This window comes from Anarhichas minor, unplaced genomic scaffold (assembly GCF_050575085.1).
Source record: "Anarhichas minor isolate MPS153535 unplaced genomic scaffold, ASM5057508v1 ptg000025l, whole genome shotgun sequence".
NCBI lineage: Eukaryota > Metazoa > Chordata > Actinopteri > Perciformes > Anarhichadidae > Anarhichas > Anarhichas minor.
Window position 1 is genome coordinate 6829035 of NW_027466471.1, and position 67745 is coordinate 6896779.

Here is a 67745-nt window from a genome sequence, read left to right on the forward strand (position 1 = left end):
GCAATTTCTCATCAGCGATCCCCACATGTTCCACATCATGTCAGAGAAAATGAGGACTACTTTTTTCGGGTGGGTGTATTTTCCCACAAGATTGACTTTTATGAAAACATGTTGATCATGACAGTATCAGTGTCATGCACAAGAGCTGCAGTGCTGCTTCCAGTGGGACAGCTGTGATATGTCTTGCCTGACGGTTGCGTCATCCCTAAACACTCAGACGTGTTTAAGCCACATCACCTCAGCGTTGGGTCAATACTCTTTCACACGTCGTGGCATTGAGTGGGCAGAGGTTGAGAGAGATACTGGAAATGTCAAGCAGCACCATATGTTACAGGAAAACAACTAAAATTCCAGTTACAGACTACAAATTCTACATTATCAGTAACTGCTAAGTGCAGATGTAGGCCTAAATCGTGTCAAAGATTTCCCAAATGACAAATGAGTGTCAGTTATTGAGCAAATATCCCATTACATGTTTTGTACTTGGCATTTGTAATGATCTACTTGAGACCATTGTTTGTCTTTACTAAAGGGATCAGTATGCTTCGTCTGAAACACCCCCCCCCATACTTTTCCCAAGAATGAGGGGCTGCATCCTATTCTATTTCTATGGTTCTATGGTGTATTTCTGTAACTTTCTGTAACAGACAGTCTGACATCCAGGCCCACTTTGTGCAAAAATTGTCCAGACGTGTGGAGGGTTTGAACTTCTCTCTCAAGCTCTCTGTTGAAAATGTTCACACAATTGCTTCTGTCCTTTTTTCATGTAACCGAGTGCAACATTACATCCTTCCCTTCCCTATGAGGTTGGGCTTTTCACCCCACCTTTAAGTGAGGCCATTAGGAGCATGTATTTAAACAAGCAGTTCACATTGAGCATACCAAGCAGTTCACATTGAGCATACCAACAGCTTTGGCTTATGCGGCCAGGATTTAGGAGAATGTTTCCCATGCCACCCTGACCCTACATACTTTGTGACTATTTGCAACTGATGCACTAGCAGTTCATGCAGCAGATAATCACAAATGCAAAGGAGTATTTATATAGTAAACCCAACCAATTATATAATGTGGCTCTTACAGTCTTGATATATATTGTATATCAAACACAGAAACACTGAACCGACAAACCTGAAAATTACAGTTACAGTTTTATCATAACTATTACTGACTGAGAAGGGATTTCAACATTGTTTGCTTAACCCTACAAACTACAAAGTTACAGAAAGTAAAAGGTTAATTAATGTAGAGATAAGGTGTAAAAAACGATTTAAGTTTTAAGTTTTATAAGTTGGCCTTTTGTTTTCAATTGAAAAACTGGGTATTGTTATATTTTAATATAGCAGCTGATGATCACAAAATAACAAATGAATCAGACAGCAAATAAATCAAATTTCTAATTACCGCTGCTCACCAGCCTAATTTACGACTGTTTAATATGTGAGCAATACACCATGTGTCAGGAAGCATAAAAGCCACGGATACCCTCAAAACAAACAGACAGATAAATTAAACATTATTTGTTTTCACTTATCTCTTTAAAATGTTAAACATGAAGCAGCTGACATTGAGGAATAATGAAAGATTAATAAACACGTTCCTCTGGAGCCGAGAGCAACACGAGCACCAGCATCTAATCCTGTAATCTGCTTTACAGAACAGGACAGACAGAGAAAACTCAGATATAAATCACACCTACACAATCAAAAATAGGAACCGAATAATGTTGACTTAAGGGAGAGGAAATGAGAGGACAAAAAGATAGTTTGTATTTACATGACAAAGATAAAAAATGTGTAAAATCAGGCATTTAGTACAAAGTATTATTCAGAGAGGATAGTACGTACTGAACCTAAACAATTAGGGGATGTGCTGGTTTTATTATGAATTCTCTTACCAGATGAAGTGCCTTTATTCTACAAATATGGTTCCCTGGTAGAGATACACCTTTTTTGTTTTTTATCTGCAGTAGCAGATGTTCAGTATCCAGGCTCAACACTGATCATGTCTAATGCATCCCATCTTCTGCTCCACATTTTCTAATATTTACATATGTCAAATAACCCATGACACATATCCCTTACGAACCACTCCTCTCCCTTCCATGAAAACACACACGGGTCTTTAAAAACCCTTAAAAGGCTCTAGAGATCAGATAACCACTGATGTGGATGTCAAACTTCCTGACTTGTTTTCCTCTCATCGCCTCCCACCTGATTGACTTCATCAGCGGTGTTAGCACACCTGTTTGACTCTTGTTCAAACACCCGCAATCACCGACGAAAAAAACCCACTTGTGTTACTTTTAAACCAGTGATTTTGAGGACAAAGGAGGATGAAGAAGGACTCTTTTTTTTGTATCTACTGCGGATTAAAGCTAATTCATTGTCCACAGATTTTACACAGTCAAAGCTTTAACAGTGGGAGATAAGCATGACACAAAACATGGCCTGTGGAGTGAAGCTGGTATAAGATGAAAGAATTCATGTAAGGAGACTGAGAAGATAGTGCTGCTTTTTCTTTTTCATAATTACACTTTAGGTTGCAGTCAAGCCGTAAAGACATTAGTAATGTGTAAATTGGATGCTAGGAAACATCTGTAGCAAAAAGCAGTAAACAATGTAAACAGGAAGTCACTGTCGCATCAAAAGCTGTAACATAACTTCCAAATATTACAGTTGTAGCAGGTCAAAATATATTTAACTTAACTTGTTGCCGACCCTTTTTGAATGGAGCAATGACTTCACATGCATTAGGTAATATGTTTCAGAGCTAGTGGTAATGCTGTCCATATAGTTTAGAATAAGTAAACTGACGTTATTTGATCATTCAGCCATTTATTAGCATTTTGGGATTCAGGTAGTTGTTTTGTAAGATGTGATTTATAAAATTGTCAGTTTCGTTGTTATGAAGCAGGTCAGATGCTTTGACCGTATTCCATACAACCTCCGTAACTCTATAATTTAAACAGGTCTTACACTATGCTTCAATCTAGTCATGTGTAAATCTCCATTTAGTAATTTACAGCCCAAAACACAGACAACTGGCTCCAAGCGAGTAAACTACGTCGACGCTGAGTTGAGATTAGTGCTGTTTCTAAGGTCAAGTAGAAAACAAAAAAGGTGGATAGAAGTGACCCCTCCATATTATGTTATCCAAAAGAGACACAATATGAGTAATGATATTAAATGGCTAAATTACACCTAAGAAAACATTGACAATGGGTGGAGAGCTGCTCTCAACAAAGCAGTCAGTAAGGAGCATTCTTGTTTCAGCATTTTGTGCTGCTCATTCATCCCCAACTGCATACCAGGCTGTTTCCCAAGACCATGTCCTGAATACTGAATAGCTCAAACATAATGTGGAATGAATGCATTATGTGCACAACCACAACAGCATTTTCTTCTCCAAAGATCTATTATCTCAGCAGCAAAGTCCAAACACAACTCAGGCTTTACTTGCCGGTTAATATGCACAGATTGTTGCGCTTTAGCTGATGCTGCACTGTCGTGTTTCTTTCACAGATGCGCACTTCGTGTCTCGTCTTACAGGTATCAGGATCTAGACTGCAGGATTTGTTTTCCTTTGTGAACAAAATGTTTTGGGCCATTAATGCATTCCTTTCCATGCAAATAATCTGCTTCTCTCTAGATTGGCTATCAGCAAATTCTTCGGTGCAATACTCCTTTCAATCCCGTGAGAAAACTCACGTGGACACATAGAAAACACACACACACACACACACACACACACACACACACACACACACGCACGCACGCACACAAACACACGGAGGAAAAAGGGGTTGGAGGATGTGATGGTGAGATCTTTTTGCTTACATGAGGTCACCCGACCATCAGGCTTAACAATCGATGTGTGCATACGTTGCAATAATGATATCATCCCAGAAAGAACAATAAATGTGAGACAATTACTGACTCAAACAAAAATGAATTTTATTTTGACAATATATTTATATTTGCCCAATTTAATACTATAAAAACAGAGCAATAATTATCGCATAAGCACACAGTAGTTGTTATATACAAAAGTGACATGAGAGAGATATTTTGCCATTTTATACACATAAAACTCTTTTTAAATAATTTCAATGTGCATAAGCGATGGACAGTTCAGAGCTCTTGATTCAGCCCCATCCACGTCTGGTCTCTACGCCTGCTGGGCTGCAGCCTTGGCAGCTAACCGCTCCTGTTTCTCCTGCTCGGCCTTCTCCCTCATCTCTTTCTCTCTCCTGATCAGCTGCATATTCTCGGCCCCCCAGGCCTGCACCCGGCTCAGGTACTGCTCCAAGTCGGCTTTCTCCGCAGCGGTCAGGTTCTGCTGGGCCAGAGCGGCCACTGAGGCCTGGAAGGAGGCAGAGTCCACTTTGCCCTGAGACTCCAGCTGGCTGCTCAGTTCCTGAAGAGGCAGGGAAACAAAGAGACGTTGAAGCACCAAATGGGGACCTCATTGCTTCAGCTAAATAACTTGAGAGGCATATTAAATAAATAAACATAACTGCATAATTCAGTTCTGCACATGTTGTAAGACCTGTGCATCTGTGAATATGACTTTTTTTTTGAAGTCCTGGCCAGTCCGATATTAAAAGACCCTAACGCGTTGACTTTTTTGACCGCTATTAACAATATGCACTAATGTTATTCCAAAAAGCCACCAACGAAACCATCCCTCAGTCATTACATGGGTATTTTTAAACCCAGACATTTCCCTCTGCATTTGACAACAGAGCAGGGCAGGATACAATCTTAAGCTGACAAAACAATATCAGTGGGAATGCTGCTAAACCATTGTTTTATTATCAAAAACATGGAGATGGCCCAACCAGCTGTTGCTGGCATGAACATTGCTTTAGGCTACAAAGTCTCATCTCAAGAATAGGTAACAGTGACGCACTGTGAATATCTTAAACACCACTGATCATTGTTTTGTTTTATCATTACACACAGTAATTTAACTATGAATGTTGATTATATGTTAAGTTACGGTTTTCATTCAAATTAAATTAAAAACAACCTTAGTATGCTACCCACACACGTACAACCCCAGTCATGTCAGGAAACACTGTTTATCACATGTTTACCAGCTCGCCTTGACCAGGAAAACTAATGTAAATTCAGGAGCTACAAAACAAAAGCACGCCTGCTGTTCACAACAAACACCCACCTTGAATCTGCTGACATACTGCGCTAGCTTAGCCTGCTCGGCCTGATCATCTTCATCTTTGGCGTCTTCTTTCTTCTCCTCCTCCTCCTCCTCACCTGCTGACTCCGCTCCGGAGGAGTCACTGTCTGAGGTAGAGGACAGTTCCTGCAGCAAGTCATTCACGTAGTCCAGCTGAAGAATAATGAAAAAGAACGTTGAGAATACAGAAAGATCATTATTTTTCATTTTTTTTATGTTCACAAATCAATGCAAAGTGCAGTTTTGAAACAGCCATTACTGCCTGAAAAGACTTTATCTGATTTAAATTAAATTACTTGTATAAAAAATTACATATTTTAGCAAGATGCAGTTCGTTATATAAAGATTGCAGAAAAGGAGTCATGACGAACAAGGCCGAATACCTCACCTCTTAATCTTGGGAAGAAGTAAGATTAACTGTCACCTGAGGCGGCCGCACCTTCATTTGAGATGTAATATTTCCTCTCTGTCCTACGGTGTTATCTGCTCTGTCTACATTATTGCGGTGCCCATGTCTGACACACTCTGCTTAGTTCCTGTTGCAATGATTCTCACAGACGTCTTCTGTGCTCCAGGCTCTTCAAAATCTCATTAGACGTGGACAAAGCTGGGCAATTGGACTGGAGAGCACAGGCCGGATTAGAGGCGCCACACCCGACTGTGCGTTGGTGCAAATATGTAAAAATAACAATATGACAGCATGTGTGGTTCATCTTAGCAGATAAAGACTGTCTGTGTAATACACCCCACCTGGAGAGTAACAACTGTCTCTACTGTGTGTGTGTGTGTGTGTGTGTGTGTGTATGTGTAATGCTAAGAAGTGTAACTACACAGGATCCTATTGGAAAGAAGGTTGAGGACAGTCTAACACTTTGGAATACATGTTTGTTTGATGTCAAACCCACAGTCAGAGGAGAAGATCGATAACAAGGACTAATCCAGGAAGAGTTTCTAATATATTCATTATAAAAGACAAAAATATGCATTTCCCTGCTCCAAAGCCACTTGTGATATGAATCAATTAAGGATGCATCAACAATCTTATTTTCTCCTGATACCAATTACTTCAACTCGGTCTCTGTTGACACCGAGAACTGATCTGATACCAGTGCTCTCTACTCCCCAAATTTAAAAGCTGCTTACCCCACTAGATTGTGTGAAGCAAATGATAAATAGCTTAATAATCAACAAGATCTTAATTAAAACGTCAATTTTTCTTCTTTCTGATGATTTGTTTTGTACACACACACACACACACACACACACACACACACACACACACACACACACACACACACACACACACACACACACACACACACACACACACACACACACACACACACACACACACACACACACACACACACACACACACACACACACACACACACACACACACACACACACACACACACACACACACACAGATTTCCTCAGCCCTTACTGTGTCTTTGGACAGCTTGACGTCACCAGAAGCAGCGGCCACTCTCTCCATGACACCCAGGGTCCGGCCCAGATATCCACGACCCCAGAAGAGAGGCATCCCTCTGAACACGGCATGTATGCCCTCTAACATCTCCACCTTGCCTGGATGGGGAAGGAGGAGGAGGATAAATGAAACAAACTGCAGAATGAAAGGACAGGAGATGAATCACATAAAAAAACACCACCACCACCGCGAGGGAAGAAACTCATCTACACACCCAGCAGAGCATTGCCGAGTAGCTGAGCGCTGAGGCCAACAGTGTTGTCTTGCTGCAGTCCACAGATGAGCAGCGACGCCCCCAACGCCCGCTCCTCTGACACCTGAACACAGCGAGGAACAAGAGTAAGCATCTTATCAGGGAACACGTTCGATAGTTCCGCTGCGACATTCAAACGCTGATGAGTTGCCGCCGTTTCACTCACAGTGAGCTGTGGCCTCATTGCTCGGTAACTGGCCAAGGCGGACAGAGACAGGATCTGTGTGGAGGGACGGTCGAAGGCCTCCTGAAGCATCACCTCTTCAACCACAGAGCACGCACCTGTACATTTACAACAACACACATGACGTCATTTCCACATGACACTTTTGTTGTTTTCTTTCTATACCGTAAGTTATTTTTCAGGTAATTCCTTTGTTCCCTTAAATCAAATATTACAGGGCGTTCTTCTTAGTTATCATAAATTAAAATGAGATTGAATGTAATGCTTTTGAACTCGCTGTTCTTGGAGTGCGCGGTGGGGTCACCTTTTGCGAAGTTAAAAAGGATAAGTTAGTCTCCCTATTGGTGCACACAGAACTGCCACTATCTGTTGACATTTCCTCAGGTTTTTTAAGCGCAAAATAAAAATGTGCATACAAACAGTTTCATTTTCAGAAAGTACTTAGTGACTTAAATGTGACTCACAGGTGTGTTTGATAGTTTTGGAGTTTTATGACAAAGATAATTAAGATAAATCAGACTTTAGCTACAGTGGATCAATTTATTGCTGTTTTTTTTCTTTTCTATTTATAAACAGTGAATTCATGATTTTATCTGATGTAATCACAACTTCAACATGCAACTGAAAACACTGTAATACCGACTATGTGAATTCACTATTCGCCAAAACCTATATACTGTTTACTTTCTCATGTTATTGCAGAAAAAAAAAGAGTCAGGCTTCCCTTCACCTCTGTCTTTTAGTCTTTTACAAACAAGGAAAGACATGTTTGAAATCGGATTCTAGTGATTTGACAGACTGTTCCCACTCCTCCAAATATTCAACGTCAACAAGAATGCATTTGCTTGGATTGTACTTTATTTCAGTTCGTCTATTCTTTCCAAATGTTTGATTGAAAACATGCTTTAAAAAAGCCTTACTTTTAAAGTCTCCATCCTTAATGTAAGAATCTATGAGCAGGTTGAAGGTGAAGTCATCTGGGAATATTCCATACTGGACCTGCACACACACACACACACACACACACACACACACACACACATGGTCTTTTACATTATTTATCCGAGAACATTGACTGTGTTTACCATTGATGATTTGGTAAAGGCAGTCACACAATAACACAACTGCTGGTTCGAATGCGTCACTGACATCGAGACCTCTTATCTCACAGCAACACGACACCGATCAAAACAACATCAGAGGCGGCCAGACTGACCGAGTATGCTCCGTTTGACCTCATTGCAAACATGTAATGGGCTAGTATATGTCTCTGCTTTTAGAATAATTCAGTGATTCCCAGATACTAAGACTCATTCGGGAACAGTACACATGCTGTGCTGAAAATGTCAAACATGTTTGATGTCATTTGTGCTGCTCAGATCAGTTTGAAAATGCATCTGGGTGGTTAAGATTGGATCTGTGATCGCTTACACTGCTAGATAACTGCAGCTGTCGGCCCCGATCAGAAGCCTCTGATCAGATTTCATCTCTGATTATAAAGATGGGCCTCCTTTACACTGACCAAAGAGTCTTCTGTGTTCAGCTTATTGTTTTAAATATGAGGAGGGATTATAATGTGTTGTGTACATTGTTTTTAACTGTGTGCAGCGCCTTCTCTCTGGCCCCGTATTTTAGACACTGCCTGATCCAACTGTGAACGGTCCAGTCCCTCAGGTACCAACAGTTTGGACTGTGGCGAAACCTGGAGGGATGAAAAAAAACAGAAGGTTTTTCTTTTTTATATTTCGACCACAGCTTTATTAATGTGCAAGATAAAAAAAATGACCACATTTCAATGTCATAACAAACTATTTTGTTTGCTGAAACAGAAAAAGCTTTATCCTAAAAACTCAGCCCTAGTAACCAAAATACAAGAGTCAAATCTCATGGACAGTTTAATCTATTAAATATAATGATTATGATTCAGAAGCTTCCCAAAGTGGAAAGGCAGTTATTCAATTCTCACCCGATTAAATGAAAATAAATGTGCAGGAAACAAGGGTGCGATTGGGAAATTTACTAAATCTTATAATCACAAGAATGGGTGCAGATTCCAGAGGAAGGAGTAAACAGGAAAGGTCTGGGGTTGCCCCGAACAAAGAAAAGCATGTGACTGAACATAAACCAAAACAGAAAAACCAAACAGACAATTCATTCCAAGAAAAGCCCACACAACATCGGTACCACGCAAAACCAAGGAAGCAGCAGAAACGGATGCGGAAAGAGTAAAATGATCCCTCTTACTTGTAAAGGTAGTACTCCGCTTGATCCACTTCCTCTCGAGATGAAATGTTGTCAACAAACTGACGCACAAACAGAAAATATAGAGTTACAGAAAACGTATTTGTTGATTTACAGTGGGGAAAAAAAGTATTTAGTCAGCCACCAATTGTGCAAGTTCTCCCACTTAAAAAGATGAGAGAGGCCTGTAATTTTCATCATAGGTACACTTCAACTATGAGAGACAAAATGAGAAAAAAAAAATCCAGATCTACAATTTTGTTTCTGGTGTCCTTTGACAGCTCTTTGGTCTTGGCCATAGTGGAGTTTGGAGTGTGACTGTTTGAGGTTGTGGACAGGTGTCTTTTATACTGATAACGAGTTCAAACAGGTGCCATTAATACAGGTAACGAGTGGAGGACAGAGGAGCCTCTTAAAGAAGAAGTTACAGGTCTGTGAGAGCCAGAAATCTTGCTTGTTTGTAGGTGACCAAATACTTATTTTACCGAGGAATTTACCAATTAATTCATTAAAAATCCTACAATGTGATTTCCTGGATTCGTTCCCCCCATTCTGTCTCTCATAGTTGAAGTGTACCTATGATGAAAATTACAGGCATCTCTCATCTTTTTAAGTGGGAGAACTTGCACAATTGGTGGCTGACTAAATACTTTTTTTCCCCACTGTATCTGTGACAGGTTGACCACAGACAAATGAAATACAGGCGACGTAAATCTAGAGCTTACCCGAGACACAGTCAGAGAACTAACTGGGAGATTCCTGTCGTATGTCCTGTCCATAGTGGCGGCCAGTAAAGCTGGAAGGAAAACAAACAAACAACAAGTTCATCATGTTCTATGCAATCTCATCAGAGTGTATTGTACTGTATGGCTGTGTTTAATCACACCCACACTGTTGAACAGTTTATAATCAGTGCAGTGTTACACTGCCTCCCTGTGTTGATCGAGTGCACACACAGTAACGATTCGTGTTCGACCGCTGCATGCAACAAAAACATGTCTTCAATCTTTTTGTGATGAAATAACCTACAACAATACTTCTGGATGTGGATATACGTCAGCTACACGTTTCATGTGTACTGGTGCTGTTACAGTACTTGAGTTTCAGCCAGATACAGATAATATAAAACCCCTTAAACAAGTCAACGACAACTTCAGGGTTTCATTTTGTCTTAACACAAAATAAACTAACAATATTTAGCTACACTACATTAGAACTTTGCTTAAAACTAAAACCTAGAATTGGTAAAATTATGATTAGAAAATCTGGAAAATATCAGATCAAGAACAAAAGTCAAGTCAATTTTATTTATATAAAATATCACTAATCACACAATTTCCTCAGCGGGCAACATAATAAAATCACAGAATAGACAATGAGGTCATCTCACCTGAGTGACCAGGTATTAAATACCAACTTTTGGCACTTGAGAGTTTTCAATACTTTCAGTCTGCACCCAAAAACTACCGAAGTCAGATTTCAGCATTCTGCATCTTTTACAATTCATACTTTAGGACTAAAAAACATCTCATGCAGGAGAGAACCGTGTCCTCATTTTGCCTGAATTTGGAAGACTGAGTGCAACTTAACTTGAACCCATTTGAACTATTTCATATCTTGCTTGGTTTTATTGTAAAACACTTTGTAACTTGTTTTGAAATAGCTTTTTAAATGCAGTTAACACTATTATTGTCTTCATCATTATTAGAACTATTATATTTAATAGTGCTGAGCATTGAGGATCACATTGTTGATTCATGACATTCTGTATATGAATTAGGTTCTACTGGATATTGCCAACACACCCTGACCTCTATCCACGTTATCCTCTATCCTCTAGTATTGTTGTCTGGACCGGTTCTCTCTCTTACCCAGGTTCTGAGGATCCTTCTCTCTCGCCTCCCACACTTTGGTATCTGTGTAAGCTGCCGAGAGCATCCATCTCCTGGCTGCGAAGACAAGCAGTCAACCAGGTCATGCAGATACAAACACTACACGTCTATAAGCTGGCTGACATTACTTTAGGAGACCTCAACAACAGCAAACCGCGTGCTGAAGCCTCAGATTGTTAACTGTAACGTTAGCTACAGTTAGCTAACGACGTGAACTGGAGACATTTAGCTTCGAAACATCAGAACAACGACAATGAAAGCCATAGCAATAGAAGGTGAACAAAGAAATACAATCATATTAAACTATGGTTTTATTGTGCCCGGATGCAAGACGTGTTTACCTGAAAGAGACGGAGATAAACATTTAACTTTGACAGCTGCAGTCACACATCGCTTCCAAACGGAGGCTGCCATGTTTGGACGATACCATTTCTTAGCTGGGGCGGGGGGATATTTGATAGTTCCCTCAAATTGGCACAAGAGGGTTATACCAAAAGTGAGACACAGCGGAAATAGCCTATTTACATTATATATTTGTATTAATCATTTGCAACGAAAACGTATATTGATGATTATTCACGAATAACGTTGTAAAGACACAAATAATTTAATTAATGTCTTGATAATGATAATAATAAGCCTCATCAGATGAAAGGTTTTGGCTTTGGAGCCTGTTTATTTTGTTTTATGGATGTGAAAATATGCATAAAATACTCATAGCCCACAGACCACAAGGTGCAACATCACATTAGTATTTCCCTTTTCAAATAACAATAACGTTATAGTCTATATTTAGCCTAAATCTTTTCAACTCAGAAGGCTTGAAGGGATGAAGGAACTCTTTTTACAAATCGTTTATCCTTTTTTCAATTTTCTACAAACAGTGTTCTTGGAACAGTTTTTGTCCGATTGATTGACATGAGTGAAATGCTTACATAAATTGGTTGGCTTGGGTGCATAAATCTCTTGAATATAAATTAAATTAGAGCTCAACACAGTACAGTACAGCTGTTGCAACAGTAGAGGGCGCTGTTTATATAAACAGGAGAGGAAGAAGTAGAGCAGCTTCACTTCGCCCTGAAACTGTTAGTTACTCAGCATCATGGAGCACTGCTTCTCGAGGCTTATCAGGACATTAGATGAATGCAGTCATGTTTAAAAGACTGCAGACAATCCTTGGAATAGTATCACACCCTCAAAGTAAAGCATGAGGGATGATGGCCCCCTAAATTGGGAGTGGAGCTGTTTTATTTTCCACAACATTCCTTTAACGTATATTCATTTCTCTGTGTCCAGCATGGCCTGTGACCTGTTGTCCTCTCACCTCTCGTTCAGTGCTTTTGTTTTTGATGATGACGGCCCTCAGCTATAATTACAGCAAGACTTCTTGGCTGTGGGTCAAAGGAGGTGACAGGTTGAAACTCGGGTGGGACAGTTTTGTAAAACAAAACGTGGAAGAATTTCAGCACCATCTCGTTTTCTCATTTGCCAGCAAAACAGGAAGCTCCTCCACGACCTGCACTACAGAGAATTGACAGGAAATGAACATTTCTACACGCACAAGTGGGGATACAGCTATCTTTTCAGGAATATTCTCGATTCTGTTCTATTGTTGTGATTCGTTGGTGCACTGCTGTGACCTCTTGTTGGTATTGTTGGAGCCAATACTTATATCAGAAATCCCATCTAAAACGTCTTCCTACACTGTTCTCCTCATCTGAAAAGGTGTTTGTTTGTGGACGTGGTCCAGTGATGCAAAGAATTCAGATGTATTTGTTTTCAGTATCTCAGTTACATTACATTACATTACATTACATTACAGTCATTTAGCAGACGCTTTTATCCAAAGCGACTTACAGTAAGTGTATTCAACATAGGTATCCAAGAGAACTACTAGTCACCAGAAGTCAGACGTGCATCTCCTTTTTTAAACAAGCATCTAAGAGCATAAACCAGAGCCAAAGTACAGTGCAGAAACAAACCAATACGAATACAAGTGCAACAAACTAATATGAATACAATAAGCGCTCCTTTATGCTGGCTAGTCATGTTGATTTGGAGTTTTATATATTTGCAGATAAATTGAAAACAAACAGCATATAAATTATGCTTATTCTTCGCCTCTAAGTGTAGTATAAAAAACACATAATGGAAAATGCATATAAAGAATATGGCCTTAATTACAAAACAAAATTGTAAAACAGAGGTTTAAGTCTTTTTTAGATGTGTTTAAGGCCAACCACAGCACGTGAACTTTAGTTACAGCTTTGTTTGAGTTTAAATGATTTTATTAATCTCTGTGCGGTGCCTAAAATGACTGATTCATAAATCTGAATTCGTCTTTTTCCTAATGATACTATCTTTCCATCTTGTCACGGTTATGATTGTTGTGTGTTTGCAAAGCAGAACAATCAACTGCTTCTCACCACAGGATTCATGTTCCCATCGGTATCTACCTGTTCTCCTGTGTGTCTGGGTCTATTGCATTCTCGTGGTCTCTAAAGTTTCGGTTCGTTAAAAACACACAGGAGGGATAGAATTACCTTGTGACACGCCATTCTTCCTGAAGTCTCTGTGGTGTGGTCGTTTATGTACATGTTGTTCCCCAGTGATTTCACAACATGATGCTGCTGAGAGGAGCTGATTCCAGATAGTTGATAACAAACTGTGGGCTCCTCTCCGAGCCAGTGGTCTGGATTTGAAACGTGTAGGTGAGGAAAGGAAAGGGGAGGAGGATGTGAGGACTTCCTCAAACTGTTTGCAGTTTCGCCCTGCAGGACGCGGTGGTCGTCACTGGTAGAAATGGAGAAGCTGCTGTTCTGCATTTCTTCTGACAAGAAATGGCTCAGTGTTTACCTGAACTGGCAGGGTGAGGTATAATGTGACATCACAGCCCAGTGAGCTCAGTGTTGTTTTGAAACAAAGTGAATAAATGACAGTTTGCTAAATTACTTCATGAAATATAACAAAAGATGCACTGTATGATAATGTATCTTCTTTGTCACAAAAAAACTCTTTCATTCGGAGAATTTGAGCAGAAACAATGCTTTATTCGGAGTCATACAGACATATGAAGCCTTTGTCTGGGACACCCACTGTGTCTGTCACTTCTGTTTGATCACAACCTAAAAGAGAGAACGGGAGAGGTGTTTTCTCTTCCTCTTCCTCTGCTTTGAAAGAGAAGCAGGAGGAGAAAGGCAAGCCTCTTGCTTGGTAATGTACGTGTCAGACGGAGAAGGTTGACATTCAACGGCCGTTTTTATATTCTTTAAAAAACGGTCGTGTTTATAGGGCGTCTAAAAGCACAAACAGCAGATTTAATTTAACGGGTTCATGCGTCCAAGCTTTTATTTTTGCATTAGCAGTATCACATCCAGATGATTTCACCATTACACTGCCATACAATTAAAACATGTAGATTAAAACAAATTATACATTAGACATAAAAAACTAAATCACAGTTTATTTCATAAAGACACCAAAGATTTGAGAAAATCAAGCTTTGTCATATCTGTATCTGTTAAAAACACAATATCCCACAAACAAACAAAACAAAATAACCCCAACACAAGCCCAATTTTAGATTTTGACATCATAGATTTATAAATTTAAAAGTTAAGCAAAATTGCATATTTCAGTCAATATTGCAAAATTATTTGTAAAAAAAAAACTTTCAAAAAATAATCATACTTATCCTCTCATAAATGCACATTAACCCTCTGTCAGTGACTATTAATCAGTGTATGATATGTTCTGTACATGTATTACGCTTCACAGCTTTGTATTTCAGTCGCTTCACTGTTAATAACCATGATATGTTCATCTTTCTTTTTTGGTTCTAAGCTACTAAACCACATAATCTAGTTTCAGTCAGACACAGACACACTTTACTTCACTTTCCTGTCAAAAAAAACTGTCTTCCCTAAAACCTGCATCTTCTTTTCACTCTTTGTCTAACCGTTACTACTCTTCTTCATTCCGTGGACCCGTAACTCCTAATTAATTCACATATGCGCGAGCGATTCATTATTCCACCTGTCTCTGATCTACTCTGGTTCCTCTCTGCTTGCTGCGTCACAAAAGCCGTCCATCTGCTGTTTGCTTTGCTCTGGCTCGTCTCGCTCTTGGTGATCTACTTCTAGTTCTGCCATCTCGGATGTCTCTTCTGACTGTAAGGGGTGCGCCTGGTCACCTCTGGGATCTCCAGAGTGTCCCTCTGCTGCTGCCTCCCTCTTTTCCTCTAAACTCTGCTGACACATTTCTTTCTGCTTCTCTTCCGGCCTTAGCTCAGCCGGAGACCCCTGCCCTCTCTCCTCCAGCTCAGCCATGTACTGGTCCTCGCCTGCTGGCTCATGTTGGTCCACCTCGGGGCTGTACTGGCTCCTTCTGTACAAACTCTCCTCATCCTCCTCCTGACACGAGCTTCCAGGGACACTCTCGCCATCCGACTGGGAGAGACGGAGGCCGGGCAGGCCCGGGGGCTTCTGGGAAAGGTCAAACGGTTCCTCTTGGCTGAAGCGGGTGAGGAGGCCCATGGGAGTGGACATGCAGAATCGCCCTCTTCGCCTAAACACTGAAGTCAGAGAAATGATTGAGCAACTTTTGCGGCAAAAAAAGAGAATCAATAATCCATCTACAGCATGTGTATCCTTACATCTTTCATCCAGCCCTCTGTCCATGACGCCGTGTTTGACCTTCATGTGTCTGGTGAGGTTTCCCTTCAGCGTGAACTTGCTCGGGCAGTAAAGGCATTTGAAGGGTTTGCTGTCTGAATGGAGATGCATGTGGCCCATTAGATTGTGCATCCTGTTGAACTGCTTACCACAAAGCTGAGAGACAAAGGGAGAAAAGTATGTGGAGCCATATAAGCAACTTCAAATTTTTACATGGCTCAGGTAAAATTCAGCTGAGCACTGCAGCAGCTTCCTCTGCTGGTAATAGCGTTTTTTTTCAGTTTCCAGTCTTTATGCTAAGCTAAGCTAATTAGCTGCTGGTTCAAGCTACACATTTACCATACAGACGTGAGAGTGGTATCATTTCATCTAACTACCGCCCAGAAAGTGTTTCCAGACTTGCCCTTTTCAAAGTGTGTTACCATAACACATTATTACGTATTGATGATTGGTTGTGGTGCGGCTAATTTTGACTACTTTATATACCATTTTAGTCAATGAGAAATGATCATATTAAGGCTCATTATATGTTTTGTATAACAAACTTATATCTGTATATAAAGTAGTATAAAGTAACTAGTAACTCTGGCTGGCGGATAAATGTAGCTGAGTGAATAAAAATTAATTTTTTTCCTTCTGAAATGCAGTAGAGTAGAAATAAAAAGTAGCACAAAATGGTAATGCACAAGTGAAGCACAAGCAAAATAGCATGCAAACACAGTACTTGATTACTTTCCTCCACTGACTGTCGTAAACACTATTTGGGGAAATAAAAACAATAGGCCAACACCATCCACCTATTGTTTTTCTTTCTCTGTCAAATGTCCTTTGTTAGATTTGCACAGACTGAGCTACGCAATCATGAATGAATGTGCAGGCAGTCAGATATACAAAGACACACACCCTTTCTCCCTCCTCCTATCCTTGTTTTCCTCCTTTCCTCTTTGTATTCCCTGTCTCTCTCTCACTCCCTGACACACACACACACACACACACACACAAGAAAAACAGAAAGAGAGAGGAAGCAACATCGAGACAGGGCCAGGAGGAGAACAGGGAAGGGCAAGTCCTGCGCTGTCCTTCCTCTGCATTCTTTTTTATTAGGGTGGTCCTTTCCTTCAGGAGGAGAGAGGGACTGTAAACTGTTCAAGAGGACCGTGAGAAAACAGGAAGCTCCCTCCAGCAGCAGAGAAAGCAAGATGAAATCTATTTGAGGGCCCTGTTCTCCGGGGAGGCTGGGGGGCCATTGTTAGAGAGGCAGTTTGTGCAGCGATATCCTTCCTATGGACAAGGAGGCTCCTCCTGCCAAAAGCCTCTCCGCTATCTGGTCATTGTCTCAGTCCAGACTCTCCAGAAAAGTGGAGAAATCCTTAAATAGCAGCTACCACTGAATATTAAAGGTGCTTGGCTGTGATTATCAATGAATACACATTGGTTAATTATGTTTTCAATAAAGGTAGCACCTGGAGTCTCAATGCCGATATCCTAACCCCTCACAGCATTAAATATTAAAGGAGTAGCATGTTGTGAAATACACTTATTTGCTTTCTTGCCGAGAGTGAGATGAAAAAAATAAATAGCATTATTATGTCAGACGCTTAACATCAAGCTAAATATTTTCACACATTAAGATTAACCACATTAAGATTAACCAGCAGAAAGACTGGAAACAAGGGGAAAGAGCTAGCCTGGCTCTGTCCAAAGGTAACAATATCTGCCACATAACCCCCGTAACACCACAAGTATTAAGTTTACAGTTGGATTTTTGTATGAATTTAACGAATTGAGGTGCTGATAGGTGTGTTTTGTTGCCTTTGGACGGAGCTAAGCTAGGTGATTACCCCTGTTTCTAGTATCTATGCTAAGCTAAGCTAACTATGTGTGCTAACTATTCCTTTCCTCGGTGAGCGAAAGAGGAATTGAAGGCCAAAACAAGACACAAAGAGCCAACCAAAACCAACCTTGCATTTATAGGGCTTGATGTCCGAGTGGACGATCATGTGAGCCTTCAGAGTCTGTTTTTGGACAAAACTCTTGAAGCACATCTGGCACTGATAGGCCCGTATGTTGGTGTGGATGAGGACGTGGCGCTTCATGTTTGCCAACAGGGTGAACTCACGACCACAGATGCGACACTTGTGCTCCTTCACCCCCTAAAGAACGAGAGAATGTAGAGATAGCGGCGTGAGAAATGTGGTCAACAGTCCGTCTGCTGCTTAAAATCTTAGCTTAGTTTAACCCCACTGATCTTTATTTTAACATCTTTATTCCATTTTTTTGTGGCGATCCCAAAGTTTCCAAAGATACCAAACATTTTTTTTGTGTGTGAAATGTGTATAAAATGACAACTATACATCAGAAGTATTGGGTTTCATTATGTAACTCAGTGTAAACATTGTACTGCTTCACATACTACAACATACTTGATACGTCAAACAGTGTGGAATCACGTTTTTATGCGCCTAATGTGGAAATAAAGATGGAAACTGGATGTTAAGGAGTTAAAAATAGCTTCAGAAGCCAGGGAAAATTGCTTTGAGACAGTTGCCAAAACAACCTGTTGGGCTAGCATCCAAAATATTGGTGCCATCACTATCAAAAATGGGCACAAGGAATAATGGAAATGTCTTGATTTGACAGCAAAATTGATATCTCTGTTTGTTGCCAAAAATCCATGCCATTGCCTTCAGCGGCTGTCAAAAAAATGACAAAATGCTGTCTTTATATTTGTCCTCCTAATTAAACCTACTTTGTGAGTGAGCGTGTGCTGTTTCAGGTGGTGTGACTGGATGAACTCCATCCCACACTCGCTGCAGATATACGGTCTGATGTCTTTGTGTTTCATCATGTGGTTCTGAAGCTGGCTCGGGTACTGGAATGTCTTCTGGCACTCTGCACACCTGCAGGAACAACATGTAGCCTATATGGTTAAGCTCTTTATTGAGACAAATACAGATCTTAACTGTTAAAGCAGTCGTTCAACATTTTGGGACATGTGTTTGCTTTCTGAAATAGATGAGAAGATCGATACCACTCTCTAATGTTTGTACGGCAAATATGAAGCTCCAGCTAGCAACCTGTTAGCTTAGCTTTGCACAATGACAGAAAACAAGGAGAAACAGCTAAACAAATGTAATAAAAACTGCTTACCGGCATCTCTATTATTATTAATATTATTATTATTATCTATAGTTAAAATATTAAATGTTAATTGTTTAATCCATGTAATAATAAAAGTGTATATTTAACATATGGTTGTCTTACAGGGTATCATGTGGTACATTTTGTTACCATCAGACTGAGCCAGGCTACTTAATTCCCCATTTCCTTATTTATGCTAAGCTAAGCTAACTAGCTGCTAGCTGTAGCTTCATATTTAGCGTACAGACATGAGTGGTGTCTATCATTCATCAAAAAAACAAATAAAGTTTGTTTCCAAAATGTCTGACTATTGTGTTACGAATACAACCATTATGATATTTCAGCAAAGGGAAGAACCAGTTTTGTGCTCACCTGTACAAGGTGGGGCCGCGATGGGCGGTCAGGTGCCTCTTCAGCTGGGTCAGCGTGGGGAAATCCAGCCCGCACTCCACACAAACGTTCTCCTGTCCTTTGTCGTGCTTCAGCTCGTGAGCGCGAAGCTCACTGGGGTAAGCAAAGCCTCTACCGCACACACTGCAGCTGGAGGGGCGGGCAAAGTGTGTGAAAGATCAGCTTCAAAAGAGGACAGTTGAAAATAAACAAAAACAGCTGCAGTAAAACATCTACCTGTATGGTTTCACATCGCTGTGCTGCATCATGTGTCTCTTCAGGTGGCTGGTCTGAGTGAAGGCCTTCTGGCACACCTGGCACTTGTGGGGCCTCATGCCCTGGTGGGTGAGCAGGTGTGTGTGCAGGTGGCTTAGCTGCTTAAACAGCTTCCCACACAGGTGGCATCCATGTGGCTTGATGCCGTTGTGCCCCAGGATGTGCGTTACCAGGTTGTACTTGGAGGTGTAGGACTTCTCACACATGCGACACTTCCATCTCTTCTGGCCTCCACCCACGTCTACATAATAACTGTCATCCACGTGGACGTTGAGGCCGAGCTTTTCAGCACTGGTCGTCCCACCCCGAGGGGGTCCTTCACGGCCGCGATGCCCGGGGCGGAGGTCCTCTCTTGGGTAGAAAGAACCAGGGGAGAGGTGCATGACGGGGCTGGGCATGAAGAAAGGGTATGGGAAGAGGCTGTGGTGGAGAGGTGGGAAGTAGGGAGGGTGGAGGAGGAGAGGAGAGGGAGGCCAAACAGGGGAAGGACTGAGAGGCTCCTGTTTCACCTGCACAGGTAGATTCATACCTGGCGATCTGTGATGAAGATGCAGTGTGTTTAGCTCGATCATACTGGGGATGGGCTTAGGAGATGGGGAGGGAATGGGGCGAGGTGGGAGGGAGAAGGGGATGTGAGAGAGGTGCACCGTCTTCTTACTGCTGCTTTTGTCTGCCTCCTCGACTCCTCTGTCGGGAGATTCACCTCTTTGGCCGTCCATTTTGAGAGGAGTTCTTTTGCGTTTTTGGGATCCTTCCCTTTGGGTGTAACCCGGACCAAGAAAGAAGGCGGGGGGGCTGAACGCGCCATAGTTGTGTTTGCTTGGTGATGTGCTGGGGTATCTGGGAGAGGAGCATTTGGGGGGCTTAATGTAGAGTGGAGGTGGGCTTAGGTAGAAACTCAGCTGAGATACTTGTCTTTGCTCATCTCTGAGTAGTGGCCTTCTTGCTGGTGAGAAATGCACTCTGTCCGTTTCCATCTTCTCTCTGCATTAGAAAGAGTGCAAGAAGTGGTTACAGTGGTGGAGGAAGTATTCAGATCCTTTACTTAAGTAGACGTAGCAATACCAATGTCTAAAAGTACTCTATAGTAAATGTAGAGTAAGTAAAAGTACTCGTTCTGCAGGAAAAGAGCTCCAAGGCTGATATAGTATAATATATTACATTATTAGATTATTTACTGTTGACGCTAATGATGATCGAGCTAGTTACATCTGAATGGGTGTTGATTAGATGTTTTATAGGTCAAAAAACGACATTTGTTTTTTACTTTGGGATGTATCTTTCCTTTTTTATGTGAAATATTGGATACTTTTACCTCTTTGGGTCTTCTACATGTATTTAAAGTAAACCTGATATTTTATAAGGGAAATGCCTCTTTGATCCCTTTTTCGGTCAAAAGTTAGGAATCACTGATTTAATCTTTAACAATTGTATATTTCAAGATCATCACATGTCTTGTTATGTAAAAACTTAATCTGAAAATTAATTATAGCTTTTTGTTACATAAAAAGTACAATATAGTGGAAGGGTAAAGTATCATAAAAAAGAAGAAGTGAAGTACAAGTGCCTCAAAACAGAGTGAGGTTTCTCCAAAGATTCTGTATCTGGCTTCTTTTTCTGATATGAAACTCTGAAGGCGGAAGGTATGTAACTGAGCACACACACACAGTCTTGTGTGGGCACCCACACCTTTCAGTGTTCAACCTGAAACCTTTCACTTCTTTTTTTCTCACAGATCTCCTCCTCTCCTGAAAGTAGGAAGTTATCTGTGAAACGTTCACCTGTACCTCCCGCACACTTATCACTTCTCCATGTCTTTTTTCTCTGCTCTGTTTATCTTCTTTTTTTTTTTTTTTGTTGCACTGATAGCCAGGAAGAACTTCCCCTTTTCTCCTCCACTGACAATGCTATACGTGATGTTTTAATCTGTATCTCTGTGAGCAGCCTGAAGTCAGTGGTCGATTAGATAACTGATACTTTTAAAACTGTGAAATGTTTAAGATGTCATAGCTATGAATAACATCTCCACTGCAATGTGTATGTGCACACTTTAGTGTAGATGATGGCTATCTGTGAAAAGATGACGCTCGGAAGGGAACTGTCTTACTTCTGCATGACATCTGAAATGTGCTTAGCAATTTATTCTCTTCCTGTAAATAGCTCAGTGCTTATCAATGAGAAACTACTGAGATCCATATCAATGCACTGAAGCATAGTTCTACTTTACTGTCTGCTACATGTATCTCTGTTGGTTGATGCAAATGCTGCAACTACACTCTCTATACCACAATGCACACAAAATACGGATTATTTTCAATGTCGATTAATCTGCAGATTATTCAATCTCAAATAATCGTTTCATTGCTTGGTCAGAAAATACCAGTTACAATTTCTCAAAATCCAAAGAGACAACTTGTCATTAATTTCTTGTTTTGTCTGACGAAAACCTCAAAGAAATGCAAAGAAAGCTGCAGATTCTCATTTAGATGCTGAAAAATTTAATATTTAGTTTTTTTCACTTGAAAAATGCTTTAATCGATTGATCTATTACCAGGATAGTACATTTTCTGTCGATTGACTGATCAATTAATTGACTATTTCAGCTATGCATCCAGATTCACATACAGGCAGCACAATATGATGATGACAACAAGTGAGGATGATGAAGTTTGGGGAAATCATGCGATGAAGATCAGTGCAGAGATTACAAATAAATTGGCATTTCACATAGTTCAGTGTCACACAAAAACAAAAAAACATCTCTCTTATAACAAGGAATATCACTCCATGTCAATAAATAATGGAAATACAAGTTACAGGGACACAAGTACTTGAATGTAAATTAATGATATACAGAAAACATAGAATGCAAGAAGAATGTTATTCTGCCTCTTCCAAAGATTCTGCAACACTTTCAGATGCACACTGACATTTTCAATGATTCCCTTTCAGTTTGTTTCAAATGCTCCCCTAGATATGAACCTGGTCTTTTATCCTCTTCACTTTCTCCCACTGAAGGTGAAGCGTGCAGAGACCCCGGGCTACACTTTGCCACACCGTGCATTCCAAACAATCCATTAAAAGCTGAAGCCCCTCCTCATATGCCAGCCAGTGCCATGGAAGTGTGTGTTTGTGTGAGGCTGCAGCGAAGTCTTGGTGTGTGAGTGTGTGTGTGGAACTCACCAGTTGAGTGTAGCAGAGTATGTTTTCTGTGATGCTGTTTGGCTGAAGTGCTGCTGTTGTACCTGTACCTGCGTTTCTCTCCCTCCTGCTCGCACTGCAACTCTCCTGACAATGAGCCGCCCGTCCACGGATAGCATTTGAAGTGACTTAAGAAAGAGAACAGGAACAATCACTTTGTTCTCATTTTTCAGATGAGTACCTTCGGAGAGAAGGAAGGAAGGGAGGGGAGAGGAAGTCAACAAGCCTAGTGCCTTCCTGCTGAAAAATAAGGAAACACTAGATAGACATCTCCATTTCTCTATGAAATAGGGATTTTTGCACAGCTTTCGGAGGAATGGCGAGATGTGATGTTGCAGAAGAAAACAATGCAGTTTGAATGTTTAGCAGCTGTGAAGTGGAGCGATGGAAGAGGATCTCAGTCTGTCTCTTAACACAGCTTAAAGAAGTGCATGTTAGGAATGATTGATTTCACACGTAAGAATGAATTAAATCTTTCGTTTTAGATGGAATTGATTTAAAGCACTGAAAGTATTTCAGGTATTTTAGGTTGCAGCAGATACAGTTGATGGTCAGTCAGTTGTGGTGCATATTGTTTATCATAGGGGCTTTGCACAATAATGTAGAGAAAACACCACCTCCGTGAAACATTTGGTGTTAAGTTCTTCTTTCTTTCTTCTCTCTATATGGTAATTTTTTGGAACCTTGTGTATGGTGTTCCTGTTATTTTGTCCACCCCAGCATAAGCATGACAGATAAAAACAGTAACAGACGAAGGAAAATGAATGCATGGATAGGTTAAATGTGTCACCACAGCCACTAGGAGGCAAGAGTGGCCCATTGTCTGAGTGACACATGACAACAAATAAGAAAGTAATGTCAGTCCACGTCTCAATGTCCCTCTCCCCTCTCTTGGCAGAGAAGTTGGCAAACACAGACAATGTTTTGAATTAATTTTTAATAGAGATGAGGTGGCAGTTAGTGGATCGGGAGGGAGCAGCAGTAATTGAGCTCATATCATTGAAACGGGGAAACTGTCTTTTATGGGCTGTGGCCGATCATTAGCTGTGTTAATTAGCCCATAAGACCAATTAACCTCAGACCTGGACAATGTGGGCCTCAATTCCTGTGAGGAATTAAGGACTTTACTAATAGAAAGGAATATTTGTAGGTGTGTTTGTGAGTGTGTGTGTGTGTGTGTGTGTGTGTGTGTGTGTGCGTGTGTGTGTGTGTGTGTGTGTTTCCTCATCATTGTTTATGTTTTCAGCAGGCCGAGGTGCAAAGATGAACTTCTTCTCGTGACCTTTTTTAAACCAGCTTTTTTCAACTTCCCCCATCTTAAATATTAATTTAAAGGAGACATAACACGCTCATTTCCAGGTTCATACGAGCATTTTTGGTTTCTACTGGAACACATTTATATGCTTTAACGTTCAAAAAACTCTTTATTTTTCTCATACTGTCTGTCGGAATACACCTGTACGTCTGAAACGCGCCATTTTAGCAAGTTTCAACAGAATTGCGTTGCTAGGCAACAGCTTGGGTCTATGTTTACTTCCTGTCAGCTGATGTCATTCATCTCAACCGCAACCGTAAATAAACCGGGCCACATTTAGGAGGTTTAAGTTTAAAACTGTGAAATGGTCAATATATATTGTAGAGTGACATCAAAACCGTACAGAAATCCTGACGGCTCGTTTGAAGACACAGTTTCTGGAAACTGGCTTTGTGTATTTCTACATAGACTGAGCGTTTCAATGCTTTCACATCATTTATATAGCACTTAGACCTGCTTTATGATTAAAAAAGACACAAAAGTCTCACGTTTGGCAATATGGGACCTTTAATGACTTGATTTATTGAACTGATTGCTACACTTTCATCAGTGGGCCATAGGCTCAATCACCATTGTGTTACCTCCTTTGGCGATATTGTGCTTTAACAGGTATTTATTAAAACGAAAATCTTTTAAGATTGCCACTTTGATTTAAAAAAAATCCTTATAATGTATCTCCTTTTAAAAAAATGATAGTTGTACTACACTCGTATCCACTCATGCTTCGAATAATTCCATCTCTCCATTCATTTCTTGACCTCTGACTTTCCTGTCATCTCTAACATGCACGGTCACGCACCACGAGCCCTCCTGTAATAACTCTCAATAGCAAGAAGGGATCCAGGCCACATAACTGCCTGGCCCTTTTGACCCGGGCGGCCTAGTGGTCAGCTTCATTTCCGGAGGTGATAGTAACTAAAACGGGCTCATTAAGGATCTCTAAGTGGCTTTTGGGTTTCTGTGTCACTCTCAGAAGAAGCTCTGGAGGTATATAAGACATGTGAGAGGCACCAAGAACAGAAGAAGCATTAGGAGCATCTGGAAGCAACACTTCAAATCAACCGCACCTACATCAAGAGATTTAGCGACAAGTGAGTTTTGTTTCCGCAGATTAGTGTCTAGATTTTGTGGTCTGTGGATGTTTTGGTATGTTGAGTGTAACTGGTTTCTTTTTTCCTCTTTCTTCCACTTTCTCAGCAGAAATGACTGGAGCTGCTGTGTCCGTGTGCGTACTTTTTCTCCTGTCTGTATGTTCAGCGTGTTACATCTCTAACTGTCCTATCGGTGGGAAGAGGTCTATCATGGATGCACCGCTGCGAAAGGTGAGCTGCTTTTACCAATATATATAGTAAATATATCATAAACTGACAAAGGTCTGCTAGAATCAAAGAGGTTTTTTTCATGTTAAGTCCATTTTATTCATATAGCCCAAAAGGGTTTTATGATCTACAACACCCTCTATTCTTACACCTTTGATGTAGACAAGGAACAACGATTAAATAAGCTGTTGTTGGTTAAATGTCAAAGTACCTCTTAGAACACTTTTATTTGAATCAAACATAAAACAAATCTGAGTTTGGACTGAAACTGTCATGCTCAAACAAGAAAAAAGGAATAAAAACCTAAAATTTCACTGTAGAGACACATAGCTCACATTAAATGCTCTACACTGAGCTAAACTGCATCCACATAATTCTAAATAGCTATAATAATCAATCAATTCCTCCTCCAGTGCATGTCGTGCGGCCCCGGAGACAGAGGCCACTGCTTCGGCCCCAGTATCTGCTGCGGGGAGGGCCTCGGCTGCCTGCTGGGCTCCCCGGAAACGGCTCACTGCGTGGAGGAGAACTACCTGCTCACCCCCTGCCATGCAGGAGGGAGACCCTGTGGATCTGAGGGAGGACGCTGCGCTGCTTCGGGACTCTGTTGTGATGCAGGTCAGGATGTCCTGAAGTATATTTGGGCAGTGGTGGAAGAAGTATTTAGAACTTTTACTTGAGTAAAAGTAGCCATCTGTCAAAATAAAAGTCCTGCATTTAAAACTTTACTGAAGTGAGTAAAACTACAGTGTCATTATCAGCAACATTACCTTAAAGTAAGGCAAAATGGCTCCATCAGAGTTGTTCATTATACCATTAGATCATAGTTACTGCATTGCATTACTATGTAAATGGAATTTTAATGTTGTAGCTGACAGTTGATTCTAGTTATTTCATACACTATTGGGTGGTTTAATCGACTGTATAACAATGTGTTAGGATATATATGCTCATTAGTGGTATTTAAGATCTGAATCTGTAAAGCATCTGTAACTACTAACTATGTAGTGGAGTAAAGAGTACAATATTTCCTTCTGAAACGCAGTCGAGGAAAAGTATAAAGTAACATTAAACGAATCTCAAATTCTAAATGTACTTTGTTATTTTCCACCATACAGGATTGATTTATGTGGCTTTCTATTAGTTATTTTGTATTACAAGCTTTGTTTCAGCTAAGTGGAACAAATCACTGTGTGTACAATTAGCTAAGCAACACACTGTCTTTGCGGTTGACGTCACTGTGAACTTTTCTTCGATCGTTTGCCCTCTTGTTCTGAAACAGTTCACGGCCCTGGGTCAAAAAACCTGATAACAAAATATTGTAAAGTCTGCAATAACACGACCAAGTCCTCAGTGATAACTTTGTTTGTTTTTGTCTGAACCGTTTCACAGAAAGCTGCACCACAGACCAATCCTGCCTCGTCGAGGAGGAAGGAGACGACCAGACCGGCCAATTCGAAGGAAGCGACCCCAGTGACATCATCCTCAGGATCCTGCATCTGGCTGGCCTCAATTCTCCTCATCGAGTTCGCCAATGAGCTGCTGCTGACAGCGAGGTCTCATGGGAAACTCTTCAGCCGTAGAGACGACGTGGGACTTGTAGTTGTAGTTCATATAGTTGTACCTCCATGTTTGTCCTCGCTCGTTTCCCTGGAGTACTTCTGTAGAGTGCCTTTGTCAATATATTTTCATGTATGAAAAAAGGGATGAATATTGACAGTGTCATCCAGATATCTGCATGTTGAAATAAAGTTTTGAGAGAGTATTAAATGTCGTTGTTTCTTTTAATTACGAGCACCTTGAATACAATTTGGCTGAAGTTTCAAACCCTCTGAATCGTTTTCTCTATGTGGCAAAGGATAAATCAGCATAAAGCTTATCGGGCTGCAGTGTAACACTATATTCCACTATCACCAAACATACAAAGCCCACAGCCGTCTTTATCTTTTCAGATGTTTTCATAATCCTGTAACAGTCCACTGTGAGTGAATCCAAAGGGTCCTCACATGACGATGTGTGTGTGTGTATGTGTGTGTTATTGTGACAACTCATGTGACACAATATCACTGTTGCAACAGTTATGACGGTTATCTTGTATGGTAGTCACCTTTGATCCATTGTTTTTAAATTTATGGTTTGACCACAAGCTCTGGGTTTTTTTTTTTTAAAGGTGAACGCTGAAAAATGAATGAAACACAGCAGGTTGACGAATTCCTTCAGGAACACTGACGACAGATGATTGACATTGTGTTTGATTGCATCACTTTATCACATTTTAGTCAGAGCTGTCAGAGCTCTGTTTTCTTATCTTTAACCTGGTGACCTGAGTAAAGTATCTTTGTTATGAAATATAGAGAACAGTTCACGCTGTGTAAAGCAGTGACAACTTGCAGCAGGTTTTTTTTACCAGGCTGCAAATATATGACAGCAATGATATGTCCAGTCAGCAGCTTTTGGGGTATGACTCATGTAATCAGATGTTGTGCCTTCGGATGACATCATTACATTTATTTTCTATGCGTGAACCCCAAGTAACGGGCACTTGTCCTCTCCTCTGCATGAAGACCTACTTAACTTTAGCTAAGTCACCGAGTACCTCTTTTATCTCTCTGTCCTCATCTGCAGGGGCGGATCCGGAAGTGGGCGGGAGTTGCCTTAATTTCAGACACCTGTGGTTAATGATTGCAGCTCTGGAGTTTGAGAGTATAAAACAGGCAGTCAACCACTTCTCTCTCACCTTCACTGTCTGAAACCATGTCGTTCTCTGGAAAGTACCAGCTGGAGTCTCAGGAGAACTTTGAGTCTTTCATGAAGGCCATTGGTGAGAATACAACTCTCTTTCCTCACAGTTTTTTGACCAGAAGCTTTAAAAGTGTTTGCATAGGGATTTTGAACTGGGTTATTTGACAAAAAAGAAAGTCAGAACATGAGAAATGTATGCAATCAAATGGTTTTGCTGACTTGTCTAGTGATGTTCATCTTGTAATCACTGTAATGGGTGGTTTCTCAATCGGTTGCTTTTGTCTTGAGGTCTCCCTGATGAACTCATCCAGAAAGGCAAAGACATAAAGAGTATCTCTGAGATCGAGGAGGATGGTGACAACTTCAAAGTGACCGTCACCACCGGCTCAAAGGTCCTCGTCAACACCTTCAAGATAGGAGAAGAGGCAGAGCTGGAGACGCTCACTGGGGAGAAGGCCAAGGTAAGCCGTGGCACTAAATTTAAGGATGCAGAAACCTGAACTAATGAAGTAAAATTGGACGTTGTTACTTAATCCTCATGCACATTGATCTTGTTTTATACCTCTTTAAGGCGGTGGTTCAGCGTGATGGCAACAAGCTGACTGTTAGCCTGAAGGGAATTGAGTCTGTCACAGAACTGGTGGATGGAAACACAATTGTCAATGTGAGTAGACAACATGAATTTTCTGACTTAGTGAATGAATCTTAAAACATTTCTAATGTGACTTTTTTTTTTTCTCCCTCCAGACTATGACTCTTGGCAGCATTGTGTACAAGAGGATGAGCAAACGCATGTAAATGTCTGCATATGGGATAATAAAAACGGTAACATAAAAAGCAGCACGATCTTGATTTCTGAGGACTTTTAGAAATTGCTTGTTGCTTTCATTGTGTACTGGAACAAAAGGAGAGCTGTAAGATCATGGGACTGGATGCCTTTTGTGAGGGTGATGTGTTTAGAATTAGCTAAAGGCCACTTTAAACTTGACTGCATGATGACATGAGTATCATGTGCTAAAAGGGTGGGGGGCAGGCGAATCAAGGCTTTTTTTTTTTTTTTTTTTTTTTTTTTTAACTCATTGCAGAACATGACAAATTGTTTTAGCACTTCACACACAAGCCAACGAGATGAGCGTCTTAACCTATTTCAAAATGAACTGCTGCAATCAAACCACCCTTTTTCAAAATGGCACTTATGCAACAAAATGATTCACTGGTACAGTATGAATTATTTCACAGAAACACACTGACTAACTTCATACCAGACACTGCTGTCTTATTCCTCATACAGGCATTTCAGGAAAATCTGAATAAAACGTGGGTTTGTTTTTTTTTTGGCCATTGCAAGTTTTCACAACAGGCAGAATTAATTAATCCCTTATTGTAAAATGCCTGCAATGGAAATTATGGTTTTGGACCCTGCCTTCTGTTGGGGTCTGGCCGCATCGCCTCCTCCACAGCACAAGCAATGTCGTTCGCGTGAGGTAACTTGAGGTCTTTCTAGTGCCAAGGGTCACATTGATTTGTGTTCAATTAATGATTGCCTGTATCTGTGTTGCCAATTCAAGGAGCCTGAATAAGTGTTTCCCAAAATGTTATTTCTTATGTTTTATACTGCTAAAACAACCTGGGGTCAAATTGACCCCAAAGAACAGACGTGTACAGGACATTGAAAACATGTTAATTTTATGTTTACCCAGTTGTCCCCATTAAATTAGGAAAAGTCATTAAATATGAAGCAAAACAAATGTCAATTTATTTGGAGATGTTAAACATTGAATGAGGTCAAATTGACCCCAAAAGTAACAGGACGGTTAAATGATAAAACATCAAACCCGACAATCAGGAATGAACAGCCTCACCTTACTGAATGAAATTATGATAAATGATGTAAAAAGTGTTTCGTCTCTCAGCTCTCTATAGAGATATATAGATAAAGGGTTTGGTCTCCCCAGCTCCCTCTGACTTTAATTGTTTCCATAATAAAAGTTATTGAGGGAAACAGATTATGAAAACAAATCTTTCTAATAAATGAAAGTTGTTTGTGGTCCTTTTGTTGTTCAGTCTACAATGAACATTTATTTAAACCAGATGTTGAATCAGAAACCTAATCAAATATAAACCAGAGTTTAATCTGTGATCCGTCTTCACTGTTTACAAATTGAAAAAAATCTCATCAATCCGATCGGCTGCAGCGTCCAATCACATGACTGAACAATGAGGGGGCGTGTCGGCCGTTAAAACACTTCCTGGAAGTCTGTTCTCGTGGGTCCTCGCTCATGGCTCCTCAGAGATCCCTCCTCCATCCTCGAACCTCGCTCCTCCGAGCTAAATAAGAGCTTTGGGACGGCCGTCAATATGGCGGCGCAGAACAACTTCCGGTTCGAGCGAAGAGCGAGGAGCGAGGAAATGACAATTAAGAGACTTGGGGTACTTCTCAAGTCTCTTAATTGCATCCCCGTTTCCCTCACTTGCGTCCTTTCCTTGCGTCTTAGTCCCTCCCACCAGGGATGCATGGAGGAAACCATGCAAGGAGAGAGGAACGAGGAAATATGTTTTAAGAGACATGAGACGTCCTTTCCTCAGTTGCGTCACGTGAAGCGACGTCTGTTTCTGATGACGGAGGATCAGCTGATCACAGCTGGATCAGCTGTCAGTCGGCTTTAACAGCTGGAGAGACTTTTGATAAGATTGTGTCTGTTCACATGATCACTGTACTTAATAATAGTAACTAATAATACTAATAACTAATAAAGACACACAGTAATCACCACTGTAGAGGTGTTTCTCTCTGTAGTCTGTTAACAAACTGTGTCCTGTGTTCTGTTTATAAGTGCAGGATCCATTTCTACCGGCGGAATGCGATCGTCTTATTTATGAATTATTTGCGTCTGTATGTTTTGAAATTGTGACTGTGGCATTATTATTAAATAACCCAGAATATGATTATTGTTTCTCTTAAATGATAAAACTCATCAAACACTCAGGAATGATGTAAAAAGTGTTTCGTCTCTCCAGCTCTCTCTGACTTTAATTGTATTCATAATAAAAGTTATTGAGGGAAATATCAGATCATGAAAACACAAATCTTTCTAATAAATGAAGAAAGTTGTTTGTGGTCCTTTTGTTGTTCAGACTACAATGAACATTTATTTAAACCAGATGGTGAATCACAAACCTAATCAAATATAAAGCTTGAGTTTAATCTGTGATCCGTCTTCACTCTGGTGTTAAACTCAGTCAGTCAGTCCGATCGGCTGCAGCGTCCAATCACATAACTGATGAACAATGAGGGGGCGTGTCGGCCGTTAAAAGACTTCCTGGAAGTCTGTTCTCGTGGTTCCTCGCTCATGGCTCCTCTGAGGTCCCTCCTCCATCCTCCATCCTCGCTCCTCCGAGCTACATTAGAGCTTTGGGACGGCCGTCAATATGGCGGCGCAGAAACAACTTCAGGTTCAAGTGAGGATCGAGGAGCGAGGAAACGACAATTAAGAGACTTGGGATGTACCCTCTCCGTCCTCATCTGCAGGGGCGGATCCGGAAGTGGGCGGGAGTTGCCTTAATTTCAGACACCTGTGGTTAATGATTGCAGCTCTGGAGTTTGAGAGTATAAAACAGGCAGTCAACCACTTCTCTCTCACCTTCACTGTCTGAAACCATGTCGTTCTCTGGAAAGTACCAGCTGGAGTCTCAGGAGAACTTTGAGTCTTTCATGAAGGCCATTGGTGAGAATACAACTCTCTTTCTTCACAGTTTTTTGACCAGAAGCTTTAAAAGTGTTTACATAGGGATTTTGAACTGGGTTATTTGACAAAAAAAAAAGTTGGAACATGAGAAATGTATGCAATCAAATGGTTTTGCTGACTTGTCTAGTGATGTTTATCTTGTAATCACTGTAATGGGTGGTTTCTCAATCGGTTGCTTTTCTGTCTTGAGGTCTCCCTGACGAACTCATCCAGAAAGGCAAAGACATAAAGAGTATTTCTGAGATCGAGGAGGATGGTGACAACTTCAAAGTGACCGTCACCACCGGCTCAAAGGTCCTCGTCAACACCTTCAAGATAGGAGAAGAGGCAGAGCTGGAGACGCTCACTGGGGAGAAGGCCAAGGTAAGCCGTGCACTAAATTTAAGGATGCAGAAACCTGAACTAATGTAGTAAAATTGCACGTTGTTACTTAATCCTCATGCACATTGATCTTGTTTTATACCTCTTTAAGGCGGTGGTTCGGCGTGATGGCAACAAGCTGAAGGTTAGCCTGAAGGGAATTGAGTCTGTCACAGAACTGGTGGATAGAAACACAATTGTCAATGTGAGTAGACAACATGAATTTTGTGACCCATTGAATGAATCTTAAAACATTTCTAATGGTTTTTTTTTTTTTTTTTTTCTCCCTCCAGACTATGACTCTTGGCAGCATTGTGTACAAGAGGACGAGCAAACGCATGTAACTGTCTGCATATGGGATAATAAAAACGGTGAAATAAAAAGCAGCACTATCTTGATTTCTGAGGACTTTTAGAAATTTCTTACATTGTGTACTGGAACAAAAGGAGAGCTGTTAAATCATGGGACTGGATGCCTTTTGTGAGGGTGAAAATCTGAATAAAAGGGTTTTTTCTTTAAAAAAAAAAAAAAAGCTACGAAAGAACCAACTTTGGCGGAGACGAAATAAAACAGATTAAGCTGAGGTAGCATCCTTCATTCACCAACAGCTACAGACGTCTGGCAAACTGCACGGCTACAGATGGATGCACCAGAAATGTTGGATGGCCGGGATAATTACCGACAGAGAAACTGTGCGTCAATTGATGCGACTGATGGACGGGAATGGGGTAGATCTGTGGGCCCGCAACCGTTTAAGACGGCGTATGTCAGCCGTGGGCCAAACTATGTATGCCATATAGATGGGTACGACAAATTAAAGCCTTATGGAATATGTATCAGTGGTTGCATAGATGGCTTCTCGAGAAAAATGATATGGCTAGAGGCATACAAAACCAACAATTTATCTGCTCCGCTACGCCTCAGTTAGTCAAAATTATGAGATAGTAAGTTGAAATTTCGGGATAACAGGATCTTTATTTTTTTCCTCACAATGTGAAAATGGGCTTCCATACAGCCCTGACCCAGCATGGGAAAGGATGGAAATTTATGGTTTGACCACAAGCTCTGGGTCTTTTTTTTTTTGTTTTAGAGGTGAATGCTGAAAAATGAATGAAACACAGCAGGTTGACTAATTCCTTCAGGAACACTGATGACAGATGATTGACATGTTTGTATCACTTAATCACATTTTAGTCTGAGCTGTGAGAGCTCCGTTATCTTATCTTGAACCTGGTGACCTGAGTAAAGTATCTTTGTTATGACATAGAGAACAGTTCACGCTGTGTAAAGCAGTGACAACTTGAAGCAGGTTTTTTTACCAGGCTGCAAATATATTCAATCATATGCACGCATTTTAAATATGTTTATCAGGACACTGAATATGAAACGATCTCCTTTTGTTAACCTAAACTGAAAGGCAACTTATCGTTATCTTTTTTTAATTTTTAGCATTTAATTTTTTGCTATGATCTTTGAAACTTTAATTTAACTTTTTTTCGAGAAAAAATATCGGTTTTCCCCCATTTCAGGAAAAAATAAGAGGAAATGTTTCCCCTGATATGCCCCGATTGCTTGCAGGCAAAATAGATTTTTAGCATTGAGCTCTCAAAGAAAAACATTTTCTCTAAAACTTCAGCTTCTGTGAAACTCTGAGGTGCACTGAAAAAGACGAAGTGTATAGAACAAAGGACAGAAGAAAAAATGTGACAGAGTTGGCTAAAGGAGAGACAAAAGGGAGGAAAATGGAGAGAAAAAGAAGGAACAGAAAGCAGAGGAAGGAAGAGGGAAAGCAGCCAAATGAAACCTGACAGCAATGATATGTCCAGTCAGCAGCTTTTGGGGTATGACTCATGTAATCAGATGTTGTGCCTTCGGATGACATCATTACATTTATTTTCTATGCGTGAACCCCAAGTAACGGGCACTTGTCCTCTCCTCTGCATGAAGACCTACTTAACTTTAGCTAAGTCACCGAGTACCTCTTTTATCTCTCTGTCCTCATCTGCAGGGGCGGATCCGGAAGTGGGCGGGAGTTGCTTTAATTTCAGACACCTGTGGTTAATGATTGCAGCTCTGGAGTTTGAGAGTATAAAACAGGCAGTCGACCACTTCTCTCTCACCTTCACTGTCTGAAACCATGTCGTTCTCTGGAAAGTACCAGCTGGAGTCTCAGGAGAACTTTGAGTCTTTCATGAAGGCCATTGGTGAGATTACAACTCTCTTTCTTCACAGTTTTTTGACCAGAAGCTTTAAAAGTGTTTACATAGGGATTTTGAACTGGGTTATTTGACAAAAAAGAAAGTCAGAACATGAAAAACTTCTGCAATCAAATGGTTTTGCTGACTTGTCTAGTGATGTTTATCTTGTAATCACTGTAATGGGTGGTTTCTCAATCAGTTGCTTTTCTGTCTTGAGGTCTCCCTGACGAACTCATCCAGAAAGGCAAAGACATAAAGAGTATCTCTGAGATCGAGGAGGATGGTGACAACTTCAAAGTGACCGTCACCACCGGCTCAAAGGTCCTCGTCAACACCTTCAAGATAGGAGAAGAGGCAGAGCTGGAGACGCTCACTGGGGAAAAGGCCAAGGTAAGCTGTGCACTAAATTTAAGGATGCAGAAACCTGAACTAATGTAGTAAAATTGCACGTTGTTACTTAATCCTCATGCACATTGATCTTGTTTTATACCTCTTTAAGGCGGTGGTTCAGCGTGATGGCAACAAGCTGAAGGTTAGCCTGAAGGGAATTGAGTCTGTCACAGAACTGGTGGATGGAAACACAATTGTCAATGTGAGTAGACAACATGAGTTTTGTGACCTATTGAATGAATCTTAAAACATTTCTAATGTGACTTTTTTTTTTTTTTTCTCCCTCCAGACTATGACTCTTGGCAGCATTGTGTACAAGAGGACGAGCAAACGCATGTAAATGTCTGCATATGGGATAATAAAAACGGTAACATAAAAAGCAGCACGATCTTGATTTCTGAGGACTTTTAGAAAGTGCTTGTTGCTTTCATTGTGTACTGGAACAAAAGGAGAGCTGTAAGATCATGGGACTGGATGCCTTTTGTGAGGGTGATGTGTTTAGAATTAGCTAAAGGCCACTTTAAACTTGACTGCGGGATGACATGAGCATCATGTGCTAAAAGGGTGGGGGGGGCGAATGAATGTGCCTTTTTATTTATTTCAATTTTTTTTAACATTGCAGAACATTACAAATTGTTTTAGCACTTCACACACAAGTCAACGAGATGAGCATCTTAACCTATTTCAAAATTAACTGCTGCAATCAAACCACCCTTTTTTGAAATGGCACTTATGCAACAAAATGATTCACTGGTACAGTATGAATTATTTTGCAGAAACACACTGACTAACTTCATACCAAACACTGCTGTCTTTTTATTTGTATTCCTCCTACAGGTGCATTTCAGGAAAATCTGAATAAAATGCTTTTTTTTTTTTGCAACAGACAGAAGTATAATTAATTAATCCCTTATTGTAAAATGCCTGCAATGGAAATTATGGTTTTGGACCCTGCCTTCTGTTGGGGTCTGGCCGCATCGCCTCCGCCACAGCACAAGCAATGTCGTTCGCGCGAGAACTTGAGGTCTTTCTAGTGCTGAGGGTCACATTGATTTGTGTTCAATTAATGATTGCTTGTACCTGTGTGTTGCCAATTCAAGGAGCATTTTGAATAAGTGTTTCCCAAAATGTTTATTTCTTATGTTTTATACTGCTAAAACAGCCTGGGGTCAAATTGACCCCAAAGAACATCCATGTGTACAGTATATTCTAGAGTAGAGTAATTTTGTCTTAAACACAACATACTTTCTCCACGAATCAAAAAAACGGTTCACGAGTTCAGTCTTCAGATCTTCCAGTTCAATGGATTCTGTCAAGGTAAATATTGTATCTGACTGTGACGAATGTCAACTAGCTTGATGTATAATTGATGTCTGGGTCTGGCTACATGGCCTATTGTATATACATGGTGATGGTTATAATATCAAGCTACGATCGATGCTAATCGACATGCTAATGACGCTAGCATGCTGTCTAGGCTAGTGCATAGCCAGTGTTTAGCAAGTTAACTTATCAGTCGAGTAGCTAGCTATAGGGAGATTGGGAGCTTGTATGTTCATGATAACCTTATCAAGAGACGTCTGACCATCTAATCTTGCACTGTATTACAAGTTATGCTGTATCTTCTCAATGTGAATGTCATAATGCCATATCAATTACTGGCAGATAATATAGTTCAGTTAGCCAGGCTATGACAGTAGATGTCCATTTGTTAAAAAAAAAAAAACATTAAATATCCAATTTATTTTATTTAAAAGGCATATTATGAAAGTATTCTTAGTTTTATTATTTCATACATTCTACAGTTGGCCAGGTGGACAACATGTATGAAGGCAAATCACTGTCAAAATCCGAGCGCGCAAATCAAACAGCCGCGCACCTATTTTACTTTGACGAGCGCTTTTACATCACTCCGCGAGCAAAATTACGTCCCGCGCGAGCAGAATTCACTCTCGCGCGAGCAAAAGTCGCTCGCGAAGTTTAAACCTGCTCGCTCGCGAGTAGTTTTTCTTTTTGACAGTAAGTGGGCGGACCCAGTCGCCATTGTATCGCTACATCTAATTGGTTACAATCCTCGTCTTGGGATAAACCGGATATCACTCTGACGCAGACGCTAGTTCTGATAGAGGTGGTTTTCAATCCGCCACTAAACACTACTCCACTACATCTCAGGATGTTCTACATTTGTCTGACAGGTTTTGTCAACTTTTCAGACTGTAGAGGCTGATGAAATACAAATTATGTTAATAGCGTTGTTAAACAAAATAATTAAAAATGTGTTAAAGTCAAGTTGCTCAGATTGGGATCCATCATTCTATTACAGACGATGTGTGTTTGATAGTCAAACCTCTTGTGACAAACCGCTCAAAGAAACTCTTTGATCTTAATTGATTAAAACATGATGTGATCATATTTAATCATACTGTTGTGTTTACAGAAGAGATATAATATAGTTGTATATAATATGAGCAACAATTTGGACCTGCTCAAAGATCTGGAGCCACGATTAGGGACCACTGTTTGTATATTAACTGTTAAATCACTGACAAGTAGTTAGTGGATGAAAAAGTATTCAGATCCTTTACTGCAGTAAACGTACTAATACCATACTGATGAAACAATAATCCACTCCGAGTAAAATACCTGCATTCAAAACCTTAGTCAATGTTATTATCAGCAAAATGTACTTTAAGTGCAGAAAGTAAAAGTACCCGTGCAGTAAAATGTACATTATTTGGCCCTGAGTCAGAGTGATATCCGGTCTATCCCAAGACGAGGATTGTAACCAATTAGATGTAGAGATACAATGGAGACTGGGTCCGCCCACTTACTGTCAAAAAGAAAAACTACTCGCGAGCGAGCAGGTTTAAGCTTCGCGAGCGACTTCTGCTCGCGCGAGACAAAATTTTGGTCAAGGAGTGATGTAAAAGCGCTCGTCAAAGTAAAATATGCGCGCGGCTGTTTGATTTTCGCGCGCGCATGGATCTCATTTGCGCGCTCGGATTTTGACAGTGATTTGCCTACATAAACATGTCTCGGGAAGATGATGTTCAAGAAGGACCATCAACAAGCACAGATGTGCTTCGTTACACTGACATGTCTGTGACTGTTCTTCCTTTTTGTGGGCTTCACCAGAGCTTTGTGTACATTATATAGCCCAAACCTGAATGCTCCGCTATACCAAATTGTGAGAAAACGGAAAATCCAGAAAAAAGTATTTCCTATATTTTAAATACAAAATACATGTATTGTATTTTGTTACATTTTCTGGCACCAGTATTTTGTATTTTATTTTGATACATTTATTTGAGGGGTATTTTGTATTTTGTATCAAAATACATTTTGATGTATTTTTGCCCATCTCTGACTGTACTTGTTAATAGTAACTAATAATACTAATAACTAATAAAGACACACAGTAATCACCACTGTAGAGGTGTTTCTCTCTGTAGTCTGTTAACAAACTGTGTCCTGTGTTCTGTTTATAAGTGCAGGATCCATTTCTACCGGCGGAATGTGATCGTCTTATTTATGAATTATTTGCGTCTGTACGTTTTGAAATTGTGACTGTGGCGTCATTATTAAATAACCCAGAATATGATTATTGTTTCTCTTAAATGATAAAACTCATCAAACACTCAGGAATGATGTAAAAAGTGTTTCGTCTCTCCAGCTCCCTCTGACTTTAATTGTATTCATAATAAAAGTTATTGAGGGAAATATCAGATCATGAAAACACAAATCTTTCTAATAAATGAAGAAAGTTGTTTGTGGTCGTTTTGTTGTTCAGACGACAATGAACATTTATTTAAACCAGATGGTGAATCACAAACCTAATCAAATATAAAGCTTGAGTTTAATCTGTGATCTGTCTTCACTCTGGTGTTAAACTCAGTCAGTCAGTCCGATCAGCTGCAGCGTCCAATCACATAACTGATGAACAATGAGGGGGCGTGTCGGCCGTTAAAAGACTTCCTGGAAGTCTGTTCTCGTGGTTCCTCGCTCATGGCTCCTCTGAGGTCCCTCCTCCATCCTCGATCCTCGCTCCTCCGAGCTACATTAGAGCTTTGGGACGGCCGTCAATATGGCGGCGCAGAAACAACTTCCGGTTAAAGCGAGGATCGAGGAGCGAGGAAACGACAATTAAGAGACTTGAGAAGTACCCTTGGGATGTACCCTCTCTGTCCTCATCTGCAGGGGCGGATCCGGAAGTGGGCGGGAGTTGCCTTAATTTCAGACACCTGTGGTTAATGATTGCAGCTCTGGAGTTTGAGAGTATAAAACAGGCAGTCAACCACTTCTCTCTCACCTTCACTGTCTGAAACCATGTCGTTCTCTGGAAAGTACCAGCTGGAGTCTCAGGAGAACTTTGAGTCTTTCATGAAGGCCATTGGTGAGAATACAACTCTCTTTCTTCACAGTTTTTTGACCAGAAGCTTTAAAAGTGTTTACATAGGGATTTTGAACTGGGTTATTTGACAAAAAAGAAAGTCAGAACATGAGAAATGTATACAATCAAATAGTTTTGCTCACTTGTCTAGTGATTATCTTGTAATCACTGTAATGGGTGGTTTCTCAATCAGTTGCTTTTCTGTCTTGAGGTCTCCCTGACGAACTCATCCAGAAAGGCAAAGACATAAAGAGTATCTCTGAGATCGAGGAGGATGGTGACAACTTCAAAGTGACCGTCACCACCGGCTCAAAGGTCCTCGTCAACACCTTCAAGATAGGAGAAGAGGCAGAGCTGGAGACGTTCACTGGGGAGAAGGCCAAGGTAAGCCGTGGCACTAAATTTAAGGATGCAGAAACCTGAACTAATTGCACATTGTTACTTAATCCTCATGCACATTGATCTTGTTTTATGCCTCTTTAAGGCGGTGGTTCAGCGTGATGGCAACAAGCTGACTGTTAGCCTGAAGGGAATTGAGTCTGTCACAGAACTGGTGGATGGAAACACAATTGTCAATGTGAGTAGACAACATGAATTTTGTGACTTAGTGTATGAATCTTAAAACATTTCTAATGTGACTTTTTTTTTTCTCCCTCCAGACTATGACTCTTGGCAGCATTGTGTACAAGAGGACGAGCAAACGCATGTAAATGTCTGCATATGGGATAATAAAAACGGTAACATAAAAAGCAGCACTATCTTGATTTCTGAGGACTTTTAGAAATTGCTCGTAGCTTTCATTGTGTACTGGAACAAAAGGAGAGCTGTAAGATCATGGGACTGGATGCCTTTTGTGAGGGTGATGTGTTTAGAATTAGCTAAAGGCCACTTTAAACTTGACTGCGGGATGACATGAGCATCATGTGCTAAAAGGGTGGGGGGGGAATGAATGTGCTTTTTTATTTTTTTATTTTTTTAACTCATTGCAGAACATGACAAATTGTTTTAGCACTTCACACACAAGCCAACGAGATGAGCGTCTTAACCTATTTCAAAATGAACTGCTGCAATCAAACCACCCTTTTTCGAAATGGCACTTGTGCAACAAAATGATTCACTGGTACAGTATGAATTATTTCGCAGAAACGCACTGACTTAACTTCATACCAAACGGTCTTTTTATTTTTATTCCTCACAGGTGCATTTCAGGAAAATCTGAATAAAATGCTTTTGTTTTATTTTTGCAATTGCATATTTTCACAACTTTAATGGCTTATTGTAAAATGCCTGCAATGGAAATTATAGTTTTGGACCCTGCCTTCTGTTGGGGTCTGGCCGCATCGCCTCCTCCACAGCACACGCAATGTCGTTCGCTTGAGGTAACTTGAGGTCTTTCTTGTGCTGAGGGTCACATTGATTTGTGTTCAATTAATTGTTTGTATCTGTGTGTTGCCAATTCAAGGAGCATTTTGAATAAGTGTTTCCCCAAAGATTGCATGAGATTTCGTTCTTGAGAGTGTTTAATGTGAGAAACCTTGTGTGGTGTTTTGTAAGTGTGTTGCATAATTGAAAACAGTGCAAAAAGTAAAGCGGGGATGGAAGAACATGCCTGTAGTCCACTGGGTTGACGAGATTAAATCGTCTTTGGCACAAAAGACATATATTACAAAACCACTTTCTCAATGAAATATCCCATTTCATTACATGTGTGCAGCTAACAATTATTCAAAAGCTGGTTGGGCTTCTAAACTCTTTCATGCTGGTAATAAATGACCTGTTCTGGTACACTGGGAACCATTACCAAGAACAAAACATTTAGTGTCACAGGACTTGTCTTTGAGTGTACCTGGTTAAAATGTATCCGACTTCAGGAGCGTATAGCTAAACTATCGATGGCAATAGAGCTACCGCACACTTTCAAAAAAATAATACTGCTACTTTCAGCGCTTCCACTGGATTTGGAGTATTGAAAATAAAGTGTACAAGTACCACGTGAGATCTTTTTAATGAAAAACAAAATGACCTTGTGACTAAATGTGCAGACTCGCACACCAACACTCAAACTGTCAACAGTAAACAATGGGATGGTTCATTCTTGATCTCTTTTTTTTTTTTACTTCCTCCGGTGGAAGAGATTCTTGATTCCCTCCTCCACAGACCTGGGTTCATGCATCATGGACATTGGCTTGTTCTTCAGAGCTGCCTCTCTCATACTGTGGTAAACGTACTCGTTCTGCTTGAACATCTTCAGCTCCATCTCCGTCTGCATACGCATCGACTGTAGAGATATCAGGAAGGACACATCAGCGCTTTGAACGTTTGCCAATGAGTTAGCTATACTATATAAGTAAAAAAGAATTGTGGGCTTGTCATTTTCCAACTACAACCTACATTTTGCTTAAAAAAAGCATTTCAGCTGAACCAAGGAAAAACTTTCAGGTTTAAGGGGAGCTTACCTCCAGGTCCTTGGTGATGGGATGTGTTGGACCGTGGGTGACCATGAGAATGCCGTAGGCCCTGCAGATCATCCCATGGGCAGTCTCTATCTCCCCACCTTGCCAGTGAGTCACTCCTGCTCGCATGGCCGCCATACCAAGAGCAGCATTGTTAGGGTGGTAAAGTTTCCTGTCGGAGGAAGATGTTTTATTTATTTTTTTTAATTATATTTCAGTCAGTGTGTTTCGTAATCTTATTATTGGATAAAAAAAAAAAAAAGAAGTGCATGTGTATCGCAACACACTGCACAACATCTCTGTACTCACATGTATCCCTCCACCATTTTGCGGGAGTAGTCTGCAGCATCATTGAAGAACTGCAGGTAAGCTTGCACCTCACTTAATGTGCTCCACATACGCACCTGGTAGATGTGAGTGTTAGCCAAAACTGGCTCCGTCTTCTCTATGCAGTCCTTGCAGATTTTCACCACCTGAAGAAAAAATAAAATAATAAATAGATACATTTTCAAAAAACATGGAAAGTAGGATTGAGCTCTAGTAAGATAAAAGAAGCAAAAACAAACATTCTTTATCTGGTGTTGTTGGTGATTTAAAAACAATACCTCATGGTAGTTGCCACTTAGTCGAGCGTTGTCCATCTTCTCCAGCATTTGATAGCAATAATCTGTTGCCTCTTTCACTTGTTCCTCTGTAGGCTACGAGATGAAGATGGGAGACAAATCAAGAATTAACACACTGACAATGAAAGCATTAAGAATAATTACACAGAAATGTACAGTCTTCTCGCTGAATTATGTAGGTCACAGTGGTGGGCCGTCAGGGCCAGCTAAGCCTTCTCTGCTGCCCTAGACAGAATCACAAAGTTATAGCTATTTTATCATTTAATAATTTTTCATGAATACACTACAATTTTTTTCCCCATTAGCTTATCTTCTCATTGCACAGCTCCTGTCTTCCTCTGTTGCTCTGCTTCCAGCCTGCAGCGCTGCTTCCAGCACAGCTTGTTTTAAGGAGAGCTTTTATCCAATCAGATTTCACCTCTATGCTGTCTCTATAGAAGAGAGGCCCGAGGTCCTCTAGGTAGACTTTGCAGTTTAAGTAAATGGGGACGTTATTGTTGATTGTCATAGTCTTCAACCAATCGGATCTTTCTGGCTCTGGCTGGAACTGAACCGATGTTCTGTACAACCGCGGTATTAAACTCTTTGTTAACAAAGAAAGGAGGATGGACTTTGTCTTTAAGTGAACAGCAGCTGTGATAAGTGAACTGCTTTTGTGTTTTTACATCTACCATAGCGTTACTACTGTTATATTTTCTATGGTGTTGTTTTTATGATATGGTGAATATTGTTCCCTCTGATGTGAATAATATTTGAATGGCTCGTGCTCTTGTCTGAATCAGTAGGCAACAGCTACCTAAACCTGCGGGGAGAGTTCGTAGCTTGTGTGCTGTTGTTTTCCCGTTTAGCTAGTTTAGCGTAGCCTCAGCTGTTTTTTGTTTTGTTTTTTTTAGTTCCGGGTTGAGAGGTCACACAGCCCGTTGTCTCCTACGTGAGCGCAGTCCACTGAAAACATTAAATTTCCCACAATTTAAGCTTCTACATTTTCCAAATGCACTAGTATAACTAAAACGTATTGTTTGGTTCGTAAGCCTCGTACCGAACGGTATAATACGAATACGTGTATTGTTACACACCTAGAAACAAATAATAACCGTCGCTGTGGTGTCATAATTAGGTTATTCAACTGCAGTAGGACAGCACAGAAGGCCCAGGTATAAAATGTACGGCCCGCCACTGGTAGGTCATATAGAGACATGAGTGTTTCATAACCAGTTAGAAGTTCCTCACAGTACCTTTAAAGATATCACAGGTTTTCTTTGTCTTTAGGCCCATGAAGTGATTGTTATTTTTTTTTTTTCTTAAAAAGACCTTTGACCTGCTGAAGGAGCCCTGTCCAAGACGTGAATGTTTATCTTACTAGTAACAAACAAGATGTCCTCTGACACATGATCAGAAGACACTTCATAGTTATCATGGTGATTATCAGACACATAACAGCTCTGGCCATAGTGTCAGAATGATATATACATACATGTAACTTGTGACCCACACATACAATCTACACTACACAAGCTTGTGTGTCTCATGTTAGACAGATCATGTGAAGTGTTATCATTCATTGCGACACTTTGCTATGGTGTGTAACGCAGTGATTTACTCTTATCTTACTGATCTTCTGATAGTGGTGGACTATAAAATAGTACATGGATAAGATAGTAAGGTAATGGTATGTTGTAGATCATTGACATACAGTTTCTACCTTTGAGTAAATTAAGTATTTTTTTTCTCTACCTCACGTGAAGAAATGCACCCCCTTACACACAGTGAATACATCAGGAGTTATCTTTGCTTAAAATAGTCACTGCGGCTCTGCTCCTCGTGTTTCCCGTCTGTCCTTATCATGTGGGACTAAATCTAGAGAGAGGGTTTGCCTCTTCTCTGCCTTCTGCAGTATTAAAGTCATTATCTCACTTCACTCAAATCGACGGACACACACCTTGACTCCGTCCACTTCCGTGCCCGCCATCTTCAAGTCATCTTTGATGTGGCCCTTGCAGTGCTCGCATGTGCAGTCAAAGAAGTATTGTGCTTTCAGCAGTCTTCGCCTCTCCTCTGACAAATTCAAGAAGTCCACGTATGCGACCGTCAGCTCCTCTCCCTCCTCGATCTTACCGAGAGAACGCAGCTCAATCCTGAAGAAGAGGAACGCAGTTGAATGCAAGCAGAACCTAAACCTAAATGACTTCATTTAGGTTTCTTTCACTGACAGTTTTTGATTGATGGTGAAACTCAGTTCCATAGTGTGGCTTTCAGTCAATCCAGTCGAAGGATTGAAGGAATTAATGTTAATGAAGATTATTTCACACTTAAGGCAAAATTCAGTTCATTCATTTTTGTTTCTTTTTTTTTTTTTTGCAAAGATGTAAAACTGAATTTGGGATTTCTTTATTTATTAAAAAAATGTGTGAAAAATAAAAGGCTTAGAAATTAAATGATTTGGGATATTTACATGGAAAAGTTATTTTTGCCATGTTTTAGCCTGGTGTTACATGGTGTTAGAAGTGAACTAATGGGAATAAAAGTTGTTACAAATGAGAGAAGCTTCTAATACACTTTCTCGATGATGGACAGACGCACGCTACAAACACACATCAACAAAACACACAAAGTGACAAACCAGTAGCAAGAGAAAGAAGCTATGTGTTGACATGACAAACGGTGAGAGAAATATCGGTGACTGAAAAACGAGCTTTCAGCAGGTCAAAAAAAAACTCATACCAGCCTTTAAGTGAAGGTTAGAGCATTCAAGATGCATGTTGACATTTTGATGTCTGAGTCACATCAAACCTACAGGGCACTACTGACAAAAACTTGTATTTTCTACAATCGACGGAGTGGGAGGGAGGACGGCGGTAATATGCTGATAATGTCATGGTGTCAATGGTGCTCTAATAAATAAGACTTTGAATAGGTTGAGGTTGAGGTAACGCACCTCCGTTGAGAATGAAACATAGTATTCACAGCCGATTGACTGAAAGACAAACAGGAAGCAGTTTTACACCAAATGCAACCTTAACAAACACACATTCACACACAATACACAACAGCACGCAAACACACACCAACTCTGAAAATGTTTCACATTTTTTATCAAGTCAAGTTCAGCTGAATAAAAACAACTAATTCTTTCAAGGACAAACAGAAACTGAAGAGGTATTTTGTTGTACTTACTTGCCGTGGTTGAGGATCACGGTGCAGTTTGGCCAGCAGTCATGATTCACCAAACACAAATTTGGGAAAAGACCAACTCCCACTGCCTGAAGGCCCCTCTGGTCGCTCACAGTGAAACCGTTACAGTTAACCTGAGAGAAAGAGGGCAAATATTAATGTGGACACAGAGCTAATAATGGAGGAGTTTGTGCAACTTGTGCAAGTTGAGGATTTCAAAAAAGATCTACTCTTAAGTGTTATTGGAGACTACAGCTGTGGCAGTATGTAGTTCCAACTGATGTTCATAGAGATACATTTGAGGAATCTTAGCTTTGTTGTAAGATATAAACAAAAAAGGTTGGAAACAACAAATTGTCTCATTGTACGCCAGAACTGGGGCCTGTTGGGGCCAGCAGCTCTTTAATTTTACCACCCCCGGTGGCTTGTTTAAACGTTTGTTCAGGAAGTTTTTTGTCAACTCATGAAGTCTATCAGATACACTTCATTTCCATCAGGTCAGTCACTGGTCAATACGTCACATGATCTAAGCTGCAGGGTGCATAAAGTGTTATTGTTACTTGTTATTAAGCACAGGATATCACAGATAGATATACGTTTTGTGAATGCGAGTTAACAAGGATGTCTGAATGCATTCATTTTAGTCTCTGAGAGGCTGCCCTGTCTCAAAAAAAAAAAGCCCTTGATTTTGGATACAACTTGGGAAAATGAGGGATGGCCAATAACGTGATAACGCATATAAACACACCACTCCAAAAAAATGTGAAATGTCGTCAATCGTGTGCTGCTTGCTGGTGCGGGGCCAGTAGTCCAGGAAGTTGTGGATGTCCACTTTTACATCCTTCAACTCGTCCTCTTGCATGTCAGCAATGTGATCCTCCAGCTCCTCCAGTGTGGTCAGCTGCATGTCAGACATCACGCTCCCCTCTTTGTCATGGCGCCACATGATGCGGGCCACCAAACTGACCACAAAATCAAAAACAACAGAAGAATAAGAGAGGTGACTTAGAAGATCACGGTAAAAAAATCAGATACAAGTGGCCACCGGTCATTAGGGGCAGCCGGGGCATAGAGAGAGAACTGTGCATACAAATCATGTTATTATTGACTCTCAAAGGTTATTATCTGCTATAATGTATTATCTAGGAATATAGCATATTCCTAGATTGCATAGAATCTGTGTCATAACGATTTGGAGCATCTTTCTGAGAGGATCGCGAAACATCACAGCAGCGGGAGTCATCTGGACAGTGCTGTGAAACTGGGTTTACTTGGAGCGCATACAGGCACTCCATTGAGCAGCAAAACAGAAAGGAAAAGGAAAACAGGCACGTGCTCAGTCGGATTGTAACATGTATCAAACTGTGTGGAAAATGTGAATCTTTGTTTGGATTATATTCTTAAACACATGATTAGGGTTGTAAATTGAAACAAAGCAAAAACAACTTGGTTATGTTTCGGCAACTAAACTAGCCATACTTGGTTAGCCTAAAGGTTTAGTAAAAACATCTTGGTTCTGCGTAAGAAAGGTAGCCTGGGTTTGTTGACGTTATTTAAGTTACGGACATAATAAAAAATAAAAAATCGAATTGACTGGACTTAACTCACTTGATTGAATGTGTCAAAATCCACATTGCACCAAACCAGCCTCTTCTTTTCTAATTTGGTAGGACGGACTAACAATAGTACACTGTAGCAAACATGTCTCAGCTTTAGTGTGTGGGTTCCTTACTTGTGTTTTGTCCACACACACACACACACACACACACTAAAAAAACAAATTTAAAAAAACAATCAAGCATCATGTAACAACTTATTTCCCTTTCCCTCCACTTACCGGATGTTCTCGTTCGGTGTTTTGCCATAAGCTTTGATGGCACCACATTCTTGCTTGTGTTCGGCCCAGCCGGCGCGCTGGCAAGTCCGGTCACAATAATGAGCAAATTTGCACTGGCCGCACCTCTGTAGCTTGTCTTGTGTGCGGAAACAGCTGTGGCAAATACGCTCCGCTAGACTGCAGAAAAAGTGTGGAAAGATAATAGTTGAGATAGTCGTCGATGGAAGAGTTCCGCGGGTTGGCTTTACCTCACTGGTGCCCAAATGCTCTGTAAGTGAGATATTTTTCTCCTTTTATATACATCTCTATCGGTTTGAAGACAACCTTTCAGATGAGCATTAAACTTAATTCTTTCTATATTATTTTTCAAATCACATCATGTTATCACAAATAATTCTCAACTCAAAGTCCCTAGTCTTTTTTAGCAAAATTTGTACTCGGAATACGTGCACTTCTGACAGTAAAGTCTAGCTGAATTTCTTTCTTGATACAGAACAACTACTGAATAAAGATAATTCCAATAGATCCCATAAAGTTCCTTCATGTTACCAGCACTTCCTTAGTTACAGTCATGTCACAATATTCCCGAGTATGAGCTGTCTACAATGGAGGCGCATGTTGTCTACATGCCATTACATCATCATGATGATGATGATGATGATGACAATGATGATGATGAAGTGACATACTGTGAGAATACAGCACTCTTGTTTCAGTATCAAACCAGATTAAAACCAGGCTCTATGGACATCCAAAACATGAAACTGAAAGATATTGTGGATACATTTTGAATCTACAGAAAGAAATTAAAGATAATGTGTTGTTCATCAGCCCAAATATCCCCATAATGACCACATCTGAGCGCACCCTCACTATTGAGCGTCCACATCCCCAATTGGCATCCTTACACTGTACCTGTCAAACACAACAGCTGCAACACTGGGCTCGGCAAAAATGACGTCTCCAGCCCAGAACTCCTTGGTCGCCTTCAGACCCCTTCCCTTTCCAGGTGCGTCAAATATCGCCACGTTCTCCATGGATCCTGCACTGGTTCCTGAGGCGCTGATGAACAGTGAGTCAGTGGTGAACCGATGAGTGTTTCAGTGGTAGAGAGAAGCTAAATGCAGCGATGGGGTACTCATAGACCAATCTGTGACCTCTGTGTTCTTCAATGGCAACTGCACATTCCACACCCAAGGTACTAAAATAGCCGTCCTCTTGAACTGCACCAACAGTCACAGAAACATGGGTTGATGGTGTTTTGTGTCTGTAGTCCACTGAGAAATAAAATGTCTTGTCCTGTCAATAAAGCCAACAGCCTTGTCTGAGAGTAACACCACTGAAACTCACTGTCGTTCTCTCAGATTCTTACATTTATTTCAATTTGTGGTCACACTTTTAGCTTTTTGTCCAGAAATTCCCCCCACCCCGACCATGAATTGGTAGGTGCCCGGGCCCTGAGGGGTTATTTTGGGCCCTCAGTTGGGGCTGTCTATCAAGAGTCTGTGACGTTAGACAGCTGCGAGGAATTTGACAGAAGCAGAGCTAACTCTCTGCCCCTACTCTGTTCTGGTGCTTTCTAGAACTTACTCTCTCTTTCTGTACTTGCAACATAACACTTTGGGGGGGGGCTTTAGGGTCCCCAGAATGTACCCAGACCCCACAACATGTGTGTATTACCTGTTTTAGGTCCCCACAGTATGCTACAATGAACACACACACACACACACACATCCAACCTCACATTTTCATCCACACTTCTCCAACTTGGCGTGAATGGCAGTGCTTCACAGACCAAGTATTAGACAGTGTCAAACCAAAGTTTTGTCAAAGCCTGTTCTAACCCACAATGTTCAAGGTTTCAGTTTTCTGCCCTGCAATGTATCCAGATTATTATTACATCAGCATTCTCTTTCTTTAAAATGACCAAAGCAGTTTAATCTATCGATAGATGTATTATATGTGTGTATAACTTTTCATAGTTCAGCAGTAAATTAAAGTTATGTTTTGCTAATGAACAGTTCAATGCGAAAATACAAAAGTGATTTGTAGATGTGTTTTATTTTCATATATATACTTCAAACATGCTATACATCTACATCTTCTACATGCTATTTCAATCAACAGTTGTGCTAAAGACTATTTGTGCTTAACTTTATGCTTTTCACCAGCAACAAACAAGAGAATAGAAATAGATTGCAAAAGAAACAGGTTTTAGTAATTTTAAAAAGGAAAGAAAAAATAGGATAATATGAAGGAGTGACAATAATTAACATGACTTTTGTCATGTTAAAATCAATATCAGAGCAAATCTCATTAATAATAACAAAATGAAGGTACTTTCACAAGCTCTGAGGCCTACAGACAGTACACCACTTTTCCTGAAAGTTATTGTATTCTATATACTGAATGTGTCATCTTTATATGTCACAACATGTAGCTACTTTACTGTGTTTTATTTGTTTCGATACTAAGTTCTTTCATTTTAGACCGGCGGCCAAGAAATCTATCAATTCTTAAGCAGTCACCCAATAATTTACAGGAGGTGAACACGATCATTCTTCACTCTGTCTCATATCGATATCACACTTCGAAGAAGTCGAGGTGTGCTCCTGAGATGAAGTCATCGTCCAGAAGCAGCTTCACCAGTTTGTCAGCAGACTCCTGGCAGGGCAACAGATGATGTTTGACGCCCGTCAACCTCAGAATCTCCTTCTGCATATCTGTCTCCATTGGACCTGAAGGGAACCCGAAGGATTAGCTCGTTCGAAATGACATGCATACTGGATGTGCTTACCAAATGTGGAGATACAGTATGTCCTTTCAGTTTCTTTTCTTTTATTCTACATTATAGATGCTGGCTACCAGGTAATAGTAGCAGATTTGATGCAGTTGTCTTTTATGGCTAATCTAATTTATGGCCCATAGACAACAGATACACGTGCATACAGTATTGTTGATGGACTTGAATTGCTCCTGTTAAAAATAAATGGTAACATAAAAATGTCTGAGTATACAGCAACCGATCAAAATATACCTGGAGAGTAGCTGAGGACTTTGACATGTGGCTGTTCCTCGGCCAGCACCCTGAACATCATCTTCCTGGCTGCTTTGGCAGTGCAGTAGAGCACCCAGGACGGCAAGGGCTGCAGTGCAAAGGCTGATGAGACGTTCACTACGCTCCATCGCAGGAGCGGTACGCAGGGGAACACCTGCAGGATCCCTGCAGTCAGTGCCAGAGCAGAGCTCACGTTGAGGGACAGATAGGAGTTCACCTCCTCGATGTTGGTAAAACTCGCAAAGTTGGAGATTTCTCCCAAAGTGGCTGCGGGTAGAAAGAGAGAGAGAGGTGTGGAAAGGAAATAATAGAGAGGGATTAAAATCAGAGTGAAACGGAAGTTACACTCTGATGTTACACTGGTCTTTTCTGTGACCAGTGTAACATCAACTCACGGTAGACTAGCAGACGGCTGACTCTTTAACTAGCTTTTCAATTCTGCCATGCTTTCATGCAACACTGGTTACAGAAAATGAGCCTGACAGCAGTCTGGTGGCCAGCCTCACTCCACGCCATCGTGGCATTGAGTAGGCCGCTTGGTGACAACGAAGACTTATTTAAGACTCACCAGCATTGTTGATCAGAAGCACATGATCTATTTCATTTCCAGCTTCCTGCCTCGCCATGCTGACTGTTTCATTGACCCCCTCTCTCGTGCTCAGATCGACAGCTACGCAGTGAACCACCGTCTGCTGTTCCTCTGTGAAGCTCTGCAGCTCTTCCTTCAGCTCCTGTAGCAGAGTCTGAGAGCGAGCCACCAGCAGGAGGACAGAGCCAGGCTTCAGCCAGCCTTCAGACACCTGGACAGAAATAAGACATTTGTTTGTTTGCTGGTCTTTCTGTTTCTCATCTTACTTTCTTTCCACAAGTTGATCACTTACTTTGTGTGCCAGCGCCCGTCCGAATCCCTTGGAGGCTCCTGTGATGATACAGATACTCCGGCCTAGAGTCCTGTGGTTTGTAATGTCGGACATCCTGACAGATCTTCTCTGGTGGGGAAAACACTGATTGCCAGTGGCGGGGAAACAAAGAGAAAAAGTGGACGTGCAAGGGGTATTACAGCTGATGTGAAATGAGAGGATAAAAGCCCACTGACATCTTGTGAGGAAGATGTGAACACTGAGCTTCTTTTATAACCCCAAGTTGTAAGCAGAACGAATGCATTGCATGTTATACACAGTTCAGAGTGAAAAGAAAAAGATTCAAGCAATTCTGTCTGTAATGGGCCACAACGGTAAATGGAATAACTGGGCCTACACATTCAAAGGCTTCTCAAAAAGAATATTTTTAAACACTTTTTTTTTAAAAACACTATTTGATTCAGAATAATAATATTGGTATTTGATTCTACATTCATTACATTTTTTTTCTTTTTTTTACAAAAAAGCTTTTTGACTAGCTTAGTTCAAATATAAATTGTAATTATTTACAGAATATTAACTGAATGCATGAATATTTCAAACATTATCTAAGTAGGTAGAGACAACAACGGCCTTTGAGTCACCGAAGGCATCAAAAAATCGAATGATCCAAGACTTGTGCAATGACACATGATGACTGATGCTCCCACACTAGTGCCATTGTATTATTAGTGGTCTGTGGTGTCTAATTTGTAACTCTTCTGACCCACAATGTTTTGAAAACCTTTATGGTTTTCTTTCCTTTAAAAAAAAAAGTCAGTAGCAGTCTATAGCCAAATTTAAAGTAAAAAAGTGAATGATATGCCTATTCTACATAGACCAGAAGAGCAATAAATAAAGTATAAAAAACTATTCAATTAAATTATCAATTTATTATATTCTTTGGTATTTTATCATTTAGCCTATAGAAATACAATGATGGTTGTTGGGTAAAATCTACGTCGATGTTGCCAAGTATTTATTCTATGCTCATGTGAAGAGACGTCACAATAACGGTAGCTAGTTTAGACGCAAAAATCTGTCAAGACTGACAAGCTGAGCCTATCTGCAAGCCGAGCAACCAGTCAAGCTTTTAAAAAATAAAGGAGGCAGTAAGTAACCGGGACCTGTTATAATAGCTGACACCACTGGGCCTTCTTATAGGTCAATGAACAGCATCGTTTTATTCTGCTTTCCTAGCATAAATCCCAAACACATAAAATAGGCAGTTAAAAATACAAAAATGCCATTAACGTAAATCAGTAAAGAACGGTATACATATACATTCCATTTCCTAATTTGTATAAATAAACAAAACCTATGTTTTAGACAAAGGTTCTACATTTGTGACTTCCCTTGAGCCAGCACACAGACTTAGCTGGGCTGGGTGGTAGAGATCATAGCGCCTCATAGTGGCCAAAGGGTGCCAGAGAATCCCTATAGCTATGAAACAGATGTAAAGCCAGTGTCTTTCCCCATCACGCTTACAGCAGTGTTGCAGCTGCGAAAAGTCCCAGTGCAGACTGCCAGCAAATACACAACACCACTGCCACCTCATGGACATTCAAGCACGTTGGAAAGGCTTTGGAGCTTTGGAGGGTTGGAGGGTTGGATTTAATCATGTGTGCCGTGGGCCTTGGATGTTCCGCTCCCATCCTGCAGGGGGCACACTGGTGCTCCTCACCGCTTCAGCAGGAAAGAATAAGGACGAGCAACAGAGAATAATAACTTCCAATAAAAGTATAATAAGAGATGTGAGTAGAGGACATATAACAACCGTAAAGATACAAACATCTTCCAATGCAAATCATGAAAGACAACGCAATAGTAGAAATTTAAGAAAATGATAGCAACAGGAGGAGGCAAATCAAAACCAAGAGAATACATGAGAGTCTCAGATGTTATTTTATCATAATGATAATAATACTAGGAACAGGAACAAGAGCTCGATGCTAAAGGGCTGCACACTGGATAAATAAACATTGAGTGGAAGAACAGAACAGGGCTTTAGGCTGAGTGGTGTTGAGTTGCATTATGGGAAGTGTAGGATCCAGTATATTTGTAGCTTGACCCATATCAGACAAGGAAGAAAAATCAGGATATCTTGCCCTTTGCAGCATTGCTTTTTTAACATTATTTTAAAAATCTGTCTACTCCCAGGTCCTCCAACTTTATGGAGTACAATACTAAATTGCCGAAGCACTACTTTAAGTTGTAATTAGTGGTCGAATAACTAAATAAATTTACTCAAGTACTGTGCACACTTATGTCTTTTTTTCTTATGTCATACTTTTTACTTAACTACAGCTTTAGTTACTGTTACTTGAAAATGTATTACAAATTGCACACAAATAATAGGAAGAGTTTATATAACATTATGCTTTGTTATTAATTAACCTACCCAACAACATATAAAAGTGGTGAAACGATTAGTCCATTAACCAATTATCAGTTGACAGAAAATGAATAACAACTATATTCAGTATATAAAGTGTTAAAGTCATTTTTCATGCAAAACATTTTATGGTTCCAGCTTGCTTTTCTTTTTCAATTATTCAAATTATTAATCATTTATTATTGATAACATTGAGGTTTGGAACGGTGGTTGGACAAAACAAGCATTGGGAAGCTGTTACTTTGGGCTCTGAGTGAACCAAACAATTCATCGATTCATAGGGGAAATAATCAGCTGATGAAGAAAACGATCATTAGCTGCAGTACAACAAAATACTTTCAAAAAAATAGCTCCACCTCAACCAAGAGGAGTAAAACATAAGGCGTGAGTAATAATAATCTAGGGCTATAATATGCACACATGTCACTGTCACAGGGTGATATTAGTAGTTTTACTCAGGTGAAGGATCTGAATACTTCCTCCACCTCTATATATTCAAATATTTGTCAGGCAGCATCACCACAGTCTCATCCACCTACAACCATCCATCCATCCAGGGGACTGTATATGACTCTATAGGCTTTTCCCAAGGGAGAGCACTGGACGAATGCCAAAAGGGGGCGTTTGTCTCACGCAGCCTGAGGGGCGGGGCCAGAGGTGGGTGTGTGTCTCTCAGCTGATGCGCGTATCAACCGACTCCATCATCAGCATCCGACGCTGACAGCGGTCGAAGACAGCGTCCCCAATATTACCGACCCACGGTAACAACGCAGAATAATTCAGAGCCCGACCGGGACTGAGGTTGCTGGTCTTCTGACAATATTATTTATTGAGGCTGCCATCTTACAAACCGCCGAGCTGCAAAACAGTGAGTAGCCTTTGATGATGGACCGCCAGGATGCTACAATCGGTAAATCAAAGCCACTGTCGTCAATGTCAATGACGCTGTGCATTTTAATCTGGATGTGGGCTTTTCTATCTTTTCTCTTTTTTTTTTGGATTCAGCGAGGGTCGTGCGTTTGTTTCTCGTCACGGGGCCTAGCGAGTAATTGTTTGGGAGCGCAGTCGATTCAGGGCTTGATGCGGATGCTGCTAAAGCCGCCCTTGCCGCCCAGGGATGCAGAGGAAAAAGAGAGAGAGAGAGAGAGAGAGAGAGAGAGAGACAAGTGGGGGAGTCGTGAGGGGAGGGGATTGAGGCAGAGCAGCAGATAGATAAGCAGTGTATTTTACTACTACTACTATTCACCCAAGTGGAAGTAAACCTCTAGTAAATGGGCTGAGACGGGGAGGTGTACGGGCATGACTGCGTCTCTATCTATCCATCTATATATATATATATATATATATATATATATATATATATATATACCAGGGTAACATGCTACTGTGTGATTTTGAAGCAAGCTCTTTAATACTGAACGTTGGTGAAGGCATATAAACATCACTGCCTGTATACAAAATACTTGCCAGCTTATTATGTAGGCCTGCACCTAGCACAACATTCCTGCAATCAATCCCACCTTCACCAAGTTTATGTATTCAGGTTTAGTCATTTCTGGAGGCTGCAGTTTGCGGTGATGTTGAATTGTATTGCGTTACACTGAGACGTGTCTCTCTCTCAGTGCATTTTTTTTGTCTTTTACTAGGAAACAGTGAATGGTTAACAGACATCTGAACACTCATTTGTCAGTTTATTAGGTACACCAAGCTAAAACAAATTATAATTCAGTCTTTAACAACAGCTATGCAATAATTCCTAAGCTGTTTTAGAGAAGCATTGATTCAACTTTATGGTCATTTTGGAGGCTGTAGTTTGTGGTTCTGTTGCATTGATGTCCATTGTGCCGATAGGCGTTTCATATTTTGTCCACACCATTCATATCAATGAAACACCTCCATGTATAACCAGGGACAGATCAACCTGATAGGAGTCTCTAATGAGCCTCCCTCGCTCACATTCCCCCCAACCCAGTTTGCCCAGAGCCCCATAAACCAACCAGTCTACCTAAACTGTCTGTTAACTTGCGATTATTTGATTAAACACAAATATAATAATAATATACATAATATCAACTGAGAGTACAGTAAATAGTAAAGGCATCATACTAGATTTTGACACAGGGCAGCAGTATAACGCAAGATACAATTCAAAAGCACCACAAACTATATATCTGGCTACAGAGTGTATACTCAGAGGGTTGGACAGGAACAGTGCAGCCTCATGCAAACTAATACAACAGCAGTGCAATGAATCGCTCTTTTGAGTATTTTACAATGAGATGTTGATATTGGGAGAGCGGTAGAGAGGTGTTGACAAAGCTTTCTGGCCATAGTTTGGGGTATTTTTGCTTTGACTTGTACTGCACTTTAATAGACGGTGTTCCAGTTATTTTGTAAAGTAATTCAATACACCACCAGTGAATACAGCTGAAAAAGTCCCCATGGACCTAAAAAGGCCTTTAAACATCCCTAAAAACACACTTTACATTGACGATTCACGACTTTTCCAAAATGTACAGGAATTGCTTATGAACCTGATCCATTTGGATTTCTGTTAATAACTGTCTCTCTCTCTCTGTCCATATTTGGTTCATAATAGGATAAAAAGAAAAGAAAACCATATCTAACAGAAAAAAACAATAAAATATTGTTAGTATTATTATCATTTCGACACATGGAGCATTAAGGAGTGAAGCAGCATCTGATGCAGACTGAACAAAAGCTGAACATTATAAGCTTCACAACAATTGTATTTTCTACTGTATTCAATTGCACTTTTATGCAGATGTTCCTGTATTTGCATCCACACAAAAAAAATGCAAAACAAACAAACAAATACCCTCCTCCAGTTCAATCATGCTAATGGCCACCAGATCCAGTGTAATCTCTGTTTTGTAGTGGATCGGTGTGAGTGACCTCTTGAGCCAGCAACACCTAACTCGTGCACACAAACAAATGATAAAAAAAGAACTCCTTCTCTACCTACAAAGTGTAAACATGATAAATACATGCCAGCAACAGAGGGAAGCACTGTGATGTCATCATTTAGCTGGAGGACAGGTTGTATTACACTTTACTTATAGCCTCACTATAACTGTCCAGACTTGTCCGTCAGACCCGTCTCATTGTTATCATGGTGGGAGGACCACGCTGCCCCTGTGTGTGGGTTGGGATCTACTCTGCATTAGCTATTATTGTATAACCAGTCATTATGCAATTATAATATTGTATAACCCCTTTCGTTTTTCTGTGTTCCTCTAGTGTGTGTGCCCCCACTACCTGCATTAGGTTGTGATGACCCACACTACTTCCAAATGTATCTGTGACCCTCCCCAATCCTGACTCCTAACCTCTAATCCCTGACCTTTGACCCCCACTATGGGCAGTGTTGGCAGTGGGGTGGCAGGAGAGCAGGAGTTTGCCATGAAGTCTGTGGGTACGAGGACCACCCTGCCAAGAGCCCCTCCTCTCTCTCGCCGTTGCCCTGCTGACCGCAGCTGCAGCGCAGAGCGACTGCCCCGTCCACCGGCGACTATATCTGACGGGACGGCTTCTAGTGATGAACGAGGGAGTGTTAGTGTTGGGACTGGGACCTGTACCGGGACTGACCGGCCCACCGAAACAGCCTCCTCCACCAACACTGAGTGTACCATGGCGGCCCCGTCCAACAACAACCAGTTGGAGTGTGGCAACGGAGCAGGCAGGCGGGAGAGGGAGTGGGAGAGGGAGAGGGAGAGGCAGCGTGAGAGGGGGAGAGACAGGGACCGGGACCGAGACTGGGACAGAGAGCGGTTAGACAGGGAGCGCGAGAGGGAGAGGAACCGGGAGAGGGAGCGGGATCGAGTGGAGAGGGAGAGGCTGGAGCGAGAGAGGGAGCGGGAGAGGGAGAGAGCCAGGGAGAGGGAAAGGGAGAGGATTGAGAGGGAGAAGATAGAGAGGGAGAGGGAGCGAGAGAGGGAGAGGGAGAGGGAGAGGGAAAGAGAGAGGCTGGAGAACGAGAGGTTGGAGAGAGAGAGAGAAATGCAGGCCGCAGGGTTAGACGTTTGTGGGAACCTTGTGGGACGAGGAGCAAACGAGAAGAGCAGCGTTGGCATGAGCCACCACCAACACCAGCACAGAGAGATGGCAGCCGCCAGAGCTGACAGTGAGAGCAAACCAGGCGGCCATAACCCTCCGAACCACAACCCGCCGAAGATCCTGCCAGTGTCGGGAAAACTGGAGCAGGTACTTCAAGATTTAGGACAGTGGCTCCCAAACCTGGGGGTCAGCACCGTCGAAGCGGTTGTAAAATGAATGGAAGGGGTCATGAGATGATTAGGAAATAGTGAAAAACAAAATTCTGCCACACAAAATGATCTTTATATTTCCGACTTTTATTTAATCCTTGCTTTAATTCAAATGGGATTTTCATAATCAACGTGAATCATGTTGGAATCGTCCAAAATTACAGTATTTGGGGTAAATTCCCTCCTTTCCCACAACAGCGTGTCCTGGCTGAGCTGCGGTGGCGGGCTACTAACACAAAGGGGAAAGTTTCACTTAAACGACTGTAACTCTGGCCACTTTATTTGGTCATATGAGACTGCTGAAGCGAGAACTGTGAACCTTCCCAAATCTGTCACGTTATAAAGGGATCGTATCAAGGCCAGTATATATGGGAGCAATTATTTTAGCCACCAAAAAACGCTTCATGGACGTATGAGTATTGTACTAAGGTAGACTTGATAAAAATCGAAAACACACCCTTTAAAAACTTGATTCATGCCATCCGGCATAAACCTGTTTGTAAGGATTGAAGTGCATCAGAAAATAAACCAAATGCATCTCAAGCAGTCTTACATATATCATAATATTTATAATTCATCCCCCATCTTGTGTTATTGTGCTTAACACATCTCAATGCTGAATTTTATCATTGAAACTTTCACTACGGTGTACTTTTCTCTCTTATTTCTCTGTCTCTCTTCCTTCCTCCTTCTCTGTCGCAGGCGATGCAGAACAACTCAGGCCTTGTTCGTCCCTCTGCCTTCAAGCCGGTGGTTCCCAAGAGCTTCCACTCCATGCAGAACCTGGTGGGCCAGGCCGGAGGGGCTGGGAGCGAGGGCAAGACTGAGGCAAGGAGTGAAGGGTTCAGTGAGAGCAGAGGAGGCAGGAGAGGCAGGGATGGAGCAGGAGCAGAATCAGGAGAGGTCCCAGAGGCCCTGCTCCTGGACCAGGACAGCCCAGTGAGGGTCAGCAGAACTGAGGGCGGGGGAAACGGTATTGAAGTGGTTCAGGGAGGATTGTCTGACTCAGGGAGGAACTCCCTGACCAGCCTGCCCACCTATACGGGCTCGGGGTCCGGTTGTGGGCCCCCAGCAGTGCTGGGGCCTCTCAGTGCTTCCACCAGCCACATCAACAGGTTGGGCATGGTTGGGGCAGCTGCAGGCCTCGACAAGCTTGAAAAGCCTGGCTACCAGGTACGGCCATCATCCATATACTCGCTCAGGCTGCTGCTTAACGCGCCCTGCTACCATCGTCTCTAATGTGTCGTGATGTGGTCCTCTCCTGCAGAACGGGCTCAGCGCCTCAGACAGCGGCCGGTCCTCCTCGGGGAAGAGCTCCTCGTCCTATCAGAGGCTGAGCCACCTGAGTGACGCCCCAGCACCTCTACGCCCCTCCCCCTCGTCCGATGACATCATCCAGGACCTCGAGGACCGCTTGTGGGAGAAAGAGCAAGAGGTCAGAGGTCACTCAGACGTGTCTGACGTGCGGCTGTTTTGCACTTATTGGGCTCTCCGTTAAAAAGAAGGAGGATACTTTTGAGCATTTGTAGGATCAGTTCTGATCTTAAGCAGTTTGTTTGATAGGCCCACATTTCGTCATCCAAGTTGGACTTCTTGTACTTTCACTATTCAACTGGCTGTTCTGTGTCCTTCTTTTCTACCAGGTGCAGCATATGCGCAGAAACCTGGACCAAAGTGAGGCAGCAATCATTCAGGTGTTTGAGGAGAAGCAACGTGTCTGGGAGCGACAGATGGACGAGCTGAGACAGAACTACGCTTCGCGTCTGCAGCAGGTGAACTCGCTACATATTTTGATCTTTAGGAAGTGACCGCACTGTATTTTTACTTTGCTCGCATCTTGAGTCCAAACGCAGTCGTGGAATTTCTCCAAAGGGTTTAATGGCATATTTTGGAGTTGGGATGCGTGTACATGCAGCATCATCTGAAAGGCATTTAAATCAAATCTGTCCCTGACATACAACACTTAATGGGTCATGGCAGGAACTGTACATATATGTATGTCCCACATATAGATGGAGACTGTCAAAACTCACAACGTATATATGTACATTTTGTCTCTAGGTTACCCGTCGCGCTCAGCGCTCCCAGACGGCCCTGCAGGCCCAGATAGGCCGTCTGTCCCAGGACAAGAGGAGGCTCCAGGAGGAGATGGCGGCCCTGTTGGCCCAGAGAGAGGACCTGGAGAGAAAGTGTCTGGATTACAGGAAGGAGCAGGCTGACATCTTGCCTCGTCTGGAGGAAACCAAGTGGGAGGTGAGATATGAGAATATGACTTGGTGCGCTTGACTAGCTCAGTAAAATGTTATCAGGGTTCCATCATGGTAGACTGAGCAGTGGAGTATGAGTGTGTGTGTGAAGCTGAATACATCTGTGTGTAAAAGCATACATGCAATGGGAAAGGAAGCATGTTTACCACAAACACGAAGCACTGCTAAATACAAAAAAAATGATACTGCTCACCCATTCACTCGTTCTTTATGTGGCAGGTGTGTCAGAAGGCGGGAGAGATCTCCTTGCTGAAGCAGCAGCTGAGGGAGAGTCAGGCGGAAGTGACCCAGCGAGCTGGAGAGATGGTGGCCCTGAGAGGCCAGCTGAAGGAGCTCAATGCCCAGCTGAGGGAGCGGGAGGAGACCATGCTGGGCCTGAAGGACTCCTACAGCACCAAGAGTGTGGAGCTGGAGAAGTGTGAGGGAGAGCTGAGGAGGACTCTGTCAGAGGTGGGTTTTCAATTACACGTTAATTAATACTCATCGGGGGGGATTTCAAAATAACAGAAAAAAACGCAAACAGGCTAATCATTTACACAAGTTTGCAATACATTAAAACAGTTTCCAAACATAATGAAATTTACTATTTTACTACAACATACATATATCTGCTTTTATCACCAGTCAGCCAAAATTGAAGGTAATAGGTGCCGTCTCTAATAATAGAAATAATAACAAAACACCATTTAAGCCCAATAGTTCGTCACAGTATAATCGGATTCATGTCATCAGTGTAGAATTGTATATATTTATATGTCATATGTCACCCCAAAAAGAGCATGAACCTTATCTCCGGCTGTAGGATGTGAGGCTCACGTTATTCTAGGCCTATGATGAAGAGCAGTCAAAATAGAGTTTATGACAAGTAAGGCAAAACAAATTGGGCAACATTACATATTACAGCTGCAGCATTTTCTTTCCTTTGTGCTGTATGACCTCATGAGCGGCTCCCACACATACATGGTGATCATTCCATTACATGAAATAGTAGTTTATAACCAATATTCTTCTCTTTTCAAGTACAATTTATGCATTCATCACAAGCTCTTATCTAGGACAACTCATAAGTGCCATGGACACCCAACAGTAATCAAAAACGTTATGGACTCAAGTTTGTAAGCAAGTTTAGATGTTAAGATTTTTATAAAAAAATGTCAGACAACAGCTTAAATATGCTCATTGCCTTGGTTAGGAGGATCGCTTTCCACGATCCACAAAGCCCACAACTGTTTCTGTCTGTACTATAGTCTCTCCCCTGATTCAACTGTCACTGCACAGTCCCATTCTGGGTGTGCCTAAAGTATATGAGCATACATGTGTATGATTGCATTCATGCATGTACAATAAACACAGCTGGATGTGTATTTGTTTTAACGGCTGTCTTAAGTTCTTTTTACATATTATCCGTATTTATGTACACAAAATATGCTTATTGTGTTTTTATGTCTTGTTTTGTTTTTGTTCTAATGTTGGAGACACCCTGCGTGTGATTAGGCACCTGACTTGATTTGACATTTAGAATACATTGAAATGAATGTAAAACTGAATGATATTTTCATGTGATACATATTTTCCTTTCTCCAGGTGTCCATCCTTAGAGAGAAGCTGGGTGTATTCGAGGCAGAGGTGCTTGGTTTAAAGCGGGCTCTGAATGAAGTGAGCAGGGGAGTAGAAGTTGTTGTGAGCCCTAACTTAGCTGCGGCAGGTCTGTTGCCACCATGGGGACTTGTCCACTGCCCACGAAACCCCACTGAGCCCTCACTCAACTCTCTCACCCCCACATCTGACACCCTGCTGAGTCTTCAGAGTGATGAAGCCAAAGCCCAAAGGCAGGAAGCTCAGAGGCAGCAACGCGAAGAAGCTCAATGGCGCGACGCGCAGCAGCGGCAGGATGCCCACATGCATCAGGACATCCGAATGCGCCAGGATGCCCAAATCCGACCGGACGGCCAAATGCGCCAAGAGGCCCAGCTTCGTCAGGAGGCTCATCTCCGCCACGAAGCCCAAATGCGCCAAGAGGTGCAGCTCCGTCAAGAGGCCCAGCTCTGCCACGAGGCCCAAATGCGCCAAGAGGCTCAGCTCCGTCACGAGGCCCAACTCTGTCAGGAGGTGCAACTGCGTCAGGACGGCCACCAGCCACAGCGGGGCCAGGAGGGTCACTGGGACGAGGGAGGGGAGCTGCGGAGGCAACTCGAGCAGCTGCAGGCCGCGTTGCGCCTGGAGCGGCAGCAACGGGAGCGTCAGGCCCTCAACTTCGACCAGGAGCGACACACCTGGCAGGACGAGAAGGAGCGGGTTTTGAAATACCAGGCGCAGCTGCAGCTCAGCTATGTGGAGACGCTGCAGAAGAACCAGGCTTTGGAAAAACGGCTGAGCCAGCTGGGAGCCAAACCGAACACAACGTCCACCACCACCACTATCACCACTACCACCACCACCTCCCCCACCTCCTCCAATTCTCCGCCTCCACCACCGGGCCTCTCACCGCTGTCTGCTCAGCCCCCACCCTCTCTCCCTAGCCCCATCGCCCTCACCATCTCCCCTCCTTGTGAAGACCAGAAGGGCCCTCCGTCGCTCCACCAGCTTGCCAATCCCTGGGCAGGACCCTCACGCCTGGAGAGGATAGAGTCCACTGAGATATAGAGACGGCTCCGCGACGTATTGTCCAGTTCGATACAAGACCTCTCACACAGAACCACTTCAGCATACAGTTGAAAACATTTCAGTCTACAAAAGAATAAATCAGTACAGTCTGACATACTTTTCAAAGCAACTAAAGACACTGAACAGCAACAACAGCGACTGCATAATCCAACATTGTCAGTAACAAGCAGTTGAACTTCGTTCAATCTATCAAGGATTTTTCAACCTCCTAAGCAGCCTTTCTCTCACAAGTTGCACACTACTACATCCTACCTAATCAGTGTTCATGAGAAGTGTGCCACACTGATGGATGGCAGAAAACTAAATGTTAAATGACAATGTTTAGACGACAGCACTAACACAGGGGGTCATTTCATGCCCATGCTAGAAAAGGACCAAGACAATCAGGGATATTGTCAGAAATTATCAACCGGAACATTATGCGGTATTTATTCATTGTAAGTCTGTGTCACTGGTAATGTAAAAGTAGAAATAGTGGTCAGAGTGTGTGATGTTAACTTGCATTTTTGGCCAGAGAGCGCCTTACTCCATTTCTTTCCAGCATGTATACGAGAAAAATGCCGATACTGGGAACAGATGAAAAAAAAAGAAAAAAAGAATCAGGAGTGCTATTATCGTTTTCAGTGCTTTAATTACAATATCAGCAAACCAGTTAGACAAAGGCATTACACATGGCTGGACTATTTCATTTAAATACCAGCAGATATCGACGTCGAAGTTCACACAGACGGATTCCTGATTCAGTTTTCAAGTCATTTCATGCACAGGGTCCAACATGCATGACTCATTTAAATGCATCATCAAGACCAACAGAGTTTATATTTTCTACAAACTGAATGAAATAGATATGTTTAGTAGATAATCAACCCCAAACTGAATATAGAATATGTTTATCGATGTGGGACAACCTGGTTTGCCTTCACTGCGGATCGTCTGCGGTGACTAAAAACAAACACTAGAGGTCATCAGAGGGCTTTCGCAGCGCTCTCAGCTCAAATTTCTTCTCGTTGAACTGCAAGGAGAATGTGAATGGAAGCACACAATTTGAATTTGGTTATTATGACAATTGTGTCGTTCACTTTGAGCATTTACAGCCAAGAGATCTGAGAAGTCAGTCGGTATCCCCAAAGTTAAAATTAAATTTATAGAATGTATGATATACTAGAAAGAAATAATTATAAAAGTTATCGATTGTAAATGTATGTGTGTTTGTGTGTGTTTGTGTGTGTGTGTGTGTGTGTGTGTGTGTGTGTGTGTGTGTGTGTGGGAGAGCGGGTGTATGCATGTGTGTCTACATATGAAAAGCTTCAGCTTATGAGATTGAGGATAGAGGGACTATAGTGGCAATACAGCAAAGGAAGATATATTGAGAGCAAAGGGATTTTGTTTTTGTTTGGCGGGGGGGGGGGGGGGCAGTAAAGTACATTAAGATGTACATGAAAGCTTGGTACAAGGGCAGGGAGACTGTATAACCTGGAAACTCTACTTTCTTCTGTATCGCTCATTTAGACAAAGCAGGGGAGAAGGAAGTAAAAAAAAAAAAAAAGAATCTGAAAAATGGAAAGTCTGTGTCTTTCTAAGGGAGCATTCAGCTAACTGCACTATGTAGTGTCCTACACACGAGTTATGATGTACAGTAGACTCATGTGAATATCATGGCTTTTATATGTGTTGTTTACGCCAGCATACAAAGATGTTTCTCAAGAATATTAACTTATCTCTAAGGTATTACATAGTATTATCATCTTTATTACTGTTATTATATTATGGTGAACTGACAGAGAAAATATGTGCCATTTGAGCTTTCTTTTATGTGTTTTTTTTATTTTTTGTTTTTTTTAACTGTGTAGATAGCCTAACGGCCTACCATGATGGTGCAAACATAGCAACCCTGTCCAAAAATGATGTTCCTTTTGATGTAGGTGATAAATGTAGTTACAGTATTGCATTGTTTAGAGAACAAAATGCTACCAATTTTATACATGTTTCAGATTTATTGTTTGTATTTATGTTACTAGTACTGTTCTGGCTTGATTAAAACCACCCCTTTGTTCAAATTCAGCAGAACTAATAAAGATATGTGAATAATTCAGCACTTCTTGTCATTGAGAGAATCCATTGTCCTATGGTTAAGTCTTTTAGATTTGATTCTGGCAATCAGCTTTGAAACAATTTACCAGATGAAATATTTGGATTATTATAGGCACATATCTTTAATCACAGTGGTTCCCAAACACGAGGTCAGGACTTCCTCGGGGAATAATTCTCAGGGGTCATAAAACAATTAACAAAATGAAAGAAGAAAAAAACATATTTCTGCTACGCAAAGTTGGGCTTATCTTTTCAGACTTTTGTCAAATCACATTTTCTTTTTAATTATGGCAATTTTACTCCATGAGACCTGTAAAATATCATGTACTTAAAAGTACCAATACTAAACTCCTGCATAGAAAATAGTAAAAGTACAGAAGCACTATCAGCAAAACAAGTATCAAAAGTAGATTATTCAGAATAAATTAGTGCATTATGTTATTCAATTATCAGCATTGCTGCATTAACATCTGAGCAGCATTTTAATGTAGGAATAGCGGGCTTAGGTAGAGATAATTTTAACTACTTTACGTGCTGTTGCGTATAGTTTAATCTGTAGCAATGCGTCTTAAAATCTTAAACTGCCACATACGTAACAACAAGGAACTATAGCCGTCACACAGTGGAGTACAAGCACACTATTTCCTTCTGAAATGTAGCAAAGTAGAAGTATGTAGTAGCATAATATCGAAGTGATCAAGTAAAAGTACCTCAAAGCCTCATAGTATGTGCACTACTTGATTAAATGTACTTTTCACCATTGGACCTGGCTGTATAAGATCTTTAAACATATGCAACCTGTGAGGAGGAGTTGTAAGTAGACAGAGCATTGTCTTATGGGGTCACAAACTAAAAAGGTTGTGAACCATTGTTGACCACTGTCTTCTGGCTGATGGAGATACTGCACTCATTTACAAAGGAAAGAAGAAGATAGACAAAATGCATTTGTATTGGGGATTTCTAAAATGTAATTAGGGATGACCAAATGAACGTTATTACATGTTGAAAGGACTGAGCTTAGGTAAGGAACACATACATGTCAGAGGATAGGCAATTAAATGAAGCCTATTCTTACTATATACCTGTTGCATCCCTTGATTCATTTCGCATTTTTAAATTGGAAGCATGTCCCTTCTGTGTTTCCGTAGTTGAACTGGCTATGTTAGCTAGTAGCTGTTAGCTACCTTCTAAAGTTGGTCAGAGGAGTCAAATTAAGAGTGAAAACAGCTGAGTTTGTCTTCGACCAAGCAACGTAAGCTTTGTATGCTTTAGTTTACCAAGCTAATGTTAATACTGTCAGTGTCAGAATTAGCAATGTTAGCCGATATCATATAGCTAGCTATGTTTAGCGTATTTGAACGTGCGTTAACTAGTTACATGTATTCCAAAACTAGCTAAGCTATGAACGATGCTGCACATTAGCAGCAAAAGAAATTCCATCACAAGTTCATGTGTAACGTTATTCAGGTTGGTGCTTTTGTCTGAGCAACAGTTCAAAACCCATAGATACACAACTATCATATATTATTAAGAACAGCATTAAATCCTCTGCTTTAAATAGCTGGAGCTATCAACTGCATTGCAGATTAATCAAGATGAATCTATTATTATGTTCTGTGTTGAGTTACCTTGAATTTACCTATTTCATTGAATTGTAAATAATAATCCGGATGGCAAACGTAAGTGGAAGTCACTATCTTCCTTTTCTATCACTTAACACAATACTGCATGAGTTTACCTCGTTGAACTCACTGTTGAAGACTGTTGATGAGTCAGTCATTCTGTGACGGTCGCTATGACATCAGGTCAAAGGTCTCGTATAGGTGTAAAAACATAAACAATGTGATTAGCTTCTAATAATGCTGGACGGCCAATATGAGTGTTAAGGAGTTGTTTTCACTGAATGTCTCATTTTGCCTTGACCTATAAACTATATGTGTAGCTCTGCAATCAATTTCTGTCTTCGCAGGTTGGAGAATATGGTTTTGAATCTGTGTCTGCCAGCCTTTCATACAACAGTTCAATGCAACAAGGTGCGACACATTTCATGGACCTGTCACTGTAACTTCCCGAGGCTGCTTTTTTATTATCTAACACGCACAATGCTGTGAGTTTTATTCACTCTGGTGCACAAACTGCTGCTACACCTACGTGACATGTAAGTAGTGTTAGCAGCAGTTAGTTGGCACATAATACAAGCTACAAACCCTATTCTGTACACTCTTGTTGTGTCTTATGAGAGCACCATTCACCTTAAGAATAGGTCCGATATGTGCTGCGACGAAAAAGGAAGAATCAACGTAGATGAACATAAAATAACTAAGGATGGAGGTGGAGGTCGTGCTGTAGATGTGAAGATAGAGAAGCACAGGGACAAAGTGGTGCGTGGGAGACTGAATCACAGCTGACCTTACTATGTTCTTTTTATTTGTATTTTGTTATCAGATCATCACAGCATTTTCTCCCCACTGGAGGTGGAAGATGTTCAATTATATTTTTAAATCAAACCTCAACTTTTTTCCATTTTCAATGAGACGAGCCCCTAAAACTTATATTTTTTGTGTAGTATTTGTGTAAAATCAACACTTTGTAGTAT

At 41.2% G+C, this 67745-nt stretch overlaps 11 protein-coding genes across 12 annotated transcripts in view; 7 read left to right on the top strand and 4 right to left on the bottom strand.

Annotated features, from left to right (window-relative positions):
• Window positions 1–3935: 3935 nt before the first annotated feature.
• On the bottom strand, window positions 3936–11694 carry mrps27 (mitochondrial ribosomal protein S27). Its single transcript, XM_076099536.1, has 11 exons — window positions 11606–11694; window positions 11244–11321; window positions 10098–10168; window positions 9376–9434; window positions 8719–8833; window positions 8052–8130; window positions 7114–7229; window positions 6909–7011; window positions 6650–6792; window positions 5185–5355; window positions 3936–4419 (listed from the first exon to the last, which is right to left on the bottom strand). Exons 1-11 carry the CDS (start codon window positions 11676–11678, stop codon window positions 4171–4173), a joined length of 1257 nt encoding a protein of 418 aa, XP_075955651.1. The 5' UTR covers window positions 11679–11694; the 3' UTR covers window positions 3936–4170.
• A 2460-nt stretch (window positions 11695–14154) lies between these two features.
• On the bottom strand, window positions 14155–20789 carry znf366 (zinc finger protein 366). The gene is made up of 6 exons (XM_076099455.1): window positions 19706–20789; window positions 19451–19618; window positions 18687–18837; window positions 17899–18090; window positions 15919–16093; window positions 14155–15837 (listed from the first exon to the last, which is right to left on the bottom strand). The coding sequence occupies exons 1-6, from the start codon at window positions 20719–20721 to the stop codon at window positions 15311–15313; spliced, it is 2229 nt and encodes a 742-aa protein (XP_075955570.1). The 5' UTR covers window positions 20722–20789; the 3' UTR covers window positions 14155–15310.
• Window positions 20790–25441: 4652 nt separating this feature from the next.
• oxt (oxytocin) lies at window positions 25442–27117 on the top strand. The gene is made up of 3 exons (XM_076099318.1): window positions 25442–25582; window positions 25993–26197; window positions 26972–27117. The coding sequence occupies exons 1-3, from the start codon at window positions 25463–25465 to the stop codon at window positions 27115–27117; spliced, it is 471 nt and encodes a 156-aa protein (XP_075955433.1). The 5' UTR covers window positions 25442–25462.
• Window positions 27118–27622: 505 nt separating this feature from the next.
• Window positions 27623–29783, top strand: LOC142957501 (fatty acid-binding protein, liver-type-like). The gene is made up of 4 exons (XM_076099377.1): window positions 27623–28400; window positions 28610–28782; window positions 28893–28985; window positions 29069–29783. Exons 1-4 carry the CDS (start codon window positions 28334–28336, stop codon window positions 29117–29119), a joined length of 384 nt encoding a protein of 127 aa, XP_075955492.1. The 5' UTR covers window positions 27623–28333; the 3' UTR covers window positions 29120–29783.
• Window positions 29784–31979: 2196 nt separating this feature from the next.
• Window positions 31980–32788, top strand: LOC142957409 (fatty acid-binding protein, liver-type-like). Its single transcript, XM_076099221.1, has 4 exons — window positions 31980–32046; window positions 32258–32430; window positions 32540–32632; window positions 32721–32788. Exons 1-4 carry the CDS (start codon window positions 31980–31982, stop codon window positions 32769–32771), a joined length of 384 nt encoding a protein of 127 aa, XP_075955336.1. The 3' UTR covers window positions 32772–32788.
• Window positions 32789–34340: 1552 nt separating this feature from the next.
• On the top strand, window positions 34341–35411 carry LOC142957408 (fatty acid-binding protein, liver-type). The gene is made up of 4 exons (XM_076099220.1): window positions 34341–34631; window positions 34843–35015; window positions 35125–35217; window positions 35305–35411. Exons 1-4 carry the CDS (start codon window positions 34565–34567, stop codon window positions 35353–35355), a joined length of 384 nt encoding a protein of 127 aa, XP_075955335.1. The 5' UTR covers window positions 34341–34564; the 3' UTR covers window positions 35356–35411.
• A 3832-nt stretch (window positions 35412–39243) lies between these two features.
• On the top strand, window positions 39244–40645 carry LOC142957651 (fatty acid-binding protein, liver-type-like). The gene is made up of 4 exons (XM_076099604.1): window positions 39244–39408; window positions 39617–39789; window positions 39890–39982; window positions 40065–40645. The coding sequence occupies exons 1-4, from the start codon at window positions 39342–39344 to the stop codon at window positions 40113–40115; spliced, it is 384 nt and encodes a 127-aa protein (XP_075955719.1). The 5' UTR covers window positions 39244–39341; the 3' UTR covers window positions 40116–40645.
• Window positions 40646–41135: 490 nt separating this feature from the next.
• smyd1b (SET and MYND domain containing 1b) lies at window positions 41136–48526 on the bottom strand. Its single transcript, XM_076099603.1, has 8 exons — window positions 48405–48526; window positions 47490–47666; window positions 46401–46614; window positions 45656–45786; window positions 44421–44616; window positions 42168–42556; window positions 41862–42030; window positions 41136–41683 (listed from the first exon to the last, which is right to left on the bottom strand). Exons 1-8 carry the CDS (start codon window positions 48524–48526, stop codon window positions 41519–41521), a joined length of 1563 nt encoding a protein of 520 aa, XP_075955718.1. The 3' UTR covers window positions 41136–41518.
• Window positions 48527–50072: 1546 nt separating this feature from the next.
• Window positions 50073–51554, bottom strand: sprb (sepiapterin reductase b). Its single transcript, XM_076099681.1, has 4 exons — window positions 51429–51554; window positions 51116–51347; window positions 50527–50814; window positions 50073–50227 (listed from the first exon to the last, which is right to left on the bottom strand). Exons 1-4 carry the CDS (start codon window positions 51519–51521, stop codon window positions 50073–50075), a joined length of 768 nt encoding a protein of 255 aa, XP_075955796.1. The 5' UTR covers window positions 51522–51554.
• Window positions 51555–57861: 6307 nt separating this feature from the next.
• Window positions 57862–63037, top strand: lzts3b (leucine zipper, putative tumor suppressor family member 3b). The gene is made up of 7 exons (XM_076099403.1): window positions 57862–58065; window positions 58830–59300; window positions 59395–59562; window positions 59771–59899; window positions 60189–60380; window positions 60614–60844; window positions 61979–63037. The coding sequence occupies exons 1-7, from the start codon at window positions 57862–57864 to the stop codon at window positions 63035–63037; spliced, it is 2454 nt and encodes an 817-aa protein (XP_075955518.1).
• Window positions 63038–66302: 3265 nt separating this feature from the next.
• ubox5 (U-box domain containing 5) overlaps window positions 66303–67745 on the top strand; it is a 5524-nt gene continuing 4081 nt past the window's right edge. For both annotated transcript variants that reach the window (XR_012956134.1, XM_076099237.1), the window contains exons 1-2: window positions 66303–66401; window positions 67119–67182. Coding sequence is in view for 1 of the 2 variants with exons in the window: in XM_076099237.1 (XP_075955352.1) it covers window positions 67129–67182 (54 nt within the window). In the remaining variant the exon portion in view is untranslated. The remainder of the gene's footprint in view (window positions 66402–67118; window positions 67183–67745) is intronic.

Coding starts and splice junctions, on each gene's coding strand:
- sprb (XM_076099681.1), bottom strand. CDS start 51,521: ATGTCCGACATTACAAACCACAGGACTCTAGGCCGGAGTATCTGTATC. Junction 51,348..51,428: donor GACGGGCGCTGGCACACAAA/GTAAGTGATCAA, acceptor ATTTCTGTCCAG/GTGTCTGAAGGCTGGCTGAA. Junction 50,815..51,115: donor GCTTCTGATCAACAATGCTG/GTGAGTCTTAAA, acceptor TTCTACCCGCAG/CCACTTTGGGAGAAATCTCC.
- LOC142957501 (XM_076099377.1), top strand. CDS start 28,334: ATGTCGTTCTCTGGAAAGTACCAGCTGGAGTCTCAGGAGAACTTTGAG. Junction 28,401..28,609: donor GTCTTTCATGAAGGCCATTG/GTGAGAATACAA, acceptor TTTTGTCTTGAG/GTCTCCCTGATGAACTCATC. Junction 28,986..29,068: donor ATGGAAACACAATTGTCAAT/GTGAGTAGACAA, acceptor TTCTCCCTCCAG/ACTATGACTCTTGGCAGCAT.
- LOC142957651 (XM_076099604.1), top strand. CDS start 39,342: ATGTCGTTCTCTGGAAAGTACCAGCTGGAGTCTCAGGAGAACTTTGAG. Junction 39,409..39,616: donor GTCTTTCATGAAGGCCATTG/GTGAGAATACAA, acceptor TTCTGTCTTGAG/GTCTCCCTGACGAACTCATC. Junction 39,790..39,889: donor TCACTGGGGAGAAGGCCAAG/GTAAGCCGTGGC, acceptor TGCCTCTTTAAG/GCGGTGGTTCAGCGTGATGG.
- LOC142957408 (XM_076099220.1), top strand. CDS start 34,565: ATGTCGTTCTCTGGAAAGTACCAGCTGGAGTCTCAGGAGAACTTTGAG. Junction 35,016..35,124: donor TCACTGGGGAAAAGGCCAAG/GTAAGCTGTGCA, acceptor TACCTCTTTAAG/GCGGTGGTTCAGCGTGATGG. Junction 35,218..35,304: donor ATGGAAACACAATTGTCAAT/GTGAGTAGACAA, acceptor TTCTCCCTCCAG/ACTATGACTCTTGGCAGCAT.
- lzts3b (XM_076099403.1), top strand. CDS start 57,862: ATGCAGGCCGCAGGGTTAGACGTTTGTGGGAACCTTGTGGGACGAGGA. Junction 58,066..58,829: donor TGTCGGGAAAACTGGAGCAG/GTACTTCAAGAT, acceptor TCTCTGTCGCAG/GCGATGCAGAACAACTCAGG. Junction 60,845..61,978: donor TGAGGAGGACTCTGTCAGAG/GTGGGTTTTCAA, acceptor TCCTTTCTCCAG/GTGTCCATCCTTAGAGAGAA.
- oxt (XM_076099318.1), top strand. CDS start 25,463: ATGACTGGAGCTGCTGTGTCCGTGTGCGTACTTTTTCTCCTGTCTGTA. Junction 25,583..25,992: donor TGGATGCACCGCTGCGAAAG/GTGAGCTGCTTT, acceptor TTCCTCCTCCAG/TGCATGTCGTGCGGCCCCGG. Junction 26,198..26,971: donor GGGACTCTGTTGTGATGCAG/GTCAGGATGTCC, acceptor ACCGTTTCACAG/AAAGCTGCACCACAGACCAA.
- mrps27 (XM_076099536.1), bottom strand. CDS start 11,678: ATGGCAGCCTCCGTTTGGAAGCGATGTGTGACTGCAGCTGTCAAAGTT. Junction 7,230..8,051: donor TAAGGATGGAGACTTTAAAA/GTAAGGCTTTTT, acceptor GTAAATGTACAG/GTGCGTGCTCTGTGGTTGAA. Junction 6,793..6,908: donor ACTCGGCAATGCTCTGCTGG/GTGTGTAGATGA, acceptor TTCCCCATCCAG/GCAAGGTGGAGATGTTAGAG.
- znf366 (XM_076099455.1), bottom strand. CDS start 20,721: ATGGAAACGGACAGAGTGCATTTCTCACCAGCAAGAAGGCCACTACTC. Junction 18,091..18,686: donor AGCACACGCTCACTCACAAA/GTAGGTTTAATT, acceptor CTCGTTCTTTAG/GGGGTGAAGGAGCACAAGTG. Junction 15,838..15,918: donor CAGAGGGCTGGATGAAAGAT/GTAAGGATACAC, acceptor CTCTGACTTCAG/TGTTTAGGCGAAGAGGGCGA.
- smyd1b (XM_076099603.1), bottom strand. CDS start 48,526: ATGGAGAACGTGGCGATATTTGACGCACCTGGAAAGGGAAGGGGTCTG. Junction 42,557..44,420: donor CGGAAGTGGACGGAGTCAAG/GTGTGTGTCCGT, acceptor TTCATCTCGTAG/CCTACAGAGGAACAAGTGAA. Junction 42,031..42,167: donor AAAATGGTGGAGGGATACAT/GTGAGTACAGAG, acceptor TTCCTCCGACAG/GAAACTTTACCACCCTAACA.
- LOC142957409 (XM_076099221.1), top strand. CDS start 31,980: ATGTCGTTCTCTGGAAAGTACCAGCTGGAGTCTCAGGAGAACTTTGAG. Junction 32,431..32,539: donor TCACTGGGGAGAAGGCCAAG/GTAAGCCGTGCA, acceptor TACCTCTTTAAG/GCGGTGGTTCGGCGTGATGG. Junction 32,633..32,720: donor ATAGAAACACAATTGTCAAT/GTGAGTAGACAA, acceptor TTCTCCCTCCAG/ACTATGACTCTTGGCAGCAT.